The sequence below is a fragment of the Spermophilus citellus genome (assembly GCF_964194105.1).
Source record: "Spermophilus citellus genome assembly, chromosome: 4".
In the NCBI taxonomy this organism is placed as follows: Eukaryota; Metazoa; Chordata; class Mammalia; order Rodentia; family Sciuridae; genus Spermophilus; species Spermophilus citellus.
The window spans coordinates 100,838,718-100,910,806 of NC_138185.1; the positions used below are offsets into that span (position 1 = coordinate 100,838,718).

The 72,089-nt window shown below is 38.0% G+C and overlaps 2 protein-coding genes across 3 annotated transcripts; one reads left to right on the forward strand and one right to left on the reverse strand.

The window, feature by feature from the left end:
• Positions 1 to 7,135: 7,135 nt before the first annotated feature.
• On the forward strand, positions 7,136 to 27,128 carry LOC308646559 (transport and Golgi organization protein 1 homolog). Of its 2 annotated transcripts, none has more exons than XM_081289667.1 (22): positions 7,136 to 7,258; positions 8,370 to 8,501; positions 10,749 to 10,770; positions 11,695 to 11,783; positions 12,024 to 12,098; positions 12,187 to 12,297; positions 13,486 to 13,557; positions 13,737 to 13,841; positions 14,474 to 14,596; positions 14,695 to 14,800; positions 15,830 to 15,885; positions 15,974 to 16,064; positions 16,236 to 16,374; positions 21,096 to 21,197; positions 22,045 to 22,105; positions 22,222 to 22,257; positions 22,334 to 22,401; positions 22,519 to 22,619; positions 23,590 to 23,666; positions 23,793 to 23,864; positions 25,281 to 25,443; positions 26,459 to 27,128. In XM_081289667.1, the coding sequence occupies exons 1-22, from the start codon at positions 7,148 to 7,150 to the stop codon at positions 26,749 to 26,751; spliced, it is 2,205 nt and encodes a 734-aa protein (XP_081145793.1). In that variant the 5' UTR covers positions 7,136 to 7,147; the 3' UTR covers positions 26,752 to 27,128. The 2 variants fall into 2 exon arrangements, with proteins under 2 accessions (XP_081145793.1, XP_081145794.1); XM_081289668.1 differs by lacking the exon at positions 7,136 to 7,258 and adding an exon at positions 7,544 to 8,285.
• Positions 27,129 to 30,780: 3,652 nt separating this feature from the next.
• Positions 30,781 to 34,620, reverse strand: LOC308646560 (axin interactor, dorsalization-associated protein-like). The gene is made up of 4 exons (XM_081289669.1): positions 34,287 to 34,620; positions 32,189 to 32,311; positions 31,503 to 31,567; positions 30,781 to 31,117 (listed from the first exon to the last, which is right to left on the reverse strand). The coding sequence occupies exons 1-4, from the start codon at positions 34,372 to 34,374 to the stop codon at positions 31,100 to 31,102; spliced, it is 294 nt and encodes a 97-aa protein (XP_081145795.1). The 5' UTR covers positions 34,375 to 34,620; the 3' UTR covers positions 30,781 to 31,099.
• Between the last annotated feature and the right edge of the window lie 37,469 nt (positions 34,621 to 72,089).

The window sequence follows — 72,089 nt, forward strand, 5'->3', positions numbered from 1 at the left end:
AGAATATAGTGGAGTGATACCTTTAATATATTTGAAGAGTAATAATGTTGGCCGATAATATCATGCCCAGTGAAATATCTTTCTAAAATGAAGACTTGTACTGACATACAAGCTGAAAGAATTCACCCTACACTTGCACCAAGACAGCAGATGGAAATAATGGAATAAAGGAGTAAAGAACACTGAAAATGGTGACTGTGTGCATAAATATTTAAAATAATTTTTCTTATTTGAACATTTTAAAAAGTCATTGACTGTTTAAAGACAAATATCAGTGTAGTATGGGACTTAGAAAACATGTAAAGTAAAATACATGACAACAGTATAAATCTCAGAAGGGTAGTAACTATTGTAACGTTCTTATTGAATATGTGAAGTAATATAGTATCATCTGAAGGTAGATTGTGACAAATTAAAGATGTATATTCTAAACCCTGAAGCACTAAGATTAGAAAACAGAGTTATAGCTTAATAAGCCAATAGAGGAATCACTAAAAATACCGATAGTGGTATTTCTGCAAAAGAAGACAGAAAGAAAAGAAAAAGAACAAAGAACAGAAGGAACAAACAGAAGATTATATTAAGCTTACACCTATGCACAGCAGTAATCCTATTAAGTGGAAAGTATCTAAATACATCAGTTAAAAACAGAGATTGTCATATTGCCTAAAGAAGCAAGACCCAAATAGATGTCTAAGGGAATAACACTGTACATAGAAAGACACAAAGAAGTCAAAATTAAAATGATTGAAAAAGGTATCTCATGTTAAACACTAGTCAAAGGAAATCTGGAGTAGCTACATTAAACCAAAAGAGGTTGTGGGGCAAAATATATCATCAGGACTAAAGAAAGTTATTTCCTAATGATAAACGAATCAGTCAAGATTATATAATAAGCCTAAATGCTTGTACTTTTAATATTAGACCTTCAAAATACATGAAGTATAAAAATTGATAGAATTATGAGGAAAATGATGAATCCTATAGATTACATTTAGAGATTTCAATATCCTCTCCTCAGCAATTGGCAGAAAACGAAAAATAAAAGTAAGGTTGTAGAAAGTGTGAATGACATAATCAATCCATCCATTTGAAATTAATTGACATTTATAGAAAACCCCCAAGGAGCTTAGTGCACATGGAACATTTACCAAGATAAACTATATTCTGGATCTTAAAAAAATTATCAGTAAATATAAAAGTATTCAAAGTCAGGCAAAGCTTATTCTCTGAACACAATAAAATGAGAAATCAATAATGGAAAAATCTGGAAAATTCTCAAATATTTGAAAACTTAAGTGCCAGGCTGCTAAATACATACATATACATATACATATACATATATACATACATATATATATATATATATATATATATATATATATATATATATATATAAATGAACAACACAGTACATTTATTTTTATGTGGTGCTGGGGATCGAACCCAGTGCCTCACACATGTGAGGCAAGCACTTTACCACTGAGCTACAACCTTAGCCCCCACTGCTAAATAATTTTTGAGTCAAATAAATCAGAGAAGAAATTCATATTTTGAGTTGAATAAAACTGAAAACAACATATCCATTTGTGCAATGTCACTAAAGTGTTATTGGAAAATTTATAGCACTACCAGGCCCAAGATAGCTTTATTAAAAAAGAAGTCTCCAGTCATTGACTTTAGTTCCTACTATGAGAAACTAGAAAGGGAAAAATAAGTTAATCTCCAAGTAAGCAAGAAAAAAAGATATAATAAAGACCATAAGTCAGTAAAATTTTAAAAAAGGAAAATAAGAGAAAATCAATGAAACCCAAAGCTAGTTCTTTAAGATGAATAAAATTGATCAACATCTAGTGAGGGAAATAAAAGAGGAGACACAGATTACCAATATCCGCAATCAGAGAAGGGATATAGCTACAGATTTCACAGATACTAGACTGATAATGGGGATATTATGAACAGTTTATGTTAATTAACTTGACAATTTAGATGAAATGAAGAAATTCTGTTTAAGCCACAAATTGCAAAAGTTCACTCAAGAAAAACAGACAATTTCATAAACCTTGTTGACTATTAAAGAAATTGAGGGTATAGGTAAAAACCTTTCTACAAAGAAAAAAATATAAGACCCAGATAGCTTTATTGGTGATCCAATTAAACCTGTAAGGAAGAAATGATACTAATTCCTAATAGTATTAGTAATACTAAACCCTTGTAGAATATTAAAGCAAGGAAATATTTCTCCCATGAAGCCAGTGTTATCACTACACCAAACCAAGACAAAGATATAACATGAAACGGAAACCACATACCTCTCATGGGATCTCCAATGAATCTGTACAGAAATTCTAAACAAAAATTTAAGTCAAATACAACAATATGTAAAAGGAAAATACATCATAGACAAAAACTAGACTGATGATGGGGATTTATGTCAAGAATCCAAAATTTATTTAACATTTGAAAATCAATGAAATTTACCACATTGATGTACCTAAAAGCACAGTCTTTGTGTTTAGCTCAAGAGATACAAAACAAGCATTTAAAAAATATAGCAGAGGGGGGAAATGTTGGGGAGTAATATTGGCCAAATTATATTGTTATTTTGTGTGCATGTACAAGTAGGTGACAATAAATCCCATCGACATGTAAAAAAAAAATCAGCCCTGATTATTATTTAAAAATTTTTTTAGATGTTGATTGACTTTTATTTGATTCACTTATTTATATGCGGTGCTGAGAATCAAACCCATTGCCTCACACATGCTAGTCAAGTGCTCTACCACTGAGTATCAACCCCAGCCCCTCAGCATTGATTATTGATGTAGAAAAACAAACAACAAACTAGGAATGGAAGGGAGCTTAAAACATCCTCTGAAAAAATGCAGCTAACCTCATACTTAATGGTTGATAATTGAATACTTTTCCCCAAGATCAGAAACCAAACAGAGATGTCCACTCTCATTACATCTATTCAGCATTGTACTGGGGTGAAGTAAGGAAATAGCTAGTATACTAAGGCAAGAAAAAGAAATAAAATGCACTCAGATTGGAAAGGAAGAAATAAAATTCTCTTTATTTTCAGATAACATGAATATATATAGATACAATCTGGTATGATCTAGAAAAAAGCTATTGTAAGGTTGACAGATAAAATTTACATCTAAAAGCAATTATATTTTCTATATATTAACAATGAATAATTAGAAATTGAAATTTTAAAGATTTCCATGTACAATAGACTAAAAATATGAAGTATTTAAACATAAACGTGGCAAAAACTAAAATGTATATATTAAAAACTATAAAATATTGCTGATAGAAATTAAAGAGAACCTAAATGGAGAGATATACCTAATTTATGAGTCAGAAGACTAAGGTGTCCATTCATCCCAGTTTAATCAGCAGAGTCAACATTATTCCAATCAAAATCCCTGCAGAGTTTTGTACAAAATGACAAGCTGATTGCAACAGACCTAGAATACGTGGCTTCAAGACTTAATCTAGGGCTGGGGATGTAGCTCAGTGGTAGAGCACTTGCCTAGCATATGCAAGGTCCTGTGTTCAATCCCTAGTACCATACAAAGAGGAAAAAAAGAATATATTCTAAAGCCACAGTAATCAGGATTGCAGACAAAACATTGGAACAGAGCCAAGAATTCAGAGATAGATACACAATATATATGGCAACAGTCATTGACAAAGATGGAAAGACAAGTAGAGAATGGAAAGTTTTTTCAGCAAATGGTACTGAAATTACTGCAGATTTATATGCAAAATATTGATCCATGCCTTGCATTAGACACCTGAATTAACTCACAGACTTAAATATTAAACTCAAAACTACAAAACCTCTAGGAAAAAAATAAGAGAAAAATTTTTGTTGAACTTAGATTCGGCAAAGATTTCTTAAATTTGACAACAAAAGCATTAAAAAGGATTTGACAATGTGGGATTCATCAAACTAAAACCTCTGTAATTCAAAATACACTTTGAAGTGAATGAAATAGACAAAACACAAGCTGGGAGGAAATTACTGTAAAGCATTTATCAAGACTTGCATCAAGAATATATGAAGAACTCTTAGAACTCATTAGAAAAAAATATAGTCCTGTAAAATAACACTTCATCAAAGAAGATAAACAGATAGTAAATACATTAAAAATGCTTGACATAATTATCAGGGAAATGCAATTTTGAAGCATAAGAGTTACCACTACACACTTATTAAATATCTAATATTAAAGACAATTGTGCTGAGTGGTTGGAGAAGAGATGGAGGAACTGGATGGGTACACAGCTGGTGGGGATATAAAGTGGTAGAATCACCTTCTTAAAAAGGTAAACATACACCAGTCATATCCAACCATTCTTTTCCAAAGAAAAGATAAGTTATATAGCAATAGGAGGAATTTTATATCAGTGTTCTTGGCTATTTTATTTGTAAAAGCCCCAAACTGGAAAAAAATCCAAATGTCTATCAATAGATGATAGACAAATTGTGGTACGTACATATAATGAAATGCTACTCAGCAATAAAAATAGATGATAGATAAACTGATGTAGCTGAATCTCAAATTATGCTGAATAAGAGAAGCCATAGAAAATACAATATATTATCCCATACACATAAAACTTGAGGAATACAAAGCAATCTATTAAGATAGACATTTTGCTGGAGGAATGGGAAAGTGGGGGGGCAAGAAGGAAGGGTGACAAAGGGCAGAATTACCTAGAGAATGAGAATATTTTTGGACATAAAGGATGTGTATATTGATTATAATGGTGATTTCATAATTTCATGTTAAAATTTATCAAATTGCACACTTTAAATACATGTAATTTATTGCATGTCAATTTTACCTCAAAGCTATAAGAAATAATATATTCATCTTTTTTCACTTTCTAAGATACAAATAGTATTCTATAAATATTTTTCTCTACTTCATTTAAAAAAAAAATGTATTCTGGAAACCAGCTTTTAGCAGTATTTAAAATTATTTTCTTTCTTCTTTGGTTTATTCAACAACTTTCATTGATGACGGTTGTTTCAGCCTTTTGTGACCATCTTGTATTATTATAATTAATGCTTGAATAACATAGTTTTGTAAATACAAGTTTTAAACATTTGTTGTTGTATTCCCAGTATCTTTAGAAGTTAGGGCTGGGGGACTATAGCTCAGCAGTAGAGCACTTGCCCTAGATACCCTTCCCCAGCACTGAAAAAGTTAAAAAAAAAAAGTGGGGCTGGGGATGTGGCTCGCCTGGCATGCTTGCGGCCTGGGTTCGATCCTCAGCACCACATACCAACAAAGATGTTGTGTCCGCCGAGAACTAAAATAAATATTAAAAATTCTCTCTCTCTCTCTCTCTCTCTCTCTCTCTCTCTCTCTCTCCACCCCCCCCTCTCACTAAAAAAAAAAAAAAAAAAAAGTGGGATTGTTGAGTTAATAGGTAAATATATAAGCAGTTTTGGGAGATGTTGCCAAATCTCATTCATAAGGGTTGTATCATTTTGTATACTTATCAGCAGTGTCTGAGAATTTGTATTCCCCCACATTCTCTCACCTCCTGAGTATGTTGTCAAACGTTTGGATCTTGCCAATGCAAGTGAGAAATGGTATCTTGGTGTGTTTTAATTTGTATTTTGTTCATTATGAGCTAAGCAGAACATGTTTCCATATGCTATAGCTATTTGCATTTCTTTTCCTGAGATCTGTTTATTTCTTCAGCCCATTTTTGTATAGGTTTGCTGGCCATTTTATTTATAATGTTCTTTATATTTCAGGAACATGATTCTTTGGACAATAATATGTTGCAAATATTTTTTCTCAGGTTGTCATTGTCAAACTGCGTGTGTGTGTGTGTGTGTGTGTGTGTGTGTGTGTAGCAGGTTTAGATACATCCAGGAAAGATTTTTTCAATGAGGCAGGTTTTGCCCACTCATAATACATAGAAAATTTCACCCAATATTTTCTAGTACTTGTTTATTTTCTATTTTTACATTCATGTTTCTTATCCATTTGTAGTTTATCTTTTGAATAAGTAGAGAAAAATCCAATTTTATAATTTTTCATGTGGTAACGCTACTTATTAGAAAGTCTATTTTCCCCAAACTAACTTTTATTGTACCCCAAATGTCCAGTTGGTTCTCTTTCTGGATTCTCTATTCTGTCCCACAATCTCTATGTATTCCTGGGCTTGGACGAGGGTACATGAATTAATTATATAGTCTGCCCTTCCTGTACCCTCATTGCTCTTCTTTTTCAGTGCTTTCCTGCTTATTCTTGTTCTTTTGAATTGACTATATTCAACTTGATGACAGATTTTTAAAGATCCACAGATGTTCATTCCCTCCCCAAGTTAAACGTCCCCAGTTTCTTCAATTTTTAGCACGTGCTTTTCGGGGGCTATTCATGATTCTGTTCTTTTCCACAAGTCATGCAACCTTAAAATGTGGCATCCAGAAATGAAGCCACCGGCGTGGGGTGATAATGACATGATTCCTTAGGGTAAGGCTTTTTAAAAAGAGTGTCACCCACAATTGGAGAAAGTAACAGGACTGGAGTGAGCAGGGAAGGAAAGCCCAGTCCGAGCAATAGTCCTTTAGAAGGGAGCAGGAGAAGCTTCTCCTCTTCTGTCTGCACTTTTGGGGCAGGTACCTGGTGTCTCAACACATTGACAAAAGGGTTTTGCTCTGGGAAGGGCTGGGAGGCCTGACTTTCTCCTTTTTCCTAGTCTCTGCCTGTAATCCCCTTCTGCTAGTTCCCTGGCTTCCTCCAGGGCCTTCTAAATTGCAGGTCCTCTCCCAGTTCCGGGGACAGGTGAGCCTCTTTACTTCTGGAGTCCTTTCATTTGGACTCTTCCCCACCTCCCGCTGTCCCCCGCCGGGCTCCGCAGTTGGTTCTTTCTGCTCCTGGCCCCGCCCCTCGGCATCCTCCCTCTGCTCACTGCAGTCCGCCCAGGGGCTTCTTCTGATGACACGTTTTAGGTGCTTTGGGCGGAAAGCACTGCGGTGGAGGAAGGCAAAGTTCACTCCCAGTACCCGCCCCCTGCGCTGGGTCCTATGGAAGTAGGAAACGGCGAAAGAGAGGGTCCTGTGCTGTTCTGCAGGGAAGCTTCGCTTCCGCTCAGCTGTCCCTACACCATGGACTCAGTACCTGCCACTGTGCCTTCTGTCACTGCTTCCCCGGGGGACCCGGAGCTCCTGGGACCCCTGTCGGTGCTCTACGCAGCCCTCATAGCCAAGCTACTGGAGGTGACGGTCCTATTTCCAGGGAGGGACCCCAGCTCTGGCAGGCGGGTGGCTGAGTTCTGGCAGAGTGGTTGCACTGACTGTCGCGGCGACGGAGAAATGGAGTGTGTCAGGTCCAAGGCAGGCAGGACGTGACTGTATTGTTAAGTGAGGCCGGTGAGAGTGTACTTGAGCTTTCCCCACTTGCACTTTTTTTTTTTTTTTTTTTTTTTTGACGGAATAGAGGTGACAGCCTCATGGTATGTTCCGAAATGCAGCCAACAATCCAAACAGCTAACGTTACTACAGGTCTTTTCCCTACGGAGACTGCTGGGGAATTGGGCCCAAATGACAGTTATCTCCTATTACGTGTAGAGGACGGTGAAAACAGGGAAGAGTAGGCAGGTGTTTACTGCACTGCCTTTGAGCAACCATTTAAAATTAGGCTTTGAATTTTATAGAAGGATGTTAAATTCAGAGAAGTTTATCTAAGCCAGTTTTCAAGAGTTGTCTGAAATTACATGTCACTTATCTGTTTATATAAGAGTGGAATGGAAGTAAGATTTAAAATCTTATACATATATCATCATTGTTTTTATTTGTTGCCATAAAATTAATTAGTTCTTTCATATATTTAAGTATTTGTCTTAAATGAATTTTTTAAATTATAAAAACCAGGTTATCTAAGAGAAAAGAATGATCCAGAGGGATTCTAGCCAGGTGTTAGACAATGTGATGATATAGGGCCTGTTACAAACTGGAAATGTATGCTCAATTTAAAGTATTTAGATTTGGGCTGGGGTTGTGGTTCAGTGGTAGAGCGCTTGCCTAGCATGCATGAGGCACTGGGTTCGATCCTCAGCACCATATAAAAAACAAAATAATGTGTCCACCTAAAACTAAAGATACATAAATAAATATTTTTTAAAAAGTATTTAGATTCATTATACTTGAAAACACTGCAAGCAAACAAAAAATATGAGACTGCCAGTATCCTCTCTCTTGAAGAAGCTATTGGAAAATATTGAGGAGGTGGATTTCTGATGAGGAGGTTGGTTTAGAATTGCCATGATTCTTTGTGACTGTTTTGTTATAAATTTAAGGTTTCCCATTTCTTCTAATTTGTCTGTTTCAGCTGTTTACTACATTGCCTGATGATACTCAACCTGGAACTGATTTTTATGGACTACCATGGAAGCCTGTAGTTTTCACTGTTTACTTTGGGATTGTATCCTTTGTCATTTTCTTTTGGAGAACTGTTCTTGTTGTGAGTAAATTAACTTACTTATACCTTAGCACATAAGCACAAGGATTATTTTATATAGTCACTGCCCCCCCCCCTTTTTCTTTTTCAGTTGCTAAAACACAAATTAGTGGTTTAAGTCAAACTAACACATTTATTTAGTGTGGGTGCATTTGGTAGAACTGGTAATTCTTACAGCCATCCTGACCAGTAGTTTCATATGTATCAGAAGTCTTAAAAGTGGGATAAAAGGTGGGATAGGTTAGATAAATATCCTTTTATGTAGCATATATGTCTAGTAATCTATCTTAAAGAAATAACTATGCTTTGAAGATTTTGGTAATGTTTTTCAATGGAACAGTGTATTAGATTGAAGACTTAGCACAACATAATTCATTTAGGGGTTATTGTATGTTCGATTAATGGAATAGTAGGCAGATTTATTTATTTCAAAGCTTTGAGGAACAGAAAATGCTCACAATTAAATGTGAAGTGGGAAAAAAAAGCAGAAACTAAGATTTAAATGTTGATGAACTGTATGTTAATATAAACACATATAAACGGGGAAATGCTGCAGAGAAATACAGTAAAATGAGAAAAAGGAGATGAGATAATTTTTCCAGTCTTTTATATAAATTTTTCCCAGATTTTATGATTTGATCATATGTTCAGAAAATACCTTTTTATTTGGAAGTATAGATTATGTGTTGTCCTAAAATCCATTAAATGTTTTGTTCATTAAGTTTTTTTTTCCTGAGCAGAATTAGTCTATCTCTGTGTATGTGTGTACATATATGTATAAGTGTGTGTGTGTGTGTGTGTGTGTGTGTGTGTGTGTATATGCGCTTATACATACTTATGTTTGTACTGTAGGTCATTCTGTTTCATAGTTATTTAACATAATTGGAAGAAAATTATTTTAGGTAAATGGACTTTGCATATGAAAAGCCTAACAGTTAAAGAGGCCAAAAGCATTGGATACAAATCTTTTCAAATCTGAGTGTTCTTTTTCTGATTTCTTAATTATTTCAGACATATCATTGTTAAGATAAGTTTCCTCTCCTTGTACAATTGAGTGTAAAATCTCTTAAAAAGTATTCCCTTCTTAAATAGAAGAATCGTTTGCCTGGATTCCTGTGAGGAATTTTCTAATCTCATTGAACTTTTTCTCAGCTAAAAGGAAAAAGGAAATAGAAGGATAAAGAGAAGGGAAAAACAGGAAAACGTTTTATATTTCTCTCTCTTGTTTCTTTCATTTCAAGAACCCCGGTACCTGTTTCTCTTTTCACTAGGTTATGTGGGATCTGGTTCCTAGCTTGTTGCTCCTCAGTTTCAGCATTTACTTTGGAACTTTAGTTCCTACCTTAGATGACTGCTTTTATGCTACTTCCCATTTTCCTCTGTTGTCATTTTGAGTAAAAGGTTAGCAAGGCTATGACATTAAAGAAATGTTCATTTCTTTCTGTGTTGGAGTTTTCTGAATGCAATTTCCTATTACGAAGATCCCATGGATGATCCATGGACACATCTGAGTATCCCATCACCATTTATAACATTTGAAAGTAATATGCTAAGTTACAAAGAAATTTAGTGATGTTTTAAAAAAATTTCTGCTTAGGTTTTATTATCAGGCAGTTTATTGCTGTCTTTTGGAAATGATTGTTTTTGTCCTTTCCAGAATATGTTAATTGTCATTTCTCTTGTTGCTTGTACATTTTCTTCTAGCAGTCTTCCCTTTCAGATTTCTTGCTATATATTTAGTGGTTTGCAGAAATAAGATGATGTAGCCTCTTAGTTTCTAAATTCAGCCAATAGCCAAATTTAAATTGGAGTTCTAAGATGTTTTCTGGTGAGTGAAAGTGGCATATCTTAGTACAAAGATTATGCCTTTAATATTGTTTCCTCAGATTCCTTTTGAATAGTCATTGTTTCTAGACTTGATCCTGGTTATTTAGAATTGTCAAGTAAATGATTTTGAGTACACACAAACACACACACACACACACACACACATACACACACACATCTTTACTGTGAAATAAGGTACATATCTTAGTGTTTTTTATGTCAGAGGCTATTTATGAAATATCACTACCAATTAAATTTAAAAGGCTTGTTAACCTTTACTTATTTTTAATCCTATAAGTTATTATCCTGAACCAGAATGTTATTAAATTCTCACTTGGTTATGATTCTGACTGTTGTTTTAGGAATGCTGTTTCTATTGAGCAGATGTTTGACATCAAATTTAATCTTTTTTCTCTCTTCTAGGTAAAAGATAGAGTATATCAAGGTAAATTTTTAGGTTTCTTAAACTTGTAATAACCCTTTGTATTGGTGTTTGATGTGTGTTTTATGTATGTTAGAAGTAGATACAGTGACTTTTAATGTCTATTATCTTTTTTACCTCCTGAAAATTTTACTATTCCTAGGTTGCTAGCATGGATAATAGAGTGGATGATGATGGTTCCAGCTCTGAGATAGGAGATAAAGAGGAGGAACAAATTGTGGATAGGGAGATGATGATAAGTTTTAATTTGGGGCAGATTAACTTTTGAATATTGATGTAATGCAGATGTATTACATTTGAAGAGTATTTCTATGCTAATGATTTAATCATGCATTAAGTAATTGAGTAGATAATTTAAAGAACGGTAATGTGAATCAGTATGTTTTCATTTCTGTTTTTCTTTGCAAAGAATTAAATGATTCCATTTTCTGAAAAGAAAGTATTTTGAGAAGGGAGGAATATCAAGCTACAACACTTGACTGTATTTCCCATCTGTGAAATAAGCTTAAATTGAAATATCATTTTGGATGGGAGGGGTACCTGGGATTGAACTCTGGGGCACTCTACTGAGCCACATCCCCAACCCCCTATATTTAGAGACCAAGTCTCACTTAGTTGCTTAGTGTCTCGCTCTTGCTGAGGCTGGCTTTGAACTTGGGATCCTTCTAGCTCAGCCTCCTGAGCCACTGGGATTACAGGTGTGCACCACTGCGCCCAGCAAAATATCATTGTTCTTATATTTTTCTTAAATTTTAATAATTTTTATACTCTTATTGCTAATAAGCATAGATTGCTTTTTAAAAGCATAATAGTTATGCTAAGAAGTATTTCCTCATAGTACCATATAACATGTCTTTGCTTTTAGTAGATTGAGTAATTGAATTTCATTTAGTGATTGTAATAATCTTGTGTATTTCCCCCTTTTAGTCAATGAACAGCAAATTTCCAAAAAGGTGAACAATTTCATGAAAGAAAATGAAGAACTAAGGCAGAAATTGTCAAATTATGAACAGAAGGTATAATTATTTTTTTGTTTCTTTCTCCCTTGGTTCTAGCTTGAATCATTTCTACCTGTTTTAATTTAAAAATCGTATTTTAAAATTTTTGTTTCATTATTTCCTACAAATCATCCAAATTCTAAGCAGTCATATGTATTAAGTACTGCTTTCTTCTAGAAAGGGTCACTTGTCTGGAAGTAACTTGTATAGTAGCACTATAATTTGTGTATCTTAATTCTGAATGCTTTATTTACATAGATAAAGGAGTCAAAGAAACAGGTCCAAGAGATCATGATACAAAATATTCTTTCTGATGAAGCAAATAAATATAAGGTAAAAATCTCTTCTTTGGGGGGAATTACATTCTAAACTCAAAAGTAAATGTAATGAGTGAGTAATCTTGACACCTTTTTTTTTCCAGGATAAAATGAAGCTTCTTGAAAAAGTTAAAGAACTTCTGGATGAGAGAGCTAAATATCTTCATGTTATGTTAGAATCTGAGAGAGAACAGAAAGCTAAGAATCAGGACTTGGTAAGAGTTTTGCTGCTAAGTGTTACTGCAATTTGGCTTTTGAAATATTTTGTAAAATTGGTTAAGTTGAACTTAGTCCAGCTGTTAACTAAAGTAAGATTAGGAGTCAAGGAAGTTGAACCCACTTCTGCCCATTTTGTGGAACTTTTAAGTATTGATACAACAAATTATTTTTATGGGCCTAGGAAATATTTTTATTCTCAACCTTGGATAATTTTCATATTGCTTTGCTCTGCCCTTGGAAACATGCAGAACAACTAAAAAACTATTGTCCAGTTGAACAGTATTTGTTTACTTTTTACTTGAAAGAGTAATGAATTAATCAATTTTCTGTACTTAAAAAAATTTTACTTACATATTTAATTTTCAATTTCTATAAGTTTCTGTAATTACATAAAAGTTGCAAAAGATAGTAGAGAGTGTGTTCTGAAATATCCTACCCCCAAGTAAGCTTGATCACCTAGCTGAGGTAGTATTTATAAGATTTCTCCACTGTAAAAATTCTTTCCAATCCTTTTCATATTGTATTCTTTGGAAGTTACCATGCACAGCCCACAGTTAAAGTATGAAGAGTTACAAGCTCAGGATGCAGCTCATGGTAGAGCACTTGCCTAGCATGCATGAGGCCCAGGATTCAATCCCAGGCATTGCAAACAAAGATTGCAGAGTTATGTCCACTTCCTTAAGGAGCGAGTATCTTTATAAATTTTTTGGAATTCTTCTGTATGTGAGATTAGTCTATTCTTCCTTAAATTTTATCATTTTTTACTTCAGATAAGAAAATTTTAAAAATGATCTCGGGAAATTTTTTTCTCTATCACTAGAAAAAAAATTACTAATTTGAACTGGTTTACTTGAAACAGTAATTAATTAGTTAATTTTCTATGCTTTAAAACATTTTATTTACTTATTGCATTATGATTTTCTATACTTTGACCTTTTTTTCTGGTTATCTCATAAACAGTAAGGTTGTGGATGCCATGAAATATTTATGACTTCATTTCCCTCATCTCTTTCAGTTCTTGATTTTTTGCTTAGTCCAAAGCTGGATCCCCTGCATTTACCTGAAATGTAATGGGATGGCTTGACAAAAATTTTGTTGTGTTTATCTTTTTTAGTATATATATATATATCAGTATTTCTACTGAAATCATAATGCATATTTTGTGTTCTGTTTTCACCTGGCAGATAATGGAAAATAAGAAATCTATAGAGAAGCTTAAAGATGTCATTTCAGTGAATACTTCTGAACTTAAAGAGGTAAAGCTGCCAACTCTTGCTAACGGATATTAATACTACATCTTATTTTTGTTGCAGACCAAAAATTTGAGGTGTGCTAAAATGTGCGAAAAATGAGAACTATATGATGTCTGGTTTGGGAAAGGATAACTTTGTTTTTTCTTTGGAATTAATTCACTAACTGTAGTGTTTTGCATTAGCTTCAGATTCTCCTTAATGAAGCTAAGCTTCGTGAAGAGAAGGTGAAGTTGGAATGCTGTCAGCTTCAGAAAGAAAACACCATGCTTAAGAAGAAGAATGAACAGGTAAAGAAAATTTGATGTCATACATAATGTAAACTAGAGAAGTGAATATCATTATCTTGTATCTTTCTTGGATCTGTTTCTGAGGTAAGGAATATTCATGTAGGACCTTTTCTAGATATGCAATGCTCCCCAAATTGAGTGCATATATATGGTCTCCATCTGTTTTGGATTTTTGGATTATTGCTTTTCTTATCAAATGTCAATCAGTTATTAACTTGCATAGCCTCAAAGAAACTTTTTAAACCAGAAAATTAAGTATTTTATGATCCTCTTTTGAGTAGTTACTGATTCACCGGCCAAGGGAAGATTACATGATAAGGAATCTAAATTTAGGAGACAGTCATATGTGCCCAGCCATTCCTGCTGGAGGTAAATTATTTGAATTGGCAGCAATTTTCTGGGGAATGCAATAAACAGGGTCAACTTCCTGATAGCTCTGATGTTCTTACTGCAGCTGTGAGAGTTGGGGCCACTCTGCCCTCTTCCTTAACCAAGGTCTCAACCCCCTCGATTGAGGCAGGCCACTGAGGAGTATGGCTCTCTATTTCTTTGTCTAAGTCTTGTAGTCCCGATATATCCAGTGCAGAAACCCCTCCCTAACCCATAGGAATTCATGTGTTTTGACTTTTCAGTTGCAGCAGGAAGTCAAAGACTGGAGTACATCACACGCTGAGCTCAGTGAACAAATGAAATCATTTGAGAAGTCCCAGAAAGATTTACAAGTAGCTCTTAGTCACAAAGATGATACTACTAATGTAAGTTTATACTCCAAATACATGTTTCATCTCATGAATTCTCCTGAAATCTTCTGAATTAAAATCGAGAGTCTTCCAACCTTTTGCTTCTTTTCTAGGCTTTGACTAATTGCATCACACAGTTGAATCGGTTACAATGTGAATCTGAATCTGAGGATCAAAGTAGAGATGAGTCAGATGAATTAACCAATGGAGAGGTAGCAGGTAAGATCAGTCTCAGGGAGGTTGAATCCTTTTTTGCTTTCCTGTCTTTAATTAAGTATACAGATGCTACTTTTCAGCTGGCTGAATTTCTTCTTAAGCTTCAGGGTTGTAGACATATATCACTGGATCTATAGATATGTCTGTTGCATTGGCAGAGGTGGGTTGCTGGGGTATAATGTAGCAATAGGCATGTGAAGAACACTGACTTTTTCTATCCCATTGAAAACTCGTAAGTACACTGCAGCTACAATAGTCACATCCTATACCTCTAAGTATTGAACATTGTACAGTAAGAGAAATTTATTTCTTAACTTATGCAGATGATACTTGATTTTGATACTCATCATCTCTATGGCTCTGTGGTTTTAAGGTCCACAGTCAGTCTTAAGAGTCCGGAGGTGGTTGGAACCATAAACTAAGGCTGTGAGAACAGAGGCTAGAGACTATCAGAAAGCTAGAGAGGGAGTGTAACAGTGTTTACTGATGAGGAAAATATTTCCAGATGTTTTCTCCCAAGTTGGATATTGCTTACATAGCAAGTATTTCAAACCACACCTGGTAGTAGATTCAGGGAGAAAATAGAGGATTGAATCTTTCTAAACAAGACACTTACTTGCCCAGGTGAAGATAGATCTGAGAGAGAAGAAAAGCTTTTATCTTACAAGAATAGCATAGATAACATTTTAGTTGTGCATACTAGAAATTCACCTTTTTTTTTTTTTTTTTAAGACAGACACAGTACTTTTATTTATTTTTATGCTGAGGATCAAACTCAGTGCCTCACACATGCTAGGTGAGCACTCTACCACTGAGCCACAACCCCAGTCTGAAATTCACCTCTCTCTTTTTTTCTTTTTTAAATCTAAGCTTGCAATTCTCTTAAAAGTCATTAGTCTAATCAGTTTAATTATTTAATTGATTTTTTTTTTCTTTTGGTGTTTGAACACAATCATTCTTTAGTTTGGGGAAGTTAGGAGAATATAGAGTTAAAAGTAAGGAAAGAAAAAGCTAAAGTCTTTTGTTTTTTAGGTGATCGGAACGAGAAGATCAAAGATCAAATTAAGCAGATGATGGATGTCTCTCGGGTATAGTTCTTTGTAAGAGTCCCATAGTGCCTGTGAATTCTTCCTGTGCCTCACTTTTAAGAATACCTCTCTTTTCTGCAATTTTTAGACACAAACTACAATATCAGTAGTTGAAGAGGATCTAAAACTTGTACAACTTAAGCTAACAGCCTCGATGTCCACAAAATATAATCTAGAAGGTGGGTTCTTCTTGAGAAGAAATTGCCATGTTGGAAAGACTTAAAATTTTATTGGAAAGATAAAGAATGGCTTCTTGCTTTCATGCTTCTTACTTTTCTTGGCACTACTCCCTCAAACAAGTTCTTAAGTCCTTGTACACATATAGAGATAAGCTGTTTTATCCTTTACAGACCAAAAAAAGAAATTAGAAAGTGACTGCAATTCACTACGGTCTTCTGAAGTTGGACTGGAAGATGAATGGAAAACTCTTAGGCAGAAAGTGGAGATTTTAAATGAACTCTACCAGCAAAATGAGATGGCATTACAAAAGTAAGATTTTCATTGTTTGTTATTGTTATCACTGTGTGAACTAACAGATAATTTTATCTTTTCTTAAGATTATTTACAGTTTCTTCTAGTTGTAATAAGTAGAGATTTGTCTTTTTTCCTTTGTGTTTTGTTTCCTATAAGTTGCATTTTTCTTTCCATCGTCAGTCTTAAGAGTCCTGAGGTAGTTGGAACCATAAACTAAGGCTGTGAGGACATCGTAATCAATTGTCAAATTCACATGAAGGCAGGAAGTGGTAAACTGGTATTAACAGTCACTGATGTGGAGATACCTCTCAAAGATCTAGACCCTTTCTATGATCCCACTATTTATTTTAATTACCTTTCATTGTGATCAGTTATGTAATTCTAATGTTTTGAACTTGTATCTCTAACTCTGGACCTTTAAAAATACTGAGTGATTTGGAATGACATGTTTTAGTAGAATAAAAACTTCAAAAAGGAATAATATTTACTTATTGATGGTACAAGTTTTGGACTTGAATATCTCAGATGTTCACACTAAAAATTGAACTGTGGCAAGGACCTTAGGAGTTATGATTACAGAAGTACTTGTTTGTAGTATATATTTATATATTAATCTTCTCAGTGTGGAGCTAGTTATTTTTTGAAAGTTCATTTGAAGTTTTTAATCCACAAAAATACTTGAATTCTCTAAAAATAGGTTTTTTGTGTCATATTTTATTTGTTTGCACCTGATTTTACTCTTCGGCATATATATATATATAATCTTGTTAAAGCAAAGACAGACCTTCTTACAGACCTAACTATTTTTAGGTATTTTGACTTCTGTTGCCTAATTAATGCATTAAATATTGAAACCTTTCCATTAACTTTTCTAAAATTCTTTGATCTCCAAGCGACCTTTTTAGAATCTCGAATTTTTGTTCAGGCCAGTTCTAAATGCCTGGCCTGTTTCAAAGAAACATTTCTCATTTTATCACTTTTTTTAAAAAAGAACACTTGTTTTCTCTGTCCCTACTGGTAATATGAATGACCTAAATGGCAATTAATTTTCTTTGTAATGCAGTTAAATTGTAGCACTATTTTCCTCAACTCCTCCAAAATTCATTCAGTCATCATCTGTGGTTTGTACTCTTTTTACTCATCCCCAGGTACTATGTTATGTTAGTTCATGCCTGTGTCATCTTTTCTGTTTCTAACCTAGGTGATCTGTCTTCATTCTCCGTTATTTATATTTTTATATAATTTATTTCAAATTCTTAGTAATTTTCTCTATAGCCGCTTGAGTGGACTTTCTAAAATATAAGTCTGTCCATGTCAATATGTGCCTGTGGTTTATGAAGAATTTGCTTTCTATTTGCTGACCTGTTCTTTTTTTCTTCCTTGTATCTTTTTAATAGTTTAAATATTTTTAATCATTTTCCTCATCCCCTGTATAAGCTTGATGTAATCATAAATTATAATGGAATTATATAATTATAATTTTATTCATCTTCTCATAATTTAAAGGTCATGGTATATATTCTGGATTTAATAAAAACCTGACATAGATTAATAGGTTTATTATTTTTTTTAATGGGCTTTAAGTAGCTCCTGAATCAGATAACTGTTGTGGCATTGTATGTTAGTACTTCATATACTGTGAACTCCACAAGACATTCATTCAATTTATACACATATTTAAAGTTTCTGTAGTTCTGCATTCTACACTGTTGGTTTCTTATTTGAAATTATTTTCATTCTATTTGAACATTGTCCTTTAATGATAGATTTGATTAGTGTATCAAAGGTAGTACAAGGATAAACAGAGAATAGTATTTTATCCACTAAATATTGCTACCTTTATAATCTGTATTAGGTTGACATGAACTTCATGATTAGAGTTAAAACCAGTTTCCATTTTTGAAGGATCTTTCTTTTGGCTACTGAATTTTGACTGTTACTTAGTTTTAGCAATTTAAAAATATCCAATTAATTACCATCTGTTTTAAATTTTTTCTTTAAGGAGTCCATTATCATTGTTGTTTGGTCTTATCCCTCCCCTAGTTCCTGTAGTCATTTCTCTGTTTTTTTAACAGTTGTATTGGGAAGTGCCTAGGTGTAGTTTTCCCCACCCCACCCACATTTTCCTCTTGCAGTTATGTTGCTTGGGACCATTAAACATTTCTTGAATTTTCGAGTCTTTTTCTAAATGTTGATTTTACCTCATTCTCTCTTCTGATTATAATAATGCATATTAGAATTTGATTTCCCTTGCCTCCTACATTCTGGATTTATTTCTTCTGGATATTTTCTTCTGACCTGTCTTAAAAGTGCTAGGATTTATTTTACTTCCCAAATCTGCTGCTAAAATCATTCATTGAGTTTAGGATTTTAAAAAGTTCAGGGTTTAAAATATTATTTTAGTTGTAGATGGACATAATATTTTATTTTATTTTTTATAGGATTTTTTTAAGAGAGAGAGAAAGAGAGAATCTTAATATTTATTTTTTAGTTTTTGGCGGACACAACATCCTTGTATGTGGTGCTGAGGATTGAACCCGGGCTGCACGCATGCCAGGCGAGCGCGCTACCGCTTGAGCCACATCCCCAGCCCGACACAATATTTTATTTATTTTATGTGGTGTTGAGGACTGATCCCAGTGCCCCGCACGTGCTTCACCACTGAGCCACAACCCCAGTCCTATTTCAGTACTACAGCTCAAACCCAGGACCTTGAGCCATGTACTCTACTATTGAGCCACCTCCCCAGACTCCTTGCTCTTTCTCATAAGGGACTAGTGTCTTACTGCTTTCCAAGCCATCTTTAATCTCATCATTCTGCCTCTGCCTCCTGAGTATCTTCGACTGTAGGTAGGTCACCACACCCAACTATTTCTTGGTTTTATAGTTTCCAATCCTTTGACAAAATTCATAATCTTTTTTTTTCTTCTTTTGTGGTGCTGGGGTTTGAACTCAGAGCCTTGTGCATGCAAGGCAGCACTCTACCAACTAAACTATATTCCCAGCCCTGAAATTCCTAATCTTGACTTTACCTTTTTGACTATATAAAGCACAGTGATTTTAAAACATGTGCGGATAACCCCATTAGGTGGTTTCCTTTTCTGTGGGATTTTTTCTCACAGAATTTTGTCTTATGGAGTGCCTGGTCAGTTTTGATTGGCTAACATTGTTGTGATAATTATAGATGAAATTTGAGGACTAAGATGAAGTTATCTTCTTATAGAAAAGTGTTGAGGTTACTTGAGTAAGATTGTCACTTTAAACTTAGCAATTAAGATAATTCAAAACTGACTTGTCTTTTCAATGTTTCAGTATTGTTCCTTTTGGATTTTTTGCCTGTTCATCACTTAAGTGTGCAGTACTTTCTAATCTAAACTCAAAGGCTAGGGCTTTTATTAAGGGTCCCTTTATTTGTAGCCCCCAACACTTCTTTTTTCCTCTAAGCCCAGGAATTTGATGAAGGCTTAGTTCAGACTCATTATATCTTTGTGTTATCTTCAATATGTGGGTAAACCTAGGAGAAAAGTACCTCAAAGTGCCAGCCTTACTTGTAATTCTGAGATTCCTTTTTCTAATGGATCTTGGCCACATACATATGTCTTCACTGCCTTTTTAGCTTGGATCCTTTCAAACACAATTTTATATTCTTATAAAGATGTTTTAATTGTTCTTAGTGCTCTCAGACTAACTCTTTGATAATTGGAAACAAAATTCTCTCTGTCCTTCAAGATTCAGTTTTCTCCATATTCCTTCTTAAGCCAGTGGGGAAAATTATTATATTCCTTTAGGCGTCATTTATACCTGAAACAGTGAGCTCTTTTATTCTTTAGCATCTTACAAGGTAACTAGTATATTATAGCCACTCATAAAATACTTGCTGAAGAATTAAATGAGAAGCTATATAAGAATATATAATCCCCCTTTTCTATTTGGTATCAATAATCCTTTTTTACTATAATTCTTCTGATTTATGGAAAATTAAGTTTCAAGTTAATTATCTTTTGAATTGGAACTATGGCTAAAGTAGTACAAGGATAGCAGAAAATAGTATTTTTTAAATCATTAAATGTGGCTACCTTTGTCTCAGTAGATGAACATCTTGAGTTTCATGATCAGAGTTAAAACTTGTCAGTAGATAATACTCTGATCGTGGGTCAGTTTGGCTTCTTTTTCTGGTGGACAGACATTATCAAAACTCAGATTTGTCTTTTTGCTTAATTGCAATTCTTTTGAAATAGATACCTAAAGTGTGAAAAATGTTCTGTGGTTAATTGCATAGCTAAAAGACATATTCTAGAAGATTTTTTCTTTGACTGACTATATCTTTATTATGGTACCAGTCTTGGATTGAGAAAAGAGTTCCTCCATGACAAAGATATACTTAGTGTCCTACCCATGGCAGAAACGAGAAAAGAATTATCCCCTGCTTTATCCTAATATGTTTAATGATGTTAGGTTGATCAGTCCTGATCTTCCACATTGAAGTAAAGTGAGTTTTTATTATCTTACACACAGGATACTTGCCCTTGGGGCACATGTTGTTTTCACATTTATTTTATTTACTGGTAAGTAGAGAATTAAGAGGAGAAGTTAGAAAATGTAAGTGATTTGCCAGAGTTTGATTTACAAAATTGCAGGTTTGAATTCCTATTTTATGTGCTTAAGCATTTTATAGAATTGTGGGAAGTGATATTCACAGAGAGAAACTTTTGATTTGATAACTGGCTTTATTTTAGGAAACGGAGCCAGGAAGAATATGAGAGACTAGAAAAAGAGCAGTGGCTGTCAGCTGCAGATGAAAAGGTGTTTTCCGCTGTACAGAAAGTTAAAAATTACAAGTGAGTTCAGTTTCTAAAGGAGGGTGTCAATGTCTAATGAACTAGTGTTAGCTTTCTTTTTTAATCTTTTTTTACATTATGTAGATAGAAGAAAATAGCATGGAAGTATAAATAACGAGAGGATATGAATACATTCAATTCACACAGGAGAAAAAATAAATTTCAACTTTACAAATGAAAAATGTTAACAAAAATTTACTTATACCCAATGGGCAAGACCATAGGGAACTTGGTCAATGCAAACAGTTCTGAGGGTTTTGTATGTTGTAGTAATTCTTTAAGAAATCAGTTTGCTGTGTGATGTATCAAGACCCACAAAAGTGTGGCATTTGATAGACCTTGGAAATCTTCTATGGATATAATTTGAAAAAAGGAAAAAAAGTTTTAAGGAGGAAGATATTTCTAGCAGAATTACTTGAGAACACACTGATAAACAGTTAAGGAAATTATAATTTATCATTCAGAATCTCTAGCAATTAAATGATAAAGAAGTTATTAGTATTAGGTTTTTATTTTATTTATTTATTTATTTTTGGTGCTTTACTACTAAGCTACATCCTTAGACCTTTTTTTTATTTTGAGACAGGGTCTCAGTTGCATAGGTTCCCACTTAATTGCTGAGACTGACCTCGAACTTGTGATCCTCCTGCCTCAGCTTCCCAATCATTGGGATTACTGGCATGTGGCATTGCACCTGGCCTGTAGTATTAGTTTTGATCACACTGGATTCATATAACTATAGAAATGTTTTTCTTATGTATGATAAAGTCTTTAAAAGTATAGCTGATGGAATAAAGGGAAAATGGTCAGAATGTTTCAAATGTTATTCAATTGTTGTAATTCTTAGGCGGAAAATTGAAGAGATGGAAGAAGAATTACAGAAAACCGAGCGCTCATTTAAAAACCAGGTAGTAATTAATACTGTCCTGTAGTTGCAGAATTCTTTGATATCTAATACAGACAATTATAGGCTATTATAATGAGTCCCTAAAAACATATTTTTTTAATGTGTTGTCCTTTTCAGATTGCTATGAGTGAGAAGAAAGCTCATGATAACTGGGTAAGATTTTTCCCCCCTTTTCTTTATTTTGTGCATAGCCTACCGCAACTGAATTTGAATATTTTCTCTTTAATAGCTCAAAGCTCGGTCTGCAGAAAGAGCTGTAGCTGCAGAGAAAATGGAAACTGCTAATTTGAGACAGAAGTATGTGATTTTGGTATCTTACTATATGTTTTATAGTGTTTTAAGGTTATGCTAGATATTATCTATGAAGATAGATTGCTGTTTCATAATTCAGCCCATTCTTTCTCAATATTCAAGACTATTGGAAATGGCCCAAAAGATGGCACTGACAACAGAGCCAGCTGGGAGACCTCCTTCTGCTACTCTTAATCGAAAGGATACGCCTAGAAACGGATTTGGTGAGCATTCACATGTTGCTTTATAGTAAACTGCTTCAAGGTTTTTTTTTTTTTTCCCCTTTTGAATATTCTAATGAAAACATAGAATTTGGGCCTGAACAATATATAGAAGATAATTTCGTACTTTATCTTAGTGAATGTTTTCTGTAAAATCTGTTCTAGAATAGAAAACATTTTTTTTTTTCCTGGAGGTCCCTGTATTGTTTTTTTTCTTTTAAATTTTACACTGTGAAGTGTAAGCCTTTATCTTTAAATTAAATCTCTATGGTGTTCCTTTCCCAAATATTATAAAAGTAGTCTTAAACTTTATGTAGCATACATATTTCCAACATGAAATACTGAGTCTTATTTCCAATTCTAAACAGGACTGTAGTCTTGGTAAGATTGGAAGTCAGGTTATACAGACTAAAGAAAAGCCAGCCTATACATACTTCAAGTCTATAGCTTAAAGTTTAGGACCAGTACTTATTAATCTGCTGTTCTATCAACCCAAGGCAGTTCTTTATTTTACTTAAGTCTCTTCATAAATTGTGATTTACGTATTGGGCAACCCATTTTTTAAAAAAAAATATTTTTAATTGTAGATGGACATGATATCTTTATTTTTTAAATGTGGTGCTGAGAATCAAACCCAGTGCCTCACACATGCTAGGCAAACACTCTACAACTGAGCTACAACCCCAACCCCTGGGCAACCCATTTTTAATGTTGCTTTCTAGGTATTGTTGAACCCTGACCTGTCCACCAGTGGTTTATTTCTTCTGAAAAATACATACAAGGGCTCTGATCTTTCTTTCCCAAGGATCAATGGATGGACCTTTACCTCGTACTGGTCTTCTGAGGCATCTGGGAAACCCGTTGCCTCTGGTAAAGGGACCAAGTAATTTCAAAGAATCTGTAATTGTGGATGGAGGATTTTTATTCTTTTCATGTTAGAATAAGTCTGAATCCATTCTTTGATCTCTAACAGACCCAGGATGTGGTCCAGCTGACATTAACAGCAGTTCCAGAAGTTCTTCTCCAGCTAAGGTGACGAATGAGGGCAAGGTAAGTTCTGTAGTTACTGTGAATCATGTGGTCATGCAGGAACATGTAGCTTTCCTACAGTACTTGCTCTTTGCTTTATCCTTCTTTGTGTTCTATTTGTACTATGCCATTTGTTTTTTTAAAAAGCAAACTGTTCCCCAAGAACCTGAGACCCCCTCAGTTTCCACCATTACTTCTTTGACTGAGCATCCAGTTGGAGTAAGTACTTAGAGGTTGAGAACTGAATTGGGTTTTATTCTGTGCATTTCTGGGAAGGATGTTCAGAGCATGACACTGATCTTGTTTGCTTTAAACTGCATGCAATATTGAGCTTACTTTTCTCCTTAACTTGGGAATGTTGCTTAAGTGTGTACAACTATAATGAACTACAGAATGTGAAAAGTTATCACTCTAACTTTATATGGTGTTTCGTGTTGAATGCTCTAAGGCAAAGTAAATTCATTATAAGTTATATAATTCATCATTTTTATTTTTGTTTGGAAGAATGCTATTTAAGAATTCCTCCATTTGTGCAAACCCTATTTTGAGTGATTAGAATTAGATTGGTATCAGATTTTCTGAAAGTGAAATACTGTTTCAGTGAAACAATGATCATCTGAAATGACCTCTTGAGCCAGTCCCAAGCAATGGTCTCATTTGTTCATATAAGTGTATTCTCTTGTAATAACTGTGTTGCTATTATATCTGGTAGGTCTTCTGCAGCTCTATAATAAAATAAATTTTTAATTGTTTAGTTTGAAACCCATTACTCATAGGAAATGATAAATCAATATCTCAAATGGTGTACAGTAAATGAAAGTAAATATTAAAGCCTTGTCTTCCTAATTTATGTGTATAGCACTGTGTTGGAAAATACTTATCAAGTTCCAGTGTATATATATTCCAGGAATATACATCTCTGGAGAAATCTAAGGGCAGCTTAGATAAGACCCCAAACCCCTTTGTAGTAGAAGATTTAAAAGAGAGCAAAGACCCGTTGTTAGAGAGGAGTAGAGGTGGGAAAAGCATGGCTTGGAGGCAAACCTGGGATTGAGTTCCTTTAATATGCAGTGTGGCCTTCAACAAATTATGACATTCCATTTGCTTTTGTTCCCTCTTATTTAAAACAAGACAGTCTACTTAAAGATCTCAGAGGTTGAATAATATATGAAAGACGTATTGAAGATACGCTGAATAGTAGCTATTATTACATGGGTAGAGAATGGATTTTTCATTTTATTCTGTTCATTCTTAATATGGAAGGCAATGAGCTATTGTGATGAAAGGGAAGTGATGGGGAGGGGGGGGACTCCCTTTGAAATAGATTGTAGTGAATAATACAGCATGACATACTGGTCAGAAATCACCTCTGTTAATAACCTCTGCCAGTCCTCTTGCCTTTCCCTTTCCTGTGCAGATTAAATCAGTAACAAACTGCTCCCTCTTGTGGCATCCTTCTAACTTCTGTAAGCTGTCAGTGGGAATACACAGGAGGGGTGGGTAGAGTTTTGTTGCACTGATGGTGTTCTCTAGACAGGTGCCTGTTTTGGGTTTTAGCTTTTATCGGTGTTGGTACTTTGTCTTCATACGTAGGAATTTTAAAACTTTCAACTGCTTTCAAATCTTAAATCGCAGGCTAATATGGCTATGAAAGGGCCCCCTCCTTTCTCAGGGGTACCCTTCATGGGACCCCCGATGGGACCCCCGATGGGACGACCTCCACCACCTCCCTTTCGGTATGGACCGCCACTTCAGCTCGGTGGGCCTTTTGGGCCTCGGCCAATTCCTCCACCATTTGGTATGATGATCTGAACAGTAGTGATTGACTTATAAATCACATTCACCTTTCATTTCTATTGCTTGCTAAAACAGTTGGTTGCTATCTCAGGTCTTAACAATGAAAGGATAAAGCTGAGTACATTTTAACTTTTCCTCCAGTTTTCTGGGATATATGGGACACTACATAATCTTATACTGAGATAGGCAATAGCTATCTCTCATAGACAAGGATAAGGGGCTATATACAGAAAATCCAGAAATATTACTTCTGCAGATGTTTGTTGAAAATCTGTTGATGTGCACTGCAATAGATGGAAAGGTGGATGAGACACATGCCATAACTTAAAATTTTGTCACAAATATGAAAATCCAATAACATAAAGTTTGTAATCACCCATAATGGAAGCATAAGCAGTAGGTTATAGAATATAGAAAAGGAAAAGTCAAACCCTCCTTACCTTGAGAAACGTCAGAGGGAAGTGTTAAAGAGGAGGATTTAACAGTGACCTAATAAATGTTGCTGATTTAATTAGGTGGCTGTGGAAGGCCTTTTCCATCCAGGAGGGCATGCACCTTGATTCTGATGGCATGTGTAAAGTCCATGCTGAAATACTTCATGAATTTTTAATGGATACAGTAATAAATAGTGGGATTTCCTTTTATCAAAATTTCTTTGTAGTAAAGTTCTTATTTCATAATCTATCATCTTGTCATGGTAATATAGTACTTCCAAATATAAATGGAGCTCTTGTGAGATAGAAATAATTCTGCAGTTACATAGTAGGGAAAGAAAAAAGACAAGCCTGGAGCTAGGTAGAGCCATGTTTAAATCCTTAATATGTTGCTTCATGGCTGGTTGGCCAAAGGCTATAACCTAAACTTGTTCCATCTCAGTTTGCCTCATCTGGCAAGTCAGGATGTTCACCAGTTGATGTTCTAGGCTTGGGAGAAATTAAAGACTATATTAACATACTTGAAATCACCCTAGTTCAGAAATTTCTGGGTGTTTACATAACTTCCTTTTTATTTTCCAGGTCCTGGTATGCGTCCAATAGACTTCAGAGAATATGCACCGGGTGTTCCACGGGATTTGCCTTTTGACCCACGTGATTTTTTTCCAGGACCCGCACCATTTAGACCTTTAGGCTCATTTGGCCCAAGAGAGTACTTCATTCCTGGTGCCACATTACCACCTCCAACTCATGGTCCCCAAGACTATGGGCCACCACCTGCTGCAAAAGACTTAATGCCTTCAGGCTTTAAAGATGAACCTCCACCTACACCTGACTCTCAGAGTAATGAGGGCTGTTCACAGGACTTAAAATAGGGCCCAACCTATTCATTGTGGTAAAAGATTATTGGCTTCAAAATAAAAAAGTTTATTTTAAATGGTTTATGTTTCTAGAATGAAGCTGCCTTGGCGCAGTATACATTTTGAGCCAAAAATATTTTCCCCCTAAATATCCCCCACTTAAGCTAGAAGAATCCTTCCAACTTTAAAATGTGCAATAAGGAATACCTTTGTTTTAGTTAATGTAGCACATACAATTGCTAAATGATTTAGAATGTCATAATTATGGACATTTCCTGTGGAAATGCTTTAAGAACATGTATTTCCATTATCCTATTTTTAGTGTATTCCAGTTGATACAGAGAAATGGTGTTTTATAAGCTTGATTTTTCTCTTCCAATATCTGCTCACAGAGACTGTTTACTCAAAGATCATAAACTTCATTTTCCTTCTTGCTGAAGTTCTTTGTTGTAATAGTTCATAAAAAATTGTTTATTAATATTTCCCAAGTGTCTGTTGATTCATTGGATCGTCATGAGACTTTGTGCCATTGGGGAAGCATGTCAGCTCACTCTCAGAACTGAAGATGGTGACTTGACAGCATATTCCCTGTTGCTCACTGTTAAGGAGGCTGGACCTTGGTCAACTGTGGACTTCCTACAGAGGATTTCTTTTACTTGTGAGAAGTCTTGTGGCTCTATTTTTGTAGCACATTCATGTACTTTTTTCTAACCACTGTCCATGTGAGAATGGTTTTCTGAGAATGAGTTTACATTAGTAGCAAGAGTTGTTTGACCTGAAGTTCTACTGCTTTTGCCATTATTGCATTATAACAGTAAAATATAAGGTGGTATGTTGTGTCTATAAAAAATAAGGAAATTTCTTTTTAAAAATGTACACACACACTCTTCTCTTTCCCATACCTTGCCACTGATTTTCAAGGAATATGATAAAAAAATTAGAAAAGTATAATCCTCTGAGAAAGAATGAATGAAACTCTAAGGCTTATAATGTCTTTAATCAGCAACTATGGGCTGAATTGAATTCTTTTTTTGATAGATACTCAAATATATTTTATTTAAAAATCAATTAAAGCAAGTCCTGAATCTGTAACTACTGTCTTTAAAACAATGTTTCTAAGAACTAGCTCTCCAGAGCTGTAATTTTAATTACCGCAATTTTAACAGTACATTTTAAGAGGTTTAAGACTTAAATAAAATTATAAAAGCCTGGTACTTTTGTTTACTGCCAGACCATATTCTTCCATTCTTTTAAGTTCTAGAAAGTAATAGGATTGTTGAAACCTAGAACATAACATATCATTGTTCTTTTTATGTCCCCCTAAGTATTCTGAAAATAGGGGCAAAGTGTGAAACAAAATCTCTGTGAAACAAAATCTCTAAACTACTGAAGATAACTCAGAATCAAAAAGAATTTGAGTCCTTTAGGAAGAATTCAATCTACATAACATTTAATATCAGAAGCAGCAGCTGTGTGTAAGAGGAAAACCATATAATAGCTTATGCCATTTTTAACCATGTAAAATAAAATTTAAGTCACAAACACCAATTTTGAATGTATCTTTCAACCTCTACAGGACATAAGGCAATGCTGAAGTTACTATAACCTCTAATTTTAAAATAGCATTTAAATAAAGGTGATGTTAGCTAGGAAGATAGATTTTCAAGGAAAGGAAGATTTATTTTTTTATTCAAAGCAACAGTAGTTTTCCCTCTAAAGCCTTTTTTGTATCTATTCTATTAGTAAGCTATAATGCGTTCTATGTAGTTTATCTGAGCAGTTCTGAACCCACCCATAGTTGCCTCTCCTTACATCCATCTGATTGTACCACTTCTATAGCAAAGCCCAAGGTAGCTGCCCATATATAGGTTGTGTAGAGAATACTGTCCCTTGATTCAATTATACTTTTGTATCTCAAAAGTTTTAGAAGTCCTCTCCAGCAAATTGTGTTTGAGTTTAGTTCCTAAAATCATTTCATTTGTGAAGCAGTAGTGTTTCAACCTGAAAGTATTACTGCTATAGTTGTAATTATTGTCCAGTGACTCATCCCCTCCCACACTAGAAAGTAAATTTAAACAACGAATTTGTGAGATACAGATTGTTTTGTGTTAATTGCTTCAAGATAAAATCACCTTTTTTTGGGGGGGGGTTTGGTCATTCAGGTCTGAATTACAGCTAAGCTGATGACAATGTTCAATTTAAGTTTGTTTAATGCTGATGAAAGACATTCATACAAAGCATCCTCTTTTTTTTCATATAACCCCATTATTTGGTGGCAGCTGGGGTTGTGGCTCAGTGGTAGAGTACTTGCCTAGCACAGGCAAGGCCCTGGGTTTAATCCTCAGCACCACATAAATAAATAGAGGTTAAAAAAAGCATTCTTATGGGAACGATGCTAAATGTTTCTTCATATAAATTATCACTTTGAGGGGCTGGGGTTGCCTGTGAGGCACTGGGTTTGATCCTCAGCACCACATATAAATATAAAGGTACTGTGTTCATCTACAACCAAAAAAAAAAAGTTTTTTTTTTAAATTATCACTTTGATATACATGTTTTATAGTCTATGAGAAAACAGAAAGAACAATGTATCAGTTTTCTACATTTTAATATTAGATTTTAAGGGAGCAACATCAAACATCAGTAACATCAAATAAAAAGGTACTGAGTACTCCACAGGGTACAGAGTGCTGCCTAGCACCTTGGAAAGTTTACATGACATGGAGAAGATGAGGCCCTTCTCTTGAGAAGTTTACAGTCTGGAAATTTTGGCTACTCAGAGTTTCAGTTGAGTGAACATTTTATTAAGGCAAATTCTTCATTTCCTAGAACTACTGTAGACTGAACTATTTTTGCACTTGTGAAATTAACCCAATCCAGATGAAAGAAAAGACTAAATTTGGTTGAGAATTCTTTCAGGCTCATATAGTTTTATTAACATTCATCTAGTAAACAAAATTGACCTAACAGACAACTGAAAAATTAAAGACTAGATCTCTTGAAGTGCAAGGGCTAAAACAACTGTTATTTGTTTTAAAAAGCAAACGGATGGTATGATTAGGGTTTACACTAGTTTAAAAATAGGCCAAGTATCGCATTCCCTTCATGCATTGTTCATTTAAAATAGTGAACATTAAAATACGTGGGTTCTACATGTAACCCACAAAAAAGCTCCTCACAAATCTTTATGTTCTGTGTATCAAATATCCACCTATGAAAGTTTTATTTATGTCTCATCATTAAATTAAAAGTAATGTAAATAGTGAAATTATAATAGGCTAATGACCTGCATATTTTCATATGAATGTCAATATATCTAAATAGGAAATAAATGGCAGTTGTATCTACCTATATTAAGAAAATAGAATATCTTTCCAGATTTTGCATACTCATCACTTTATAAAGACAAGGTATGCAGGTTTTAAGGTTTCACAATCAGTTGTCAGAAAAACATCAGTTGTTCCTGCAGTATCTCATTAGCATCTGACTCAATTATTTTTAGATGACATGATTTAGAAGACGTAAATCCACCCAAAAATTTGTAATTATTCTGAGATGGTTTTAATATTAACCCTAGAATCATTAATGTTAACCCTAGAAACAATAGCAATGTGATGTAGAACAACTAATCAACATGACTAAAAATATGCTCACTTTCAGAAAAACAATCTGGTCATCTGGAAAAAAGTCACAGCTACAACCTGGGGAACACTCCCATATAAGATATTGATCTGGTCAAGGCACACTATTTCTAAGTAGAACTATCAGATGAGGGTGAATTTAGGCCAGCTCTAAGGAACAGCCTATAAGACAGACCATAACTGATCCAATTTCCTTTCAAAGCAATCTGGTACTATCCTACCCACTTCAATTCAAAAGTTTAAAGTTAATTCAAATCAAAAGACCATATTGGAGCAAATGTGTAAACTCTAGCACATTCTTATTGCTGTATTAAGTTTGAAGATGAGCATACCTACCACAGCAGTATTGTTCCAGGAAGCAGGGTAGAAACAGTGGTAAATTAGGAAACAAACACTTATTAATTGCACAATTAATAGAAAAGTAAAAAAAAATGTTTCAAAATCTACAATAAACCTGTATCCAAAGGAGTCATAACAATGAGGTGCTGGACTTTAGTTCTGTGCTACAGCTTTGCAATGGACTCACTGGCCTATAGGTACGGCTCACTTCCTGCCTCCTGAAGGATGAATATGCTACACAGAGCTATGATGGTTTCTACTGAGTGGTAAAATTCACAGAAATTCCATATTACTCATGTCAGAATCATTCCTTGTGCAAAGTTTTATGTAGATGAAGATAAAGTGGTTTCTTGGTCAATAACTGCAATTTCTTTCTTTTAAAGTCAGTGGGTTTCTTGTACCTGTAACCACAATAGAAAGATCATTGTTTAAAATACTTTGATGATTGATCTACTCCAATGTTATATTCTAGATGAGAGGGACTAAGAAGAAACATGAACTAGTAACCATTAGACCAGTATGAATCCTATTATGTATATCACTTACAGTTCTATTACAATTGGCCCAGGTTTAATCTCATCCATCTCCATGAAAGCAAAACACTTGGTGCTGGTAAACCTTTTTTTAGGCTTGCAGTGTTTGAATTCAAAGAAGACAGCTGCACCTAAGGAATTAAAACAAACCACATAAGCCAGAGACCACACATTTCTTATGTGTCACCAGAAGCCTGTGATTTTACAAAGTAACGTGTCAAACAGTCTGATGAGACAACTGTTGACAACTCACTGTGGCTGTCGTCACTCCAAGCTCTTCTACCATGCCTGAGTGACATTTCTCCATATCATTTAATTCTACAAAGTACAACAAAAGTGTATAGCAAGAATGTATGTACACAGGTAGAATCATAAACTACCAAAGAATATAAAATATTAAATACCACAAGAAAAACAGAAGTTACTTAAGTATCAGCAGTACCTATAGAAATGGTTTCAATAAGCACCTATATTAGATAGAATAGAAATTTAAAAGAGTTCCTTTTAAAAAAAATTCTAGCTTATATCATTTCTCTCCCTCCTGAAACCACCATGCCCACATTGTCCTTTCCATATTCTTACAAACTAACTGCCAGTTATAGTATCTTTTTACCCAATGCATCTTATTGAAAGAAAAAATAATAATTCTTTAACTGTTAGTAATCATTAGGTTCCTAAAAAGACTTAAGGTAATTATTAGGGAACCTGCTTCCTTAAGTCTGTATTATGAGAAAAACTTCCCTATCAAATAATATTTAACCACATTATTACACAACTAGATAATGCAACTGCTAATTCTCATATTTAAAAAAAATGATTTGACTTTCTTAAGTCAATATTCATAACTATGTGACGTAAGATCTTGTGTTAAGTACACTATGAACACAAACCCAGGTAAGTACTGTGTCCTTAAGAAGTCAGTAACTGATAATTACAAACCTTTGGTTAATTTTTCAATATGCTTCTGGAGCTCAATGTCCACATTAAAATTAACATATGTATCTTCTTTTCTTGAAGCCACAGGAGTATCTTGCACAGGAGTTAAATCTATGCCATTCAGATCTGGAGAAACAAATAAGTTTCTGCTTATGAGCATTCACATATACAGATGGAAAATCTAGAAACTGCAAAGGTTACACTTCCTAAAGAGGCATAGAAAGAGCTGAGAGGAGATTCTCAGGCTAAGAGATTCCTATTTGGTGTGAGCAAGTATGTGAGAGTTATTGAAGTTCATGGGGTATGTGGAGAGAAATGAATATAGACTGAATAGGAGACCTCATGAAGGGGACAAGGAAGCCTTTACATGGCCAAGTGAACAAAACTTGATCTTCATAGTGAAGTGGTAAAAAGAACAAACATGTTTTCCTTAGGGAATAGCCCACTATATTTTTCTATGCAAAAAAAAAAAAAAATATGGAGTATATAATTTGCCACAATGGAGCTCTGCCACCAATTTCTAACTTTGATCAAGTATATGACTTATTTAGAAAAGCCTTTAAACCTAACCTTATCATAATTTCCCTGTTAAGAACCAAAAATGGATGAGAACAGCCAACAAAAACCCTTTTGTTAATGAATAATTTTTCATATATATTATCTAAATTCTGGTTATACTGTTTACAACATACCCTGAATTTACAACAACCAGATGGTACGTTATATATAGTTTTAATTTTCCGGGTTTTAAAATCTCAGTTTAATCAAATTCAACAAGGACTTTTTTTAATAACTCCTCAGTGTTTATGTGTTATTCATTTATGTGTCTCAAAAAGCTCAAAAACAATTTAGTACATTTAATAATTAAAAAATATTTACATAAAAATATTTCAGTTTAACATGCAAAGGTAATTTAACATTTACAACATCATTGAATATTTTTGTGTTTTAAGTATACTTTCTGAATGAGTATGCAGTTTTACAATGTAAATATTTTCCAGTACACTATATATTTGATAACTGGTAACATCGGAATTTAAAAGTGTACCAGTATTAGTGCTGTGGATTATGTTCTTTAAATAAATGTTTTTCTTTGTGGTCATATTTTTCTTTTAATTAGCACTAATGAACCCATGGATCTGACTTTATTTCTGCAATTGATAAAAGTTCCTCCATTTAACTTCAGCACCGATCTGTTCCTTTGGTGCAAAACTACAGGTTAAAATAAGCCCTTTGTACTGACTATAGTTATTTCTGTAAAATGGTATAATTTATTCCTTAATCACATCATCATCCCACGGGATTGCATTCAGGGCATGGATGTTATGGACGCACCCTACTTCCCTGTCCCCTGATTTTCATCTGCCTCTGTAGGACTCACCTATGTAGATACCTCAGTAGCACAGGAAGAAGAGGGGCTGAAGCAGGAGAGATGGGAAAACAGGACATGGGGCTTTGTGTAGAAAACTACACACCCATGGAAGGTGAGGGGTGCTATTGTTAATCTACATCCTGAAGGCTGTAGCTGCTGTTAAGGACAATGTGTATGTTTAGTCTGCACGTTAGATGGAATCTGAAGAGCAAAAATCTCAAAAGCAAAAGTGAGTATATAAGTAGGAAATATTTTTTTGTAAGTCTTTCAGAACTAGGGGCTGGGGATGTGGCTCAAGCAGTAGCGCACTCGCCTGGCATGCGTGTGGCCCGGGTTTGATCCTCAGCACCACATACAAACAAAGATGTTGTGTCCACCGAAAACTAAAAAATATTAAAAAAATAATAAAAAAATTTCAGTCTCTGGTATTTGGAATTTAGGCTGCAGTCCTTATTTAAAAAAAAATCTGCAATCTGTATTTGGGGTAAAAATGGGAGTTCATAACCCACTTGAATCTAATGTATTAAATATATGTCAAGAGCTTTGTAATGTTTTGAACAACCAATAAAAAAAAGTCTTTCAGAACTATGGTCTGTTATGATCTCTTCTAGGATTCTGCCTCATTATAGAATGCATTAAAGTAAGTTGTCACATATAGAAGACCATCCCCTGTCAAAAAACTTTGTCCCATTTGAGAAAAAAACATAATGCAATTTGCCAGTTATTTACCCTTTACACTAACTGTAATATAGGGATCGATGCACTGTCCAGTGTCTTTCAGACCAATTTTCTCAATCCTGATAATGAGTAATGTCATTCCCGGTTCTGATGGCAACCTTGGTAATAAAGTACCTGGCAACAGAGAAACCTCAATAAAAGTTAGCTCCACCAATAATTCAGAGTAAATACTTTGACAAACAGAAGATATAGCCTACCTCTTAGGAACTAGCTAGGCATTATGTATTTTTATTTCCAAAATTCATGAACATCTGATGTTATACTTTTTTAGAAAAATATTTAATTTTACACATAATATATCTGCATTTCCCAACCATACAATCACCTTTAAGCAGAAATAATAATTTCTATAATAATAGTGTATAGTATGTATAATAAAAGTTTGTTAAAAAACATCACTTGAGGAAGCCCAATTATACATAATAGTATAATATGCTCATATATTTATATTCCATATGTACTTCTATATTATACTCAGCATCTTAATATGAAGTGGTAGAACAAAGACAAGAAAAGCTTTTAAAATACTTGTTATACTGTTCTAAATTCTGAGACACTTAATATCAGAGTTGATCAATACATTCTTTCCTTTAGTTATTCCTAATAAAGAAAATAATTTACAACTGGATATTTATGTTTTAATTTAACTATATAGTCTAACTTCTATGCTTCATTCTATTTTGTATGATTTATTCTCTCAGAAATTAGTACTATACAGGCTGCCATATAAAAGGGCCTTTGTATAACTGAAAAATTTCCCCAAAACCAACTAAAATTTGTAAAACTAAAAACCCACCCAGAACAACATGACAACATTCACCCACCAAGAACATATTAAGGAAGAAATCAACCGTTCAGTATGTTCCCTTTTTTGAAACTACCAATAGAGAACAGATGCAAATAAGCTGATTTTAATCAAGTATGTATACAGAACCTCAAAATACACTTAACAAAAGATTTTGGTTGATGTTTTTCAAGTTTCTATTCAACAATGTGTTATGCTACTTTTAATGATGAGTTATTTGAAATACATGAAGCAATCAACACACTACATTTGAAAATACACATTTGATTGATGGCAAATGTGGCTTGAGGAAATTTTGGGAGGTGATGGGAATGTTCTGAACTTGTATAGTGATGACAGATGCAAAACTCTATAGAAGTGTCAAAGATCAATGAATTTTATACTTACAGAAGGGAAATGTTATGATATGCAAATTATACCTCAACAGTGCTGTTAAAAATGTATTACTTTCTAATATAAACGAATATGAAGGCAATACAGACAAATGAAAGAATGGGAAGGCCTGGAGGCTGCATTTCACTGTTGCATTAACAAACCTAAATGGGCTCAGGCTGATATCATTAAATATATACATAATACCTTTTATGCATCTTCTTTGATTGACAAATGAGGGTACTTTTAGAAGAGGGGCTTGTACCTGGACATCTGGGATGAACTTCAGAGAGTTAAGAAACACCTCTGAAATTTTATGAAAAATGTGAATATGTATACATTTATATACATATATATTCACATGTATGTATATCATATATGAATTTTTCTGCAGAAAAGTTCATTCTATTATGTAGTACATGGCTGTATAAATATGCTACAGTTTATGTACACATTCTTGTGTTGATAGATATTTGAATTACTTCAAGTGTTTGGATATAATTAACAAGGCTATTATAAATACTCTTCTGAACATCTTCTGGTGCCCATAAGCACCCATTTCTGAAACAGAGGAATCACTAAGTCACCTGGCATGTTACCTCCATACCTACTATGTAACGACAATCCATTTCCCAAGGTGGTTGTGCCAATTTTTTTATTCCTAGCCCAAGGGCAGTAGTGTTCCCATTGCTCCACATTCTCACTAGGTACTGTTTTCTCAGATTCTTCATGTTAGCCAATTTTGGTATAAAGAGATCAATCATTTTAATTTGCATTCCTCTGAAGATTAATAAGGCTGAGCACCTTTTAGAATAAATCAAATATATGATTTTCTCTTTTCTGAAGTGTGTTCAATTATTTTGCTCAATTTTTTATTGAGATGTCTATCTTATTGAGCTGTAGGAAGTCTCTATTATTTTGCTGGACAAATGTTTTACAAATAGCTTCTTAGTAGTTTTCCTTTATAAAGACTTTTTGTTGAAGTAGAGCATATACATTTTAAAATGTACAAATTGTTAGTACAGTTTGCTGAACTTTCAAAAAGTGAATACACCTGTATAACTAGTATCAGATCTAGGAAAGATATGATCAGCCTCCTGGGAGTGTCCTTCCCCCAACCCTATCCAATTCACTCTTCCAAAAGATAGCAACCATTGCTAACTTCTAACACCAAGTATTAGTTTTGAATATTAAGAATGACTTTTCTCTGCCATGGTGTCTTCTGATTATGATAAATACTTACTGCTAGTAATATCAAATTTCTTAATATCTTCCTTTACAATCAGTGCTTTTTATGTCATATTTAAGAAAACTTACCCCACTCCAAAATCATAAAGGTATTATCTTGAAAGCATTTTATTGACATTAATTCTATATGTCACACAGAATTATTGTCTACGGTGTATAGTAGGAGCTTTAATTTCATTCAATTTCACATAAATACTCAATTGTCTCAGCACTACTCATTAAAAAGACTGACATTTTCCACCACTGATCTGCAGTCCCACCTCAATCATAAATCATGTGGCAATCACTTTCTGAGTTTTCTATTCTGTCTTACCGGACTGTTTATCCTCTTACCACTAATACAGTATCTTAATTCTATAGCTGTGTAAAAGGTCCAGGAACTGCAATAAAAATTCAGATGAGTTTCAGAAAGAGTCTATCTTTATAAACTGCTTTGTCTAATTTATGAACTAGTATATATCTTTACATTTTAAAAATCATAACATTTATTTAATAGAACTTTATTTGACCTAAAAGCCTTAAGAAATAAAGACCTACAGATCCAGGGAAAACTCATGTTTTTATGTTTATGTTCCATGAAGAATGGATGGCCATGCAGAAATGACTGGAAAAGGGGGTGTGAGCTAATGGTAAAAGGCTGCCAGGGTCCTAGCAAGCCCTGTCTGGTCAGATTCTTCTTGGCCTCTCTGTATAGCCTTCTTTCGTTCTGGACCTAAGGCAGGTCCTGTCTGGAATTAGGGTTTTTAAGGGAGAGGTGAAGGGAGGGTAGGGGGACAGGGAGGAAAGGAAAGAGAGAGGGAAAGGGGGGGGGAGAGAGAGAGAGAGAGAGAGAGAGAGAGAGAGAGAGAGAGAGCGCTTTCTAGGTTTTATGACTGGCTTTGGGAGAGAAGGGTAAAGGACAGGAGGGCAGGAGGAGGGCAGAGGCTTTGCTGCTGAGGTTGTTTTTGGGATTCCAATCTCCTTCAGTTAGAAGTTCTCAGCAGGCCAAACCCCCACTCTTTGGGCTATCATATTCTGATCTGACCCTGCCCACCTTCCCCCTCTCCCTGCCTCCTCCTCCCTTTCTACTTTAAGAAGGGAATGTGTAGATCTTTCCATCTTATAATATCTTCTTTGATTTCTCTTTAGGGTTCTGTAGTTTTCATTGTATAGAACTTTGACTTCTTTTGTTGATTCTCAAGTATCTTTTTTTTGAGTTTATTGTGAATGGAGTAGTTTTCCTCATTTCCTTCTCAGAGGCTTTGTCACTGATATACAGAAATGCCTTTGATTTATCGGTGTTGATTTATATCCTGCTCCTTTGCTGAATTCATTTACTATTTCTGGAAAGATCTAACTTGCTCTTGGATAGGCAGAATTAATATTATCAAAATGACCATACTACCAAAAGCACTCTATAGATTTAATGCAATTCCAATCAAAATCTCAATGGCATTCCTCATAGAAATAGAAAAGGCAATCCTGAAATTCATCTGGAAAAATAAGAGACCAAGAATAGCTAAAGAAATCCTTAGCAGGAAGAGTGAAGTAGGTGGTATCACTATATGAGACCTTAAACTATACTACAGAGCAATAGTAACAAAAAACAGCATGGTATTGGCACTAAAACAGACTGGTAGACCAATGGTACAGAATAGAGGACACAGAGACTAACCCACAAAATTACAATTATCTTATTTTAGACAAAGGTGCCAAAAACATGCACTGGAGAAAAGATAGCATTTTCAACAAATGGTGCTGGGAAAACTGGAAATCTATATGCAAGAAAATGAAATTAAACTCATAACTCTCACCATGCACAAAACTTAACTCAAAATGGATCAAGGACCTAGGAATTAAGCCAGAGACTCTGCGTCTAACAGAAGAAAAAAGTAGGCCCTAATCTTCATCATGTGGGTTAGGCCCCAACTTCCTTAATAAGACTCCTTTGGCACAAGAATTAAAACCAGGAATCAATAAATGGGATGGATTCAAACTAAAAAGTTTTTTCTCAGCAAAGGAACAATCTGTGAGGTGAACAGGGAGCCTACATCCTGGGAGAAAATCTTTACCCCTCACACATCAGATAGAGCACTACTCTCTAGGGTTTATAAAGAACTCAAAAAGCTAAGCACTGAAAAAACAAGTAACCCAATCAAAAAATGGGCCAAGGACTTGAGCAAACACTTCTCAGAAGAGGATATACAATCAATCAACAAATATAAGAAAAAATTTTCAACATCTCTAGCAATCAGAGAAATGTAAATCAAAACTAAGATACAACTCCAGTCAGAATGGCAGCTATTATGAAGACAAACGACAATAAGTGTTGGCAAGGGTGTGGGGAAAAAGGCACACTCATACATTGCTGGTGGGACTGCAAATTGGTGCAGCCAATCTGGAAAGCAGTATGGAGATTCTTTGGTAATCTGGGAATGGAACCACCATTTGACTGAGCTATTCCTCTCCTTGGACTATACCCAAAGGACTTAAAAACAACATACTACAGGGACACAGCCACATCAATGTTTATAGCAGCACAATTCACAATAGCTAAACTGTGGAGCCAACCTACATGCCCTTCAGTGGATGGATGGATTTTTAAAAATGTGAGTATATATATATATATATATATATATATATATATATATATATATATATACTCAATGAACTTTTTAAAAAGAGAATAAAATCACGGCATTTGCAGGTAAATGGATGGAGTTGGAGAAGATAATGCTAAGTGAAGTTAGCCAATCCCCAAAAAACAAATGCCAAATGTTTTCTCTGATATAAGGAGGCTGAATCATAATAGGGTAGGGAGGAGGAACATGGGATGAATAGATGGATTCTAGATAGGGAAGAGGGGAGTGAGGGAAAGGGAGGAGGCAGGGGATTAGCCTCCTAATGAATGTGGAATGAATGTGATGGACATCATTATCCAAAGTACATGTCTGAAGACACAAATTGGGTGTCAACCTACTTTATATACAAACAGAGATATGAAAAATTGTGGTTTATATGTGTAATCAGAATTGTAATGCAAAAAAACAAGTACATGTATAACATGAATTGGCGTGAACAAACTTTATACAAAGATATAAAAAATTGTGCTCTATATGTGTAATAAGAATTGTAATAGACTCCATTGTCGTGTATTTAAAAAAAATAAAATCAATAAAAGAAAAAGAAGGGAATGGGGAGTGGGTAGGGAAAAACTGTGGAATAAACCCAAACTAACTTTCCAATGCACATATGTGAATATACTATAATGAAACTCATCATTTTGAATATCTATAAGATACTAATTTTAAAAAATGTAAATAGATCAGTAAAGTGGATGAAAGGGAACAGTGGGAGGGAGGATGGGGAAGGTGAAGGGACTGAATTGGAGCAAATTATATTCCATGCATTTATAATTAGTCCAAATAAATCTAATGTCAAGAATAAGTATTATGAACAAATGAAAAAAAAGAATAATGACTTCACTGTTTTTATAAAATGCATTCTCATAAACAATTCAATCGAGAGAAATTAAAAAAGTAAAAGAGAATGTACAATTCAACATCTCACCAACCATAACAATTATTAAGTCACTCTTCCATCTTTTTCCCTAATTTCAAGATTGTTCCAGTTTCCTTTTCCTTTTGATATTCTTTTTTTTATTATTGGTTGTTCAAAACATTACAAAGCTCATGACATATCATCTTCCATACATTTGATTCGAGTGGGTTATGAACTCCCATTTTTCACCCCAAATACAGAATCACATCGGTTACACATCCACATTTTTACATAATACCATATTAATGATTGTTGTATTCTGCTACCTTTCCTGTCCCCTACTATCCCCCCCTCCCCTTCCCTCTCATCTTCCCTCTCTACCTCATCTGCTGTTGTTTAATTCTGTCCCTTGTTTTTTTCCCCTTTCCCCTCACAAATTCTTATATGTAATTTTGTGTAACAATGAGGGTCTCCTTCCATTTCCATACAGTTTCCCTTCTCTCTCCCTTAGAGGTGGACAGGGGCTGGCTGGAATGATTAACAGGTGTGCCTCATGGACAGTGTGGCACCAAGACGGCACACGGGACCATAGGTGATTGTTCAGGCCTTTCTGGCGGAGTGTGGTAGGACTCAGTCTCTGCAACCTGACGTCTACTGAAGGACTGTCAAATGCACAGGGAACAAAGGAGACTTGCTCCTTGGAGCACAGGCTCGTTCTTACAAAGAGCAGTTTTCCTCGACATCCCTGAACATGGTGGTGTATTGTAGCTGAAGTCGAGGTCAGTAAACACTTTATCTCCCTTTCACTCTACAACGGGTTATTCCAGTCCCAATTCAAGTATGAAAGCATGGAGCTTCCTGTTGAGGAAAATTCTCTAGCAGGGTCATTTAGTGGACTGTAACAGAAAGAGTTGCAATGGAAGAAAGACTCAATGGCCCAGAGGTGAGGTTTTTGTTTTTGTTCTGTTTATCTGCAAATAGTAGCTAAAATAATGCTTACCCCTAAATTCTAACTGTTCACTGTGGTGCCTAGAGCAAATATATTAGATGACAGGAGTCTGTCCCCTCCAACTTTCTAAACTTTTTTTTCCCTTCATAATGACTTTGTCCTCTCTCACACCTCGTTTTTCACCATTATTTCTCAATTTCCATCATGCCTTTATCAAAAAAAGAGCACAGATCTTTATATACAATCAAAGGGAGCAGGAGACAGAATGAAGCATGACGTGTTTGTATGTAACATTGGCTTTAAAATAGGTATTGCTGCAAAGATCACCGCAATACTCTCTTCAGATCACATGAAAGAAGGTTCTAGGCACTGCTGTCTGGGCTGGCAGGCAGACTGGAAAGATCCGAGGCCAGTAAGACTGAAATTCCCAAGGTCTTTCTCCAGCCCTTGAGCAGACCTTTTACCGACAGTGTTGGAAATTTATGTTTGTAAAGATGACTAAGTTAGCCTCACTAATGGTAAAATACTCAACACTGAAATGGAAGTCCTCAAGTTTCAACTGGTGTTGGAAATCCTGAAATCAATTCCGGTCACAGAATTATTAGAAGTGGATATTTATATAATGACCAGCAAGAACCATTTCTCCTGGTCCTGCATGATTTCCATTTCTCAGTTTTTTTGTTTTGTTTTGTTTTGTAAATCATGTGGAAAATAGAAGAAAAGTTTTCCTTAACCATTTTTGACTAGGACTCCTCACCTGGCCCATCAGGCCCTTACTGAAGAGCATGTCACCTCACCATTGTCATTCCCAAAGAGCACACTGCCTGGGTCAGGGGAAGCAAGTCATGGGTGCCACCATGGCCTTTGGACAACTGGTCTGGGGATGGCCCTAGTCAGTGTTGCAAGGCCAATGCAGGCCAGAAGCAGTTGGGTTCCAAAAGTCCCCTGCCCTGCTAGAGCCACAGACCATCAGAGGCGTGGGGAGCAGGTGACCTTGACGGTGGCCAGAGAGCTTGGTTGTTGGAGCTGCTGAGCTCTTCGATTTGTCCCCTCAACACTGAGCTGGTGGCAGAGTTGTCTAGGTTCCTGGTCCCTGGCTGACACCTAAGTGCATTGCCTGCTGCTCTCTGCGGTGGAGACCATGCTTTCCAAAGAGACACAAACTGTGAGACCCTATAGAGGGAAGATTGGCCCTCACCAAGCACTTACTTGGTACGAGTTCATCATCTATGCTACAGAATTTTAATTCTCACAAAAACCTCAGACAATGATTTTATCAGTGGGAAAACTGGTACTTAGAAATGATAAGAGGTCTTTTTCCCAATCCTAAGACACAGCAAGCCTTGGATTTGAACCCCGGCACCAACAATACCAAGAGCCGGACACTTGTCAGTCATTCTTCTGCATGGAGGTGCCCAGCAATGACAGGAAAGACTGAGGCTTCACAGGTCTGTGAGTGTGGCTCCTCCAGGTCACAGGTGCCAGGGAAACAGAAAGCCCTGCCAGCATTTCACACCCAGCAAACTATCCAAGTGCTACGAAGACAGCCATGCTGCAGTGAGACATGTGAGGAAGGGGAAAGATAAACAGCCCATCTGGTTCTAAAACGGATTTTAAGAATGAATTTTAAGCCTGACGCCTCCTCCTGGCCACCACCTTTGCTTTTAAGCAAGAATCTTATTGCACCAATTTGATTCACTAAGGAATTAAACACATATCCATATGGATTCATTTTTGTTCTTCTTTCTTTGTTCTAGAAATAAATACCCCTGGGTTGGCTGCAGAAAAGGCATTTGTTAAGGGAATTAATATGTACTCACTTCTGACGTGGTGTCTGGGCATCCAGGGGCTTCCTGCTGACTGTGCAAACACCACAGATGCCTCCTTTAACTCTATTGGCAATGAGGTGCAAATTGGCAGCTGGTTGCCTTCTGTTTTAGGCAAGCTACTTATATTTAGGGACCATTTCAACTACAGCAGTGTGTGTCATTGGAAACATCAAAGTTATTATCATAATGTTTGGGTCTCTCTCTGATCTGAATCCAATAGAGAATATCTTTATTATTTTTAAACCAGTTCAGTTCTATCTGGTTTTATTCAAAATACGAGAATACTTTTCTCTTTACATATATTTAGTCTTTGCCCCAAACCTAGAGTCATACATAAATTTGGCAATAAATTCTAAAACAATCAGGTTTATATAATTCAAACCATAGAAGATGAGTGTTTTTTTTAATGGAAATTCATTAAATGAAACAATAAGCAATAGGAAAAAAAACCCACTTCTTTAGCCGGTATCCGTTTCAGAGACTCTTTGTTATTGGAATATTTTTAAGGCAATGTCTTGGGCATCCTGTTCAAGCCTAGGGCATCTCACCATCCTGTTGTACAGAGGAATGAACTAGAGAATACAGTTATCATTCTAATTACTGATGACTCCTAATATGGAATCGCATTCCTGAGAGTTGTGGTCACCCTGAGCTGAGCCTCAGCCTGCTCAACTTGAAAATGGGAACTATCACTTTGGACCTGCTGTGGCAGCTGTATTTGAAATGTACTGCAAATTTTGTGAGTCACACCCCGGGAGCTCTCTGCTCCTTCTGACTCCAGGGCTGGCCCGTGCCTGGAGTTTGCCTGTGTTGGGGATGGCAGGGGGTGACAGGAGCACAACACAGACAGCGGCTACAGGTGCAGCCTAAGATTAGACTTCAGTGATCCCTTCAGGATCAGCTCTGAAGTCAGAGGGCCTAGGTCAGACTCCTCACTCCACAAATTCTTTATTTCTCAGTCCCCCAGACTGGATTAGGTGAGCAGAAGAAAATGGCTTCACAGGATTCTTGTAAGAACCAATTGAAAAATGAAATACCGTGTAATGTGCTTAGACTAACGCTTGACATGTGGCCAATGTTCAACTACTCTTCCCTGTGGTGGAAGTCACAAACCCAGCCCGACACTGTTTCAGGGTGTCCGTGGCCTCTAGTGCAGGAGACAAAGTCTGTGGTTTAGAGGCTGCAAGATCAGACAATGGAGAATGAGTCCCAGCCGTGTTTCTACGTAGATGACTGGCACAGTGACAGCGGCTCTCAGACCCTCATGTTCAGAACTGATAGCCATGTACGCTGAGAGTTGATGAGATAACATTTGAATGCCTGCCACCTGGTTTACTTTGGATAAATGCCAGTGTCTTTTCTCCTAAATGCCTTTGAACATATGTAGCCATAGCCGTACCTGAATATGTGCATACCCTGAATATGGGACCCATGAGCATCTCCAGAATACTGGTGCTGGGAATTGAGAATTTTCCTCAGTCCACTGTAAAGTGCTTTGTGTTTCATTCTTCAATTCTAGCAAACTAGCCTTATTCTAGAATTACTGTATTTCAGAACACTGTCAAGGATGGAGTGGAATAATTGAGTTAAAAGTTGATGGCATTGTAATGAAGACAACATTGTTCATGAGCACATGTTAAGGTGATTTCTCTTCTTCTACAAATACTATCATAACCTGGGGGAAAATGCCATTGTGTTCCATGATATTTTGTTTACAGAATATAAGTCTCGATTTTTTCATCTCTTTTGGTATGCTTTTGTCTTCCAGTCCAACCTGCAGAACAACATTTCTAGATAGTCACCAGATTTGTTGTGCTAGGAAAAAATCATGGACCCCAAACATGATCTCTGAAAGTGCTGTCACCCTTCCCCCAAGGCTTAAGGCAATAGAGGGGAGTGGTAGTGACGAGCAGGGGACTTCCTGGGTGCTTGCAGAGAACCCCAGGAGCAACACCAGCACAGGTCTTCCGGAAAAGTATTCAGTTGCGTCAATATTCAACTCTGACAAACTGGTATGGAAAATATGGAGAGTTCAAAGCAGTGAGATTATTCTGGCTTTGGAAATTTTAAAGCATGAATTTTAATAGTAATGTTCAGTTTACTTGATGTTTCATTGAACTTGAAATATAGGATATTGCAAAGCAAATGCTCAGGTAGAAGACTAATAGCGCATTTATGAAGGCACGTCGGAGGAACTGCAGTAAGTCAAGCCTGGCTGCTGGACGGTGCTGACAAGCCTGCGGGCTGCTGTCCACAGTCTACTACACTCAGCCCAGGAGGAGTGCAGCCCACGGCACCCAGGCAGCCTGCAGGAGGCCCGCACTGAGACAGGGGACCTCCGCCTCAGTCTGGCACCCTCCAGAGCCTGACGGAGTGAAATGCCAGCAAGCTCTCTTGCCTAGGAAGGAGTAAATTCATTACTTTAGTTATTTTTTTTAAGTTCAATTTTTAAAAAATTGATACATAAAAATACAAAAATTGTAGATTCCATTAAAAAGATAGTGACCAGGTCTGGGGCTGGGGCTTAGCGGCAGAGCACTCGCCTCCCATTTGTGAGGCCTTGGGTTCAATCCTCAGCATCACATAAAAATAAGTAAATGAAATCAAGGTATTTTGTCCAACTACAACGAAAAAATATATATTAAAAAAAAGATAGTGCTCATAGTGTGGTTTGAGTCCACCTTAGGCTAGTGAGCCTTCTTTATATCACCTGCAGGGGCAAGCCTGTCCTACACACACTCATCACTCCACCATCACACACATAAACACTAACACACAGACATGCCACACCCAGCCACAGACACACACCAACACACACATATGCAGACATAGACACACACAGGCACATACGTACACACATCCCCCACACACATGGGTTTCTCTCTACAAGTTACTGTTACTACCTGTTTTCTAAGAAAACAGAAGGCAGAATTTCTCAAAACTTCCTCTAAAGGTAACATTCTCCTGAGGGTGACATTTCCCGAGGGTGACATTTATACTAGATCACTCCACCCAGGAATGGCATTACAGAAATTGAAAATTGGCAATAAGAAACTCTACCCTCAGAGGGTTGGATGCTTTCTTTCTGGAAATCTCCTCCTATGTGCTTCTAACACTCTCCTGCCACCCACCCTTCCTTCTCCCCTTCCCTTCTTCCTATAGGTATTTAGAAAACACGCACATTAGATATTAGGTTTATGTAACTGAGCACAGTGCAACAATAGGACATGTGAACTCCTCAGCTGCCCGAGGAATGCATGGTCCCAATGGCTCCCAAATCCTTAAAATAGTCCACAGGCAGCAAGTAATTTGCTTCAAAAAAATTAACACTCCAGTTTTGATTCTAGAGCCATCTGATCCTTGCACATCCACTCAATATTCAGCAGTAGTACAGCAAATCATTCTATATTTGAACTCATCAGCTGCTTTGAATATTCTAAGTTTTCTATTCCTGCTCCATCAGTGCCTGTGGATCCTGTCACTGCTGTGAGTGATGGTGCTCCGGTCCAGCCACATGCCACGCTCCACAGGTGACAGCGGCTGTGTGCAGGGAACCGGAGAGCAGGACCTCTTCCAACAGCCTTTCAGACTACTACTGTATAATTGTTCGTAAATACGTGGAAGACTCCGTTCATAATCAGTGTGTTCAGGACCAAAGGAACAATTCCGGGAAGTGCTGCCAAACACTTGTGCTCAGTGGCACAGATGCCCATCAGCATGGGGTATTCTTTCACTGGGTACCACACTTTCCAGCTGTTGTTGCCACATTTAAAATAGCCAAGAATTCTTGAGGTGACTTTTACGTAGGAATCTCAGATAGACCTTTACTTTTCCACTTGTTTTCTGCCTTGCGCCAGCCAAGGAAGAAATACGAGTGCACGTGCAACTTTCAGATTAGGATTTGCAGAACTTGGCATCAAGCATCTGAAAAGCTGGGGAATATTGTGTAGGCACTGGTACAGAAAACCTACAGGAAACCAAGAAAGGCAAGAACCAACTTCTCTCACCTTGACAGTCCTTGAGCATTTAGTAATCAGGAGTAACCAACAATGAAACAAGCACAGTAGGCAATGATTGCTCATTAACTTTCCATCCTGTTCCCAGGGTCTGACATACCCATTTGTTTAAGGTTGGAAAATACATTTTATCAAGTGACAATGTGAAGAGGTGTTTTGTGCTGTTATTCATACTATTTCTACAGTCTTAACATTTTAACAATAATTTACATTGTATTTGTAGATTACCTAAGAAATGGAGATAAATCTGAGCTTCTCCATTCTCTCACCCTAGCACCTTCCCGTCCCTTTCCCACATTCTCCCACTGTATCTCCTTGTACCTTGGACACCTGTGCAGAGAAATAAGTGTCATGCTTGATTGAAACTTGTTGACAAAAAGTTATTCATTAATTTGTGGCACTGTTAATGACCATACTTTTTCAAAGGGACACAAAGCTCTAACAAAATGAAAGCTGCTTTTACAGGCAAACAAAATCCATTAGGATGTGGGCCTTCTTTCTCCTTCTCTGAGAAAGGCTTGCTTCTTACAAGGGCTTGCTGTGGTCTGGGAAGGACTTCGTAGCCCCAGCCTGAAGGACGCTGCAGCCCAGGTCCATAGGTGCTCTGCAGATTGAGCTTCTGAGAAGCAAATAGCAATCCAGCAGGAAAAGGTCACTGAAAGGTTTGTGGGGTGTTTTGCGCAGATTTCAAAAGCAGCTTCTTCTTAAAGTACTTCTGTCTTCCTTGCAGTACTTTCCTGAATGTTGGCTTTATATTTCTCCTCAAAATGGAGAAGTCTGAGAGAAACTTTGCCCTAATATATTATCTTTACAAATTAACCTAGTTAATTAACTTAGTTTAATACTTTCCTCTTCAGTTGTTAATAATAGGCTACTTTTATATTTTTTGGCAAACCCTTTGAATAATTTTGATCACATTTCTTGTTTTTAATATTCTGAAAAATACTGTACTGTACATACCATCTAATATTCTTGGAACTATTGTTACAACTTGGTATCTTTATTTCCTTACAAATGACTGACTATTCCAAGTAGATAAGAAAGTCCTTTTCTAATATCATCTTTTGAAAGTCAACACTGCATCAAAGTTGATGATCTTCTCTGTGCTTTTTAACACTCCATTCAAATGCCCAGGGAGTCCGTTCTCTCTGTCTTCCTCTCCACTCAAACCCAAAACCACTTGGCTCCTGGCGCCCACTGATGCCCTAGAGATGCCCTCATTCTCTCATTCCTCAGACTCCCCTGGGCTTCTGCCCTGGCCCACAGCACTAAGCCAGGGGCAGCCCCACCTTCCACCCCTTCTCTCCCCTGCCTCCCCCACCAGTCTGCCAGCCTTTAGGACACACTGGGGGGCGTTCCTCCAGACAAGACTCCAGCTCAATGATGGAGAAACCTGAGTTCAAGGTTGAGGACTCTGAGGAATGCCGAGCAGAATTCTCTATTTCAAGTTGTGATTTAGGAAAACTGATCTCCAGGAGGGAGGTTTGAACCAGTGGAGACCACTGATGTCCGACATCAGGAGCTGAAGCAGGTGCCAGTCACCAACATGGTGGGAAGAGAACCATGTTATCATTTCCATGATGTGGTAAAGGAGGAGAAGAGAAAGAGTGGTGTCTGGGCAAGCTGGGTGGGAAGGCCAAAGACAGGCGTGTGTGTGTGTGAGTGTGTGTGTGTGAGTGTGTGTGTGTGTGTGTGTGTGTGTGTGAGAGAGAGAGAGAGAGAGAGAGAGAGAGAGAGAGAGAGAGAGAGAGACAGACAGAGCATGTGTCCAGGATTCTTTAGTCTTGAGCACATTAAAGACAGTGAAGAAGGGGGTGGAATAAGCACAGGAGGAAGAGCAATAATAGCAAAACTCCGGGCAGGGCTTGGTGGCGATGGCCACCTGCAGGAAGAGGTTGAGCCATGTGCATGCTGAGACCTGCAGTCAAGGCCACCGGAAAACACTTCTGTGCTGACCCTGTGGAGGCTTTCATGAGCAGTGTTTCAAATTTCCTATTCTTTGGAGCACAGCAATATGCATTTTCTTCTCAAATATTGTAGAATAAATGAGTAAATAAGGGAGTTAATTATCTGTGCTGAACTGGAAGGCAGTACTGGGCCAGGAGGGTCCCCACCATCCCAGGAGCTTGGTCCTCATGTGTGCCCTCTGGCCCTCAGTGCCCACCAGGCAGACCACATCAGAGCTGCACTGGGGTGAAGGTTCTTCAAATTAAGCACAAATGAGCTGTAAATGGAACCACAGATCTGCTCTTATCTGTTCCAAAACACTCCCACTAAGGAAAGTTTGTGAAACTTTTAAAATAATCATTGCTTGATGAGAAGCTATTTCTCTGCAGCCTTTCCTGTCTCATAAAACCAAATAAATATACCTAACGGAAAGCCAAGGGAAGTACTCACAACACAGCTCACCAGCAGAGCTGCTGCAGATCTCTCTAGACTCTCTGAAATGAGGACAGAGGATGTTCTCATTCCAGAAAGTCCAGAGAGATCTACATCCTAGACTCTGAAAGCCCCTGGTGTTTGGGGGTGCACAGAAGAGCAGCGCCAGCCACCTCAGGTGGCTCTGGAAGGCCACCTGGGGCTGCATATTCACTGTGAGACTCAGAGAGCCCTTCAGCTGATGGATCTGGCAGATGGCATTCCAGTAGGGAAGATGGCGGGTGACCAAGAGTGTCACACGCCCTTCAGCTGCGCTGAACCACAGAGCAGTGCCTCTGGCCCCTGTGCCTCCTTGTTTTAGAGCAGTAGCTTTAGAAAACTCGCATTTGAATATTTTTTGACAACTATCTCCCCCAAAACCCCTATTCTCTGCTCCTATGATTTCAACATCTTTAGCTTCCACATGTAGGTGAGAACCTGTGGAGTTTGTCCTTCTGTGTCTGGCTTGTTTCTATTTTTTGATTGGAGCATTATGGTTATGCTAGTAGTTGGGTCCCTCCTGAGATGGCACAGGCCTGGAATTGTATTTCAATTCGTGTTCCCCTCCCCCCATTCCTTCTACCTCCCCCTTCTATTCTCCCTTCTCTGCTCCACTGACCTTCCTTTTACTAATTTATTTATGTATTTTTATTGGTTCTTTCCATTTATACATAAAGGTGAGACTCCCTGTGGAATATTTATATATGCACATAGCATGATTTTTAAATATGTGTTCTGTATCTCCTCCCTTTCCCCATTCTTCCTTTCTCCTCTTAATCTATCTCCTCCTTCTACTCCACTCTCGTCCCTATAACTTTATGTTATCTGATTCCCCCTCCTTCTTACCCTTATTTTGCTCTAGCTTTCACATCTGAGAAAAAAACATTTGACCCCCTGATTTTTATTCGCCTGGCTTATTTCACTTAACGTAATGTTCTCCATTTTTATCTTCTTACCAGAAAATACCATAATCTCATTCTTAAAGAAGAGATGGTCAAGTAAAATCCGTTTTTTATGTATACCACAATTTCTTAGTTTAGTCATCTATTGATGGACATCTAGGTTGATTTCATTATTTAACTATTGTGACTGTTCTGCTATAAATATTGAGGAGATTGTAGTTCTATAATATGCTGATTTCAGTTCTTCTAGATAAATACCAAAGAGTGAGATAGTGGGATCATATGGTGGCTTCATACCTAGTTTTTTAAGGAATCTCCATACTGCTTTTTGGAGTATTTATACTAGTCTACAGTCTAATGTATGAGTGCAGCTCCGACCCTCACCCCCACAACCACACCAGCTTTTATTATTATTTCTATTCTTGATAATTGCCATTCTGATTGAAGTGAGATGAAGTCTTAGTGTAGTTTTGATTTGTATTTCCCTGATTGCTAGAGATGTTGAACATATTTTCATATAATTTTGGCCTTTTGTATTTCTTTTTGAAAAAAATCTCTTTTTTTGTTCTTTTGTCTATTTTATGTTTGGATTATTTTTTGATGTTGCTATTAAGTTTTTTTGAGGTCTTTATATATTCTGAATATTAATCCCCTATCAGAGAAGCAGCTGGCAAAGATTTTCTCCCATTCTGTAGGCTCTTTCTCTCTCTTAATAGTTACTTTTGTTGTGCAGAAACTTTTTAATTTGATGGAATTCTGCTTTTTGAGTCTTCTAGCAGTTGCAAGATTTCTGGTGTAATTCCTAAGTCTTTGGTGCATTTTGAGGTGACTTTTGTGCAGGGTAAGAGATCGGGATATAATATCATTCTATGTATGGATATCCAGATTTCTTAGCACTCTTTGTGAAAAAGGCACTTTTTTCTCCAACATATATTTTGACACTTTTGTTGATAACTGTAACTCTGTGGGTTTGTTTCTGTGTCTTCTATTCCAATGCCTATTCTGATGCCAGTACCTTGCTGTTGTCCACAGTATTATTTGGTGTCTAGAATTGTGATACCTCCAGCACTGCTCTTCTTATTCAGTATTACTTTGGCTATTTTGGTTTCTTATTCTTTCAAACTTAAAGATTTTTTTCTAGTTTTGTGAAGAATGTCATTGGTATTAAGATGAGATTGCATTGACTCTATAGAACACTTTTGGTAGTATGGCAATTTGACAATATTAATTCTGCCTATCCATGAACATGGGAGGTCTTTTCACCTACATGTGTTTTCTTTGATTTCTTTCTTCAGTGTTCTATAGAGGGCTTTCACCTCGCTTCACATGATGTCCTCTAGACTTAGCCATGTTATCATAAATGACAGGAGTTTCTACTTTTCCAAGGCTGAACAGCATTTCATTGGATGCCTATGTGATTTTCCTTATCTATCATCCACTAACGAACACTTAGGTGGCTCCTATATCTTCACTATTGTGAACAATGTAGCAACAAGCATGGGAGTGCAGATGTTTATTTGATAGTGATTTCATGTATTTGGGGTAAATATGTTCTAGTGAACATAGAGTAATTTTATTTTTAGTTTTTTGAGGAACCTCTATAATCTTTCTATAGTGACCATTCTAAGTTACATTCCCACCAATAATATGCAGGGGAACCCACCCTAAACATCTTACCTCTCATTTTTTTAAAGGAAGGGAGCTCTGCAGGGGATTCTTAGAAATAACAGTTCTGGGGCTAGAATCAGATGTGCACACCAAGATTACTGAGTGGTCCAGAGAAGACATGAAATGGAGACAGTGGAAACTAAGGCTCAGGACAGGGAGGTGACGGAACCCCATGAGAGTAGGACAGATCCCAAATGATGCATCAAAAACTAATCAATCATGTAAAATTATTATCAAAAGTTATACGGCACTTGCCTTTGTAGTGGAGAGAGTGCCCTGGATTGAAATGAGAGAATAAATCTATTGATGAGGCTGCGTCTAGGACCTGGGAATGAAGCTTCCACTTCAAAAGCTAAAAATCAATGTCAGGACACTATGTTGTAAACATAATTGGTGTTTATGCCAAAATAAGCACAATTTCAAAGTAAGGAGTCTGGAGGATGAGGCAGAGGAGAGATTAAGATCTGATAAATGAGAAGCTGTTGACGTAGTGAACATTATTTGGTAGTGACAGGAAAGCTTTCCCTGTACCTGGTTAGCAATGAAAAAACATCTGAAAGTGGTGTAGATACAAATTAAGGCATGGAACACATACCATTAAGATACTCCATGACTAATCAGTCAGAGAAATGTAAAATTACTCAGATAGCAAAAGTACAAATTATCAAGTAAAAAAAATTATAAAGCCATGTTCTCAGTGATTGAAAATTGACATATCTTAAATATTTATAAAATATGGAGGGTAAAAAAGGGATGAACAAATAGAGATACATAGAGCATTCATAGAATGCAGTTTTCCCAAACAAATCTATAAACGCAGAGTAATCCTAATAGAAATCACAGAGCATTCTTAATAACCCCAAGCATTCCAGTTGTTAAGGGAGAAATTACGTAATGGAAAAGGGGTGTTCACAGTAAATAGAACATCTGTTAGAAAGTCCAAAATTGAAAACAGCTTAGTATTGACATATAAGTTACAGGAAAGTTCTCAAAAAGATACTGGCTCATATATATGGTAATGATATTTTTTAATGAAAACCGATTGTAAAACCTAGCTAAACTTTTAGGAGAAAAACATTCTTTCTTCTAGCACATTCCAAAATAATTTCTAGAAATACATCTTTTTTCAAAAAGTATCAGACATATATGTATCAAATTAATGCAATATGCTGATAAAGACCTGAGGAGCAGAACATCAAAACTAGAATGAGGGAGAAACGGGTCATTTTAGCTCCATAATGTTATCTGTAACCACCATGGTCATAAGTAAAAACAGAAGGTAAAGCAGAATCTCAGGCCACAGACTCGTGCAAGGTGCCTGTGACGGCCACTCCTGGTTTACCTCCAGATCTGCCCCTGCTTTGGCACAGCCACATAAAGTCCCTGTGCTACAAGTTCCAGTGGGGTTTGCAGAGCAGGCTTGTAAGTCAGGGGTCAGAGGTCAGGTGTGATTCAAAGCTCTGCCCATCTTCCTCCCAGGCTTTCGTTAGAGCTGGCCGATTCCCCAGAGTCAAGGCTTCTTTTGCGTGTTCTGCCGCTAGCCACACAGGGTGCTCTGGTGTAGAACACCTCGCTGCTGCAGTCCACCATGGGGCCAACGTTTACTAAAGTTACCCACCCGAGGAGGCTTCGCCACCCTTGGTCAGAGGCCTTACCGCTGCCCGTGACTTTGCAGCCCTTCATAGGTCAACACTACAATTCATCCCTGGGAATGCCTGCTTTCCCCTCGCAGGCTCCCGGATCTTGACCAATTCAGGAAATGAAAGACACCATTTGATAAGGTTACTGTAAGAAGGGACTGACAAATCAATAAAGAAAAAGAAAAAAATCAAGATGAAAGATACGACTTAGTAAGGTTACTGTCCGATGGGCTCACAAACCAGAAGGTGAATGGAAGGGGGCACCAACTGCTAACACCAGGGTAACTGGCCAGCCCTCCCTGACTATGGAGTCTCCGGGAGGTTCCCCACGCAATTTGTAAACAAAGAAGTATATACTAGAGCAATGGGGGGCAGTTCAGGGTTACCAAACTATTGAAGATTTAAAAGAGTCATCTCTGAGCACTCACTTGGATACCAGGACACTTGAGACTTTGTTTCCACTGCCTTCAGAAGAATAAGTCAGTGAACATTTCTCTAAAGAATTTGGCATTGTGTGTCAAGTGGCTTCACACTGTGCCCAGGCAGGCCTCTTTATAGGAAGATCTTTCATGGGTAGAAAATGAAAGTGAGGCTGGGGAAGTAGCTCAAAGCAAAGTGCTTGTCTAGCAGGTACAGGAGGCCCTGGGTTCCACGCCTGAACTCCAGGTGAAACCATGTGATAATAAAGAGAGGGACGGTGCCAACAGAGGTGTGAGGGGGTTCTTTTGAGCATTGTGTGCCTCCACGCAAGCAAACACACAAACACCCAACAGGCATGGAGTGACACGTTCCACACTCAGCTTTCAAAAATGACACGCACACTCACACACCACGTGGAAGTGGCTCCTTTAATCAGCACAAGAAAACAACAGAAAGAAAAATGAAATGATGACAGCAGTTATTTTGAATGGTTAGAAATTGAAGAGTGTGGTTTTTTATTCATATAAAGTACATATTTCAGACTGTGTGCAGGTTTTTTATTTAATATTAAAAAAGGCAAGTTAGAAATCATCGATCGTTGCCTTAGGTCTGAATCACCAGAGGTGTGCACTGAGACCAGCATTCCCGTGAGAGGGATGTTCAGACTCACTCTCTGGTGACCAGGCCATGGGCACCTGGGGACCAGGAGGAAGCACAGGGGCCTCTGGCCCAGCCCCCAGGTCATCAAAGCCTCAGATTGCCCAGCCCAGTGCTGAGGTGGCAGGTTCCTGCTGCTGCTACCTCTGACCCGCTGGGCTGAAGGCTGCACCCAAGCTGGGGAAGGTGACCTTGGAGGGACTACAGCCAGGGGCAGGGACAGGGCCGCACTCTCCGCACGTGTACCTGAGGCACAGAGCACACCTCTTGGTTGACCTCAGGGGCCAGGGTGAGTCCTCAGTGCAATTCTGAGGGACAGAGAGAACGCTTTCCCACTGGTGACCCTCGCGTCTCACCCTTGCAGTCCTGGGCAAGTGCAGGTGCTCTGCAGCATCTGGAGCTCTGAAGCCAACCCTGTCCTGCAGCGATGTCATGAGCCTGTCCCATAGGCACCAAGACCCTCCTGCAGCCCTCACCCACCACATTCACTAAGAACGGACTCAGTGGGGCGACTGTAGACAATGTCACAGGGTAGATTTCAAAGAGCTGGAAGAAAGGAATTGGAGCACTTTCACCTCACAGAAGTGATAGATGGCGGCAAGACTCACTGGCTCCGATTTGAACACTACGGCATGCATACGTGTGATACAGGAAGCATCGCGTGGTACTCCATACAACTGCACATCGAAAAACAAAGATTTCAAAGATTAAAAGATTCAAGAAAAGAAACCATGAAAAAAGCCTGTGAAACAACAAGAACAACAAAAAAGAAGATAAAAATCTGTGAGTCAAATGGGAGATGAATGGAGCTAGTCTTTTCTAGAATGAAAAAAAAAAAAAAAAACAAAAACAAAAACCAGACTCCTGTGTTCAGCCTGTTTGGATCAGCTAGGCCATGCTCAGGCACAACTGCAAGACACCACTGCTCAACATTCTCTGTATCTCTATCATCTTTTCCATTTTTATTGTGTCTGCAATTGAAGCAAAGCTCTGTATTTTGCTCCCTTGGTGCCGACATGTCATAGACAAACGTTTCCAAAGTCCATGTAAGTCCACAGCTAGTCTGAGCACCGTGATAACCAGGGACTCTCAGCTGTCCACAGAGTTTTAAGGGTATCTGGAGGTACTCCCACTCCAGATCTCCTCTGCTGAAGTATGCAGTGTTCACTCTGCAGCAATAGGGTTTTGCCCAATGCCCTCACATCTCCTTTTCCTGGACAGTGCCTTAGCCAGGGTCCTGTGCTTCTCATCTCACCATTGACCTTCCGCCCAAGTCTAAGGAGGAACAGCTGGAATTAAGACACTGGTGTATGTGTGTGTGTGTGTGTGTGTGTGTGTGTGTGTGTGCGCGCGCGCGTGTGCATGCATGGTGGTGAGGAGCAGCCTGTAAGTAAGTTAGCTGGAGGGATTGATTTTAACCACATTTACTATCTCATCCTGGACTCTGAAAGAAACAAAGACAAAATGAAACAATAACAATTAGATTCTGTTTGAGAGGGACAGAGAGTGAACTTCCAAGCAACTGAGAGTCCATCATTTCAAAACAGTTTATAAAGGATTCCCATTTGCCTTTCTTTCACTCAATTCACATGTCTGTAGGTTTCCCATCAGTTTCTTGACCTGGATTTCCCCGGTTCTGATTACTCTGTAATGCCCTAGTAATGTTATAAGAGGTTTTTTTTTTCTTATTTTGAGTTTCTCTTCCAGAGATAAAGTTTAATATTTGAGCCAACTTCTATTATATTCATCCTTACTTCCTGATATATGAAAATTTTATGATTGCATAGGTAGAGGCCATTGAAGTACATTTATTTCTGGAAAACTGAATCCTTACAGATGCAGTGTTGACGTGGAATCCATGTCTTTTCAAGTTGTATGACCTTAGCCACTGGAGAAAGATGCAATCCACTGATCTTGGTCCTGGCTTATGCAGTGAATTCTATTTTCAGAGTCCTTATGCCATTAGATCTGGCCCTAAAGTCCCCAGATGCCATTTTGTTTGCTCCGGCGCCAGCTCTGACTCAACAGAAAGGGATCTTGAGACCTTGTTTATAGTGAAGTCCGTGGCAGAAGAGTTTCCTCTGAGTGGTGTTTGGAAGGTCGGGTGGGCATAGTGCTCTGGGGTTTGAGGTGGGCTCTTCCCAAGTATTAACTAGGTGTCGATGCACAGGAGGGCCACTCCATGTTTTGACAAGGACGAGTATCCAGCTTTTAAAGCTAATGTTATGGTCTGTAGTTGACGCAGATTTCCAAAGAAGAATAGTAGCAGAGCTCATTCCCACAGGTCACAGCAATGGCTTCATGGAGGTGGACTTGGGGACAGGAACCAGGCTTTAGCTTGGTCAAGGAAGACATTCCATCTCTGCGTCAGGAGGCCCCTCCTCTTTTCTACCATGGGTTCACAGGCCCCGGGGGGAGCAGAGCTGCATCCTGACGTTCATTAGAGCACAACTTCATCAGGAGCAAGTGGTATGCACCAACTCTCAGCTGCTTGTTCATCAAATAGAGGCTGTCTGGTTGATAGGTTCCTTTACAGGTCTTAGTTACTGAAAGATCTATGTCCACTGAACTCCACCCAATGCCATTCAAATGGAAACCGTCAGTGAAGTGAGGTCTAGCCCTTTCCTGACGTTCCCACTGCTGCCGGTTCACATGTGTAAACCTCTGAATTGCAGCAGGATCTCCTCTCATGGAAGGGCACTTTTATCGGGATTTTCAGTGCTCCCCTCCTTGATGCTCTGCATGTGACCTCCTCCATCTCAGGGACCTCTGTGCTCCCATGAGCACATCTGTGTGGTGGGTTTGTTGTGAGGGTTACGTGGCAGCCCTGCGCTAAGGGTTTAAGAAAGTGGCTGGACCATACTCTGCCCATAATGAGACGGACACTCGGGTGGTATGTGTCCTTCCCGAGGAACACCTGTGTCAGCGTGGCTGCTTCCTGTGTGACAGACCCAGCAACATGACCTCATGAATTGGAAAGCCACACCCCACATCCACAGGACAGCCTCCGTGTGGGGCTGCATCTCGAGGTGACCGGCTGTTAGTTCAGGTCTTACACTTCCTCCTAGAATGATGTGAAAGGGCTTCGTTTACAAGCAGATGCCCTGTGAGGCCTGAGGAAGTAAATATTGAAATTGCACTAAATTCAGGGCATTTGAGCAGATGATTTAAAACACATATCTTCTAAGGTCTGGAAATATGGGGCCAATGATTAGAATCATTGAAGTCAGGAAATGAACCAAACAGAACCAATTAAATGGAAAAATCCCTCCTACTGAGATTAAAAATATATTACAAAATCCATTGATTTCAATGCCAGTATTTTAAGAAAACATATTACTAATCTTTCTCTGAAATAACTGGATAAATTGCTAATCATGTACTGTTTTTAGTATAAATAGGATTTTTTAGTGTAAGAAGCAACTCCTTACTTACTTTATATCATCACCAGAAAAACAAGATAGGAATGAGGGAGAAGGCAGAGAAAGAAAGGAGATTAAGAAAGATATAATTATAAAATATTGTTACTCATCTCACCACAGTCAGAAGGGCAGTTATCAAGAACACCAACAATAATGTGTTGGTGAGGACGTGGGAAAAAGGGTACACTCATATGTTATTGGTAGGACCGCAAAGCAATATGGAGAGTCCTCAAACAACTAGGAATGGAACCAACATATACCACTCCTTGGTTTTTATCTGAAAGATCTAAAATCAGCATTCTACAGTGATGTGGCCACATCAATATTTTAGCAGCACAGTTCACAAGAGCCAAGCTACGGAGCCAACCCAGGAGCCCATGAGTAGATGAATGGATGAAGGAAATGTGCTAGGTGTACACAATGGAGTTCTACTCAGCCACAAAGAAGAACGGCTCTTTGGCATTTGCCAGTTAACAGATGGAGCTGGAGACTATCATGCTAAGTGATATAAGATAGTCCCTAAAGTCAAAGGTGGAATGCTTTCTCTGATATGTGGAAGCTAGTCCAAAATAAGGAAGGAAAAAAAGAGAAGAAAGTTAAAAAGAAAAAAAAAATTAGAGGAAAATAAAACAGGTGCAGGGATTCCATCAAAATAGAAGAAACATCAGTAAAGGAAAGGGCTTGGGGGGAGGCAGGAGAGAAGGGAGAGGGGAAGAACAGCAGAATGAGGCTGAGCTCGCTCTCCTACATACACATGAAACTACGCCACAGTGAGCCTCCCACTGTGCACATCCACACAGACTAAGTTAAAACCACCTGAAAGAAAAAGTAGAAATATCAGTAGAGCAGAGGGAAGGGGAGATGGAGAAGGAGGAGGGGAGAGGAGGGGGAAGTCCTGGGGACTGAATTAGAACAAATTGTATTCCATGCATTTATAACTATGTCAAGATGAATCCTATCGTTATGTAAAACTAAAATGAACTAATAAAGAATAAAAATCAGAAACACAAAAATATATGTGCTATACATTATACTGATATGACTGCTTCATGAAATATATGCAAACCTTCAGAAAGTGTCTCAGAATTATTGTGTTTACACAATACAATATGTTTTTAAGAAATATAACTCGGTGATATATAACACCTGATACCTTTTAACAAATACAGAGAACAGTTCATTATCAGACACCCAGTGTAAGCAATCTTTCCCTACATGTACTTGTCTAAAACATAAACCAGTTAAAAATAGCACTGTCAATCATAAAAAGAGATACTAACATGAAATTAATTTCTGCTTCCTGGTAAGCACACATGAAATACTTTTGCATCCAAGGAAGGTAGGATTAAGTCGAAAACACACTTCTAGTAGAGTAACTAAAATTTGGAGATCGATTAAAGTACCTGTCTGTCACACTGATGTCACCACATAGCAGACAACTGCAGGCACCACTAGCTGTGCCCTGGGGCCTGCTCTTCTAGATGTCCGTTATTTCTGTGGGAATATTTGAGATCACTCTAGCCCTAAAATCATATTCCAAGAATGTGCGTGCTGCACTCCGGGTATATATCCAGTGGACTGTTTATTCACTTGCATAACAGCTTCATGTCCTTTGGATATCCCAGGTGTGTTCCAGTTTATGGTTATATTCTGCTGGGATCTGCAGATCTGTGGTGTCTCATCCTCTGGATGATCAAGTCCTTCCTGTGTAGCTGGGAAGCCAATGTTTGGAAGTCTGGCTGGGCCATCTGGTCCTCTGGGCCATCTCTCTGCCACACTCACCTGATCACACCTTTCAACCTTTCTCACCCACTTGCCTAAGGTTTGAGATGGGCGTAAAGACACTGAGCCGAAGCAGAGGACGGCCGCTCTCGTTACATCCCATGCATCTTCCACAGCACACGTGATTTTAAAGTCAAACAAACCCTGACCTAATAAGGAATCCTGTTATGACTTGATCAAGTTTCACACTCTGCCCATTCCATGCAATCGGGGAGGATTCAAAGAGGACATCTTCCAGAGGGAAGGAGGCCTGCGACATGGGAAACCAAGAACCCAGGGTCGCTCTGGATCATGGCACATCATGTCAGGAATTGTGAGTTTGGCCACAGGTTATGACGTGAGGGAGCTGAGCACCCCCAGTATGTAAGTCTGAGCCTTCAACAGATGTCTAACTGCCAAGCACTATTCTTTTTCATACTTAATAATCAACAAAAGGATTGCCCACACCCTCCTGAGGAAATAGAGAGGGAGAGGATAGAAACTTGGACTATCCTCTCACTGTCTTTGAGTGAGAATCCTCTGTGGATCCCTACTGTCTAATTTTGAAAGGAGCACAACAAAGACATTTGGTTACCTGGCTTTGTAGAAGTTTCTAGAAAGTGGTGTCTGAATTGTATATGAGATGGGCACTCACACACAGAACAACACCTACTCCTGGAGGAGTGGCAAACACACCAGCTTCCCAGGGCTGGACCCTGGGGCAGTGGTCAGAGTCCCCCCAGGTGGGAAGCCCTGTCCTTCCACTCTGCAACAGTGTGACTTTGTCTGTTAGTGATCCCCCAGCCTCAGACAGAGTCCTCTGACATCAGAAGTCCCTCACGGAGGTGGGCATCAGTAGAGACCCTCCTCCCCACTCTCAGATGGCAATAACTGTGTTTAAACTGAATTACTACTCTCATCTAGAGCACCTGCTGAGCGACACGCTACTGCCGTATTAACAGAGAGGGAAAATGTGAAAATAAATACAATGAACTTTTTAAAAAGGAAATTAATTTTATCCTCTCATCCTAAAGTAGTAATTAAAATCACTCTCAAGACAAACAAAGAAAAGATGTCTTTTTACATTTGTCACATCCCCTTCATGGTTGATGCAGAATACATTTTGTTATAACCATTCATTAACCAATGAATTCCATTTGGAAAACCCACCATAATCTAGTCATGTGTAATTATCTTGAATGCTTGGTCTATGGATTTCAGGAAAATGAGCAAGAAAGGAAAATATCATTAAAAAACATTAAAATGGCTGCCGAGAGACTGCCACGCCCATCACAGGCACAGGATGGGCAAGTGGAGTGCTGGGAAGTTCCTGGGCTGTTTATTTTCCAATTCTATGTAATGTTTTCATTTATAGTGAGACTCATGTAACAGAAACAGCTTCAAATATCATCTTGCCTAAATAGACTTATCTTAAAATATGGAAAGAATTAAACATTTTCCATTCTTTTTTTTTAAATCACAGAAGACACTTTCTTCCTAGTAACTGAATATAGAAGCGTATTTAAGAAACTTGAGTGTTTGACAGTGGGGGATGACATCGTCCTTCCACATTCCATCACTCCTTGTACCCTGCCTCTCACAGCTTCTTGCACAACCAGCCAACTGTGCTCCCAGAATCTCTAGCCACATGCGTCTGGGCAAGCTGTGTGACTGGCCTTGGCTAAGACCCAGGGTGTGAGTGACAGCGTGCCAATTCCAACCTGTGTTTTCAGAGGCTTTGGTCTCTTGAGCCTCCCACATCGCCAGGTGGCTTGCTCATCTCACAAAAATAAAAGACCCAGTGCAGAGGGAGCTGAGAGCCACCCCTCAGACCATGCTGAGCTTAGCCCAGCTGGAACCCACCAAAGGCCAGACAAGCCACAGGTGCCTGAGATGAATAAACGTCCCGCCAGGTTTCTGAGTGGTTGGTTACTCAACAGTTTGGTGGCGATAGTTGAATGTGACATTGGTTATCCATGTACAATATGAACTTGTGTATGCACATACATTACATGCCTATACATATGTAAACATACAAGTCTAAATGCACATATAGATATCTTCTGTTAAATAGAAAAATATCTTCCATAGCTTTATTAATTTAATAATCAAATCATACCTGTATTTAAGTTTGTTAGTTCTATTTTTGAAACAAAGGAAATAGTTCAATAAAATCCTGCTACAATATTACTAGTAAACTATTTCATTACTGACATTAATATCAAGAAAATGTGCATATTTTAAAAGCTCTTCACAGTTCTCTTTCTAATGCCCTTTTAAGTTTAATGAAGCCCACAGTTTGCAGGAATTCACCAGGAAGCCTTTCCCGAGCAGTGAAATGCGAGCCCACCCGGCACTCCCTTATTCTCACTGCTGGACGGTGCCTCTGGCTTAGTAGCAGTGCCTGCTGGACACTCCTGCTGCTGGGCCCTGGCATTTACACGCCATGGGACAGCACCACCGGAGAGCCACCTGCTGGAGTCGGTCAGCCTGGAGTCCTGGGGGTGCAGAGATCACTGACCACTGGCACCACCCGGGCAGCAGTGGTCTTGGGCTGCTCTGTGGGGCACAAGCACCCCACAATCTGACCACAGTTGTGCAAATGGAGCCATTTATCTGTACTATGGAAAGGAAGGTATCTAGATACATCTTTCCATCCCCTATCCCTGAGGCAAGCCTTCGTAGAACACCCGATAGGACCTGTGTTACGTTCTGAGTGCTCCGAGGGAAGAGGAAACCAGTGGCCTTGGACAGGAAGCTCCTTGACTTCCCTAGAGCTCCTTCCTTCAGCCCGAGGAATTGCCTCGGTCACAGCGCGTCCACTCCTGGAGGAGGGGTCAGAGCGGTGTTCCTGGGTCCTGTCATACAGATGTGGTGCTGTCCCAGGAGACACAGCCAGCAGTCCAGCACTCTCTGACCACATCGTTTTACCCATTAAAGCCCCTGGATTTTAAGACCTCCTCTCCCAGATGTGACCTCTCAGACAGATGGTCTGATGGGAGAAAACACTGAGGGTAAGTTTACTTAGAATCTCAGGACAGTCTTTCATTTCCTCCAGGCTAGGAGTCAGACATAAAGTGACAGTACCCTCATGATAAAAGCTCTCTTACCAGAACTCTAAATAAGGGTGAGGCCAGTATACTTTACCTGTGTTTCCAAACGACAGAGCTGGGTTACTTTGGGTCAGGGGTGGAATATGAGGGAGCAGCAGAACCTTGCCCGTGTCACGGAGGATGCTCTGCCACCCCTCTTGTTGAGTCCAAAGCAGATGGCTATGGACTCATGACCACTGGCTGCCAAATCTAACTGACAGTGAAACACATGAACTACATTACCAATAAAGTAGTTAGCCTGTGAATTCAGAGTCAACTAATGGGAACTTTGGTGACAAACGCATATCTCATTATGATCTGAATTCAAAGACTTTATTCTTTGGCAGTAAAAATACAGATTTATAAATTAGGAAAAATACCTTTGAAATACGATAAGAAAATTAACTAAAATGTTATGCTTATTAACAATACTATGCATTCCTATAGAGAGTTTCCGAGGTATTGTTATGGGGTGAATCAGTTGCCACCAATATCCTATCAGATTCCTGTTTTGAGCAATAAGAATTACCATTCTTATCTCCAAACATTACCTGAAACCCAAGAACACTTTATTTATAAATTAATGAGAGACTTTTAGGACAATGCCACTAGTCATAAATGTGAATCTCAAACTTCATTTCTTTCTTGAATAGGAGGCATTAAGGGTCCAATCTCTAGAGCCAGACTAAAATGTAAATCTATGCTCTGAATGGAAATAATATGCAATTCACATATATGATTTTAATTAATTGCATAATTTAAAAATTGTAAAATAAAAAAATTGAACTTCGTAACATTTAACCTAATGTATCAAAAATACTTGTTACTTCAACATGCCGCCAATGTCCAAGTTATTCATGCAATATTTTATTTCTTTTTTCTTGTAGCCGACTTTTCAAGTCTGGTGTGTATTTCTCCTTTCTAGTTAATTGGGAATAAAACAAATTGCTGTGGACTTCAAGTCTCAATGTTTTACTAACTCTGTAAACCTAAACCAGTTACCTCCCCTCTTTATAATTCCTCTTCTCTAAGTGGGGATAAGAATAGTATTTCTCTTATAATGTTGTTGGGAACATCAAGCTAATTAATATGTATAAAGTGCTTAGAATGGAGGTTAACACACCCAGCACCAATGTTATGTGAAAAAAGTTATAATTAGCTAATCTAGTCATGATTACAATAGCCTTTACATACACAAAAACATGAACTAAATGTTTGAGCCTTATCACTTTGTACAATTTTGAATTATCTTCATATAAACTTCAAATAACTGATAATATCAAATCACCTTCATTTGATTAAGTGGAAGTTATTTTTTCAGATTTACCATGTAGCTTACAAAATTCAAATTGTTTTTCTCATAATCAAATTAAAATTTTGCTGAATTTATTTTTCTTTTGTGAATGAACAATTTGCCGTTTCTGTTTTCTCCTTTGGTAATTTATTTCATAGCCATTAGTAATTTGATGACACCTTTGAGAGACACAGGGGAACTAAACAGGAGACATGTTACAGCTTCTCTTCATGGAAACTCCTGGCATATGTTTGATGTGATTTAAAGCTGTTTTAACACTTGGTAGAATTCACAGAGATGATTCTTCCTTTCTAATTGGGATTTGAGGAAAATATGCAGATAATATAATTTTGTCTTGCATAGGTAATTTAATAGAATCTTTATCCTGTTCCAGTGAGTTAATGAGAATCAGTCAACTGGAAGTTTTCATAACTCATAAGTAACAATGTATTTACTCTGAAGAAATTGAAACAGCCTGACAAAGCTCCTTGCATATCAGCTACATAATAATAGATGGAGTAAAAAATGGAGAGGAGAGCTTTGTAAATTAGTCCAGAGACATGACATGAAGTCTCTGAAACTCTAAGACCTTTCATCCCAAGTCACAGGAAATCAACTGCTGCCTCTGCTGCAACGTAAGGGGTAGGACTAGGTGGGGTGAGGGCAAGAGCCTGGGTGGGGGGCTGCTTGTTCCCAGGATTTGCTTGTCTGTACCATCTGCCTCATGGATGTCCACCATGACTAGGGGATAGATCAGATCCCCTCAGCCGGAGACAGGACCTTCCAGAGAAAGGGGCTGCGTTGAAGAAGGTAGAGTGAGGAAGAGATGACATGGTGGCTTCAAGAATCATGGCCCCATCAGCCTCTTCTCATGACAGGTAGTTGTGAAGAATAAGGCTAACTAAGAGCACTGGAGCCGTCTGTGCTTCATTGAATTTCAAATTAATCTGCTTAAATAAGAAATGTAGGAATGAATATTAATTGAGAATATTGACCTAATCCAAGAAGTTCCTTCTTTCAAACCCCCCTGAACATCAGTCCATTGTAGTTTTAATTATCAGGGCTATTTTTTGGAAATTACATGTTGTGTTGAATTACATGAATTTATTGATGTGTGACCATTTTTGAATACTGTTTCAAAAGAGGCAGACTTACTAAACCTGGGGAGTGCTGACAATAACTTAGACCCACAGGAGCCACGCTCTTGGAAGGGAGGAAATAAATGCGACTTTGATGCTTTAGGATGAATTAAGATATCTTATCAAACACGGTTGCTGTGATTTACTTCAAAGTATCGAGGGAGCTCTGGTAATCAGACCTGTATTTTGAAGTTAAAAGTACTTCTAGAGGTCATTGAGTTACACAAACAAAAGGAAGACTCAGATTCATTCATTTCTTTCCTTCCTTGAAATCTTTTAGTCTCTTTCCAAGACCCAGATTATTTTAAGAATATGGTTTAAAATACCAAGTTTTGCAGAGAAATTAAAAAAAGATGTGATTTTTAAGAAACAGTGAAATTCAGTACCACAGCTGTTTCAATTCAGAGAAATATTCCTTAATGAATTGACAGTTTCTCCTGGTAGAATTTTCCAATAGTGAGTTTAGAATAAGCCATACAGATACATGATGCTTTCTATTAATAAATATACAGAGAAAATGGAAGTTCTCTTTTATAGCAGGAGGATAAAGCACATCAAGGTTTCACCTGCCTGCCTTTTACACAACTGTGGCCTCAGAAGCCCCCACCCAGCCAGACAGGGGTCCTCAGCAAGAGGACGCAACCGGTTATCTCCCTCGGTGAAGTCACTGCTGGCCTGCGTGCAGGAGCGAGATGAACACAGCTGTCCCTCTGCCGCTCTCCTACAGTGAGACGCCCACCTCAGTCAGACCTGCACTTCACAGATGAACTGCTTAGGTCAGGGGACATTTCTTCTTCCTGTTGGAATCATGGCTGCTTCCTGTCACCTTCACTCTAACTCTGATCTAGGGGAGCAGCGGCCCAGATCGTGAGAGGAAATATTCCCCATCTACTGGGCGTACAGCAGTCTACCAAAGAACAGGGTGTGAAGGGTTAAATGCTGCTCCAAGGAGAGCCTTTCTTCCCAAAGTCCCGGGAATATAAAGACCTTGTGTTTGTGTTCCTGTGCGTTTTTGTGAGTTGCCATTACAGGGGAGACGTGTCTGCCACCCCATCTTTCAGGAGGGGATCACTGTCATTGACAGGTGGTCAGTATACTTTACCACACCCTCAAGAGCCAAGTGACAGTGCTTATAATCAGTGTGGACAGGTCTTCAATCACCCATTTCTTGTCAAAATTGTAAGAATGAACAATTCCACACACCAACCCAAAAAAGTCTTTTCCTATTTGTCTGTCAAAATTCCCATCAATGTTGGGTTCCACAAGAAGCAACAAAATATAAACCCATATTTAAGATCCCTTTAGCAGATGTAGATTTTTACGCATGATTTACATAGTTGAGAAAAACTATTTCTAAAGATATGTTAAGTTCTTTCTAACATACAAAGGTTTCATTGATCAATTTATGGGCTGAAAGTAATACTGCATGTTTTTGGTCTTACAAGTATATACGCAAGAAGAAAATATGCTTAGAAAGATAAAATATGAAATGCCAGTGAATCACTCCTGTCCACAGCCTTCACTATAAAGAGGAATAAAATTGGCAAAGATTCTGGGGGGAAAAAAAAAACAAAAATGGAAGAACATAAAACTGCCACCTACTCCATCTTAAAACAAAAGTTTAATGTTGTGGAACTCAGCCTTCAAATAGGACTCGTTTCCTGGATTCCTCCTACATACAACAGAGAGGATCTAAAAATAAATACCAGCAGCTTTCTGGTTTGCTTTTTATCCTAATGATAATGAGCAAATAGCAGTGAATGAACAAGCTCTCCCCAGAAGCCCTGGAGAAGCGCCCTCCTCACCTTCACCTCTGGAGAACCTCCCTGCTCTTTTCTAAAGGGTCTCCAGAGCCCTAAGAACTTGAGCATCCCACTGCAAAGGGGGTGACGCCCTGTGGCGACCCAGAAGCCTCAGCCACACAGGACAGAGTGTGGCTAGGACAAGCCACTGCCATGCAGCCTCTTGGGGACACTCGTGACTCTGAGGCCTCTGAGGATGCTGCCAAACATCCCCAAACCCAGGAAAACCATTCTAGAATGTGAACTCTGTCCTCTGCTACTGGGTTCCTCACCTTCACATCATCCACACAGGTAGTGCAAGCCTAGGGAAGCCTTCACAAGATCCACTCTTCCTGTTGAAATTTCCTCAGTGTCGGGAGTTCTGTATCATTGAGGAAATAATTCAAGAATGTGCAAATATTAATAATCAATTCAACAGTGATGGCTGTATAGCTGATGAACACATTTATAAACTTCACCATCACATTTCAGTGAGAAAATCATGTATAGTTTTGACTGGGGGTGATGGCCCATGCCTGTAATCCCAGCTACTCAGGAGGCTGAGGCAGGAGGATCCCAAGGTTAAGGCCAGCTTTGGCAACTTAGCAAGACCCTGTCTCAAAATTTAAAAAGGTCTGGGGGTATATCTCAGTAACAGAATGTTTTTCTAGCATATGCAAAGCCCTGGGTTCAATCCTTGGTATTGCAAAATAAGTAAGTAAGTAAATAAATAAATAAATAAATAAGAAAAGAAAGTAATATAGAATAGTTTCAACTTAAATGACATTTAGAGAATGATTTCTAACAAAACTTGTAAGCACCTACATTGTGACTTCAGTCTATTTCCTGGAATATAAAATGTGTTTTGTGGAAATTGCAGGAATATTAGATTAATTATATTTTAAAAAATAGTAATTTTTATTGAAGGTTACATAGACAAATAATGAAGCATTATTCTAACCTTATTTGTCAAGTGCCTACTGTGTGCTGGGTGCCACCAGGAGATTTGGTAGACACAGGTGAGCACAGCGGACACCCACAGCTCATGCAGAAGCGTCCTATGCCAGGTTTTCTTGGGATTTTGTTCCCGCATAGAGATTCTCAGGGAAATTGTTCTGAACTCCCAAAAGCTGTTTTTATTAAGGTCAGCTTATTAAAATGAGAGCAACTAAAATTAGAGTGTTGGGAACTCTAAATCGTTAGTTGGATAATACTTAGCTCATATTTAATGGATAAAATTAGTTATATAGGGGCTAGGGTTGTGGCTCAGCAGTAGTAGGCTCACATAGTAGTGCAAGATGCTAGTTTTGATCCTCAGTACCACATAAAAACAAATAAATAAAGGTACTGTGTCCTACTACAATTAAAAAAAATAAAAATAAAAATAAATTACTTACACAACTATATATTTTGTCAAAGAAACCAATAATTTGATATTATATCTGTTTATTGCAGCAGGAGTATGGATCCTCACATAAATCGTTTTCCATTTTTAAAATGTTTTAATTATATAAACATAGTTTAAATTTCCTTCTGCGTCATGGCTTGACTGGCACACAACCCTATTGGGTTCTCCAGATCCTGGGTTCTGAGTCTATGGCGTCAGCTGGTCAACCACAGATCAAAATTATTTGAAAAAAAATGGGTCTACTGAACACAATTTTCCTTGTTTATATTCATGAAATAATGTAGTACGGTAGCATTTAACATAGCTTCTGCAGTATATTAGATGCCCTGTGTAGTCTGGAACTCACACAGGAGGGTACGTGGAGGTTGTCTGTACCTACACGTAGGCTACTGTGAGTGAGGACCCAGCCCCAGGGATCCTGCTCTCCAGGGTGGGTTGCGGCACTCCTCCCCCAGGGATATCCAGGAATGGCTGTTGGCTCTGATATATTTTTGAGGGTTTGGGGAACAGAAAATGAGTTAATGGCTATTATGGGATGGCATACATAGTTTACTAAAGCTGGGATAGCCTCATTTGTGATGTGGGAGAAGAGATGTCTCCAAACACTGATTTGGCCAGACTTCAAGGGACTCCCATCTGCTCCTTTGGTGTCATAGACAGACATGTTCCATGCCTCCCTTTCTCCAAGGCTGATAGTGGGCACAGGGAAGCAGAGCTGCCCCAGGCTTCGATCTTGACGGCAAGGAGTTTACACTGTTATGACACCTACTGCAGGTATTTGTTCATTTAAAGTTTTAAATTAATCAATGCCTCGATGGCGGCTCCAAGAGGAGCTGGCCCTGTCCTAGGGAGAAGTGAGACTGCTGGATGTTGAGCAGTCCTGAACCCCTGGGCCATCAGGGAGGTAATCTCTGAACCCAGCCTTGCGAGGGGATCAAGATAGGGACATGGAAGGTGGGCCAGTTGCTCAAAGAAGGAGCATTCAGACCCAAGACAGTAGAGAGGAAAGAGCATGCAGACACTGCCCAGCAGGTGCCCAGATGGCGCAGGTGGGGGCCGGGTGCAGGGAGCTGAGCTGAGCAGACACAGAGCCCACTCAGGTCCAGCGGGCAGAGCTTCTGTCAGCTGAGGCAGGGCCTGCTTTTGTGCTGGGTGGTCACTCTGTGGTTCCATTCTCTTTCTCACTCAGCACAAATGTCCATCCAGGGCCTTCTGTGTGTCACGTACAGTCAAGTCACTGGGTAGATAGTGGCAAGCATGTGTCCTCAACCTCAGGCTCCAACCGGGAGTGTCCCTCAGGAAGAGGACATAACTTCTGCAAGGGAAGGATTATGGACTGCAGAGGCCAACAGGAGGCTGCTGCAGGACTTGGCTAGGGCTGAAGATGGCCATGCCTTGCAGTCAGGAATGGGGGACTTGACCATGGGTGGTAGTTGGAGTCTTAGAAACAGCCCCACTCCTCTGGGGCTTCTGACGTCATCATGCCTATTTATTGCTAGCAAAAGTGCTGCACGGAGGGGACGGCCACCATCTCAGAGGAAAGGAAAACGCAGAGACCCATGAGAAAGCGCCGGGACTCCCGCGAGGAGACCCGTGTCAGGGTTTACAGTTCACAGTTACTCCTTGCAGATATTTGTATTGCTCATGTGTACCTACAGCGGGTATTTGCATATAAACGTAAATATACTTAGGGCTACGTCATATCCAATTAAATTAATTTTAATCTAGAGTTGTGCTTAGTGATGAAGTAGGAAGGGTTTCCCACTCACATGTGCCAGGGCTGCCCAAACCAACTGTGTATTAAAAAGTTGTCCTTTTTTAATGTTCATATTTATGTTTTAAAGGAAAAATCTCTAAACAAATGAAAAAGCAATGCCTGCTGGGAGCTCACTTCCTGTCCAGTGTCACAGCAGGGAGTGTGACTTCAGGGAGGCAAGACTGAAAGGCACCCCAGGAGAAGGCTGGCCCTGGGCCCACTTCAGGGAGGCAAGACTGAAAGGCACCCCAGGAGAAGGCTGGCCCTGGGCCAGTCCCACGGGACAGGCCCAGCATCATTGCTTTGTCCTAGGGGGAGTGGTTTCCTTTTCAACCTAACATGGTGATTTCTCACTTTTTCCATTTTCTCATATAATCAAAATACAATTTGTGAATCAAACCAAACAATGTAATCACACGCTTAAATCAACTGCCTTACAGGGCGTATTTATGAAGAGAGAACCCTATTGCAATCAACATTTTAAACTGTGTCATTTTGTTTGTAGTCAAATTAATGCAATCCAGCTATCACGCTGACTATGTACTCTTCCATGTGATTAGAAATAAATCATCGGGAGTAATATGGTAATGCAGGAAGCCTGTGACTATGGGATCACTCGGGGAAAATTGAAAATAGTTAATGATTTGATATAGTGTTGGCATAGGAAATTAGAACAATCAGCCACAAATAACATCTGCTCAAACACTATGTTCTACCCTGTCAACTCCAGTATTATAGTAGTGTTAAAATGCTAAATTTCACTCAGGTGTCATATATTACTTATAAGGATATCGGGTGAGCTTTGTTGTGACCATCATTTTTCTCAGTGCGAACAGAAATGTGTTGTAATCAACCCAGGAATCAGACCCAACCAAGCACAGGACACAGCACTGTAATTCTTGGGGCCATTCACCAATGGAATAAGCTTTGTGACGAATGTCATCTGTAGATTCTCAAATACCACGAGTCCTCCTGATTGAATATTTTCAAACATCTATCAATAACAACCTCATGAGGAGGAAGTGACATCCGCAGAGGCAGGACCCAGGCCCGAGGAATGAGGAAGCCTAGGTAGAGGGGTAATCCCTGGGGCGGAGCACCCTACACCACCCTGGCCCTAAGGACAGAATGCCTGCTGCTCGCTGGCCGTCTGTAGGACAGAGTAGTTTCATTTTATTTGTGCTCCGCCCCAGGGTATATGTAGTTTCACATTTCACAGATAAAATCAAAGGAGTCTCACTGTTTACTAAAGAAAGTTTGGTTTGCTACCTGGTGAGGGTGAGATTTAGAACTATGTGTCTGATTCCCAAGCTTTGATTTATGTTAAGACTGTGCCTTGGTTTCCTCATTTGAAAATCAGAGGAAGATGATACTATTGCTTTCCATGGCTGATGAAGAATAAAGGCCTAGGAGACAAACCCCTTAGAGAAGCACGTGCTGACGGCAGCCTGCACCTATGGGGTTCCTAGAGCTAAAAGCATCCATAGCATATGGATTCCGTCTGTTGCATCATTGACCGAAACACACTTTTTTTTTTTATTGCCCAAGATGTATGCAGTACCATAGTAGTTGATGAATACTAGACATATACAGTATTATATACACCATTTTAACAAAAATAATAACTCATTATACTATATATATTATTCAGCATTTCACAATTACGGTAACTTAAACCATGTCATCGAAAACTTGTTCTTGTGCTCTAAACATTGCATCAGACGACACATCTCACGC

Excerpts from the sequence above, each read along its gene's own strand:
- LOC308646559 (XM_081289667.1), top strand. The coding sequence starts at position 7,148 with ATGGACTCAGTACCTGCCACTGTGCCTTCTGTCACTGCTTCCCCGGGG. Across the intron at positions 7,259-8,369 it reads TCATAGCCAAGCTACTGGAG|CTGTTTACTACATTGCCTGA; the intron begins GTGACGGTCCTA and ends TGTCTGTTTCAG. Across the intron at positions 11,784-12,023 it reads TGTCAAATTATGAACAGAAG|ATAAAGGAGTCAAAGAAACA; the intron begins GTATAATTATTT and ends TTATTTACATAG.
- LOC308646560 (XM_081289669.1), bottom strand. The coding sequence starts at position 34,374 with ATGACATTACTCATTATCAGGATTGAGAAAATTGGTCTGAAAGACACT. Across the intron at positions 32,312-34,286 it reads TATTACAGTTAGTGTAAAGG|ATCTGAATGGCATAGATTTA; the intron begins GTAAATAACTGG and ends TTGTTTCTCCAG. Across the intron at positions 31,568-32,188 it reads TATTGAAAAATTAACCAAAG|AATTAAATGATATGGAGAAA; the intron begins GTTTGTAATTAT and ends TGTACTTTGTAG.